General features: G+C 36.6%; 2 protein-coding genes across 3 annotated transcripts; one reads left to right on the plus strand and one right to left on the minus strand.

The window, feature by feature from the left end:
* Nucleotides 1-22,222: 22,222 nt before the first annotated feature.
* Nucleotides 22,223-54,308, minus strand: LOC131149430 (embryo-specific protein ATS3A-like). Of its 2 annotated transcripts, none has more exons than XM_058099862.1 (2): nucleotides 53,777-54,308; nucleotides 22,223-22,858 (listed from the first exon to the last, which is right to left on the minus strand). In XM_058099862.1, the coding sequence occupies exons 1-2, from the start codon at nucleotides 53,780-53,782 to the stop codon at nucleotides 22,379-22,381; spliced, it is 486 nt and encodes a 161-aa protein (XP_057955845.1). In that variant the 5' UTR covers nucleotides 53,783-54,308; the 3' UTR covers nucleotides 22,223-22,378. The 2 variants fall into 2 exon arrangements, with proteins under 2 accessions (XP_057955845.1, XP_057955844.1); XM_058099861.1 differs by lacking the exon at nucleotides 53,777-54,308 and adding an exon at nucleotides 23,087-23,246.
* Nucleotides 49,969-53,199, plus strand: LOC131149429 (laccase-17-like). The gene is made up of 6 exons (XM_058099859.1): nucleotides 49,969-50,640; nucleotides 50,726-50,877; nucleotides 50,992-51,236; nucleotides 51,433-51,561; nucleotides 51,659-52,630; nucleotides 52,871-53,199. The coding sequence occupies exons 1-6, from the start codon at nucleotides 50,512-50,514 to the stop codon at nucleotides 52,999-53,001; spliced, it is 1,758 nt and encodes a 585-aa protein (XP_057955842.1). The 5' UTR covers nucleotides 49,969-50,511; the 3' UTR covers nucleotides 53,002-53,199.
* Nucleotides 54,309-72,089: the final 17,781 nt, after the last annotated feature.

Genomic DNA, 72,089 nt, shown 5'->3' on the forward strand with positions numbered 1-72,089 from the left:
GGAAGACATGTTGCGAACATGTGTGTTAGACTTCGATGGTAGCTAGATACAGCTTATGCCACTTGTGGAGTTCGCTTATAACAACAACTTCCAGTCTAGTATCGAGATGGCACCATTTGAGGCTTTGTATGGTCGGAGGAGTCGATCTCCTTTGCGTTGGGATGAGGTTGGTGAATGTCAGGTGTTAGGATCTGAACTTGTGCAGCAGGTGTCTGAGAATGTGAGTTTGTTCCGGGAGAGGATTAGATCAGCTCAGAGTCGGCTGAAGAGTTATGAAGATGTTTTTCGCCGTGAGTTAGAGTTTGAAGTGGGAGGTAAGGTATTTCTTCGAATCGTTCCGATGAAAGGAGTGATGAGATTTGGCAGGAGGGGCAAGCTGATCCCGAGGTATATCAGACCATTCGAGGGACTTAAGCGAGTGGGTCCGGTAGCCTACAAAGTTGCATTACCTCCAGCACTTTCGAGGGTCCATGATGTATTTCATGTATCCATGTTGAGGAGGTACGTGTTGGACCCTTCACATGTTATCAGCTATGATGAGTTGGATATAGAGGATACTTTAGCGTACGAGGAGATACCTGTTCAGGTTCTGGACCGTAAAGTTCAGAAGCTTCGTACCAGAGAGATACTGTTAGTGAAGGTATTGTTGCGGAACCACGAGATTGAGGAAGCTTCTTGGGAACTGGAAACGGAAATATGCTAGAAGTATCCACGGTTGTTTTGAGCATTTGTACATGATCCTATTGTGGCTTGGGATAGGTAGTTATTCGTCGGGAGTGTGTGTATGTATGGTAAACTCCTCAGACTGTTGTACATGTAACTACGGTATTCCTCCGCCATATGTGAGGGTATGTATGTGTATGTGTATAATGGGGCCGTGTATAAATGGCCGCCGTATTCTCTAGAGTATGTATCTATCAAGTTCGGGCTACACTATAGTGGTCGTCAGTCTTCTCTAGAGTAATAGATATGTGACAGCTTGGTATTCAATTATATGTATGACTTTATGAATAAGAGATGGCAAATTTCGAGGACGAAATTTGTGTAAGGAGGGGAGATTGTAAGAACCCAAAAAAATATATAAAAGGATTTCTGCAGATTTCATCGACGAAGCCAGATTTTGTCGACGAAGCCAGATTTCGTCGACAAAGGCAGAAGACTTTTCATCAACGAAATTCAGAGGGTTCGTCGACAAAGAGAAGTCGAGAGGTCTGGAGAAATTGAAATATCAGACTTCGTAGATGAGGCGGCCGACATCCGCGATGAAATACTTGACTTTTCGTCGACGAAGGAACTTTTCGTCGACGAAAACTGGGCAAGTCAAAGGGGAACAAAAGGAAAAATTTGTTTCTTCTTCATTAAGTTTCCTAATCTCTCTCTCTCTACTTTCTCTCTCTAAACTCTCTCTCTCTCTCTCTCTCTCTCTCTCTAGACTTCCTCGCTGGCTGTCGATCGAATCGGAAATCCGAGGTTACCACGAGGATCGTGGAAGGATTCTGTGGATCGGAATCTCATTTCGGAGATTTTCGAGTTTCAGTGTAAAATTGAGGTAAGGCTCGATTTTCATTTCTGATCCGGTAGTTTTGTAGAAGATGGTCTCGTGGGTATATTCTGTATTGGGATTTTTAGGTTTTGGAACTCGGTTCGCGGTTTAGGAGCCTTGGAGTTCGGGTTTTGCTTGCGGGGTTAAGGTAAGGGGAAACTGTGTTATGTTAGTTATTTTTTAAATTGGACTCGGTGGAACTGTGGTCCATGGTCCTGTGTGTGTTTTGACTACTCATTTGGGGGGATCTAACGGGGAAAATATGGGTTTTTCATTATTAGAGATTTTGCGAAAAATGAGGTGACGGGCTGCATCCTTGGTTTTGATGAAAACCTATGTATATATGTGATTTATACTGCGTGAATGGGATGGCCATGCCTTGAGCTTGTATAAACTATATTTGTTTGGAAACCATGATTTAGATTACCAAATGGGTGTGGTTTGTTTGGTTATATGAGCATGCATGTGTGTGTGATATGTTGAAATGCTAGTAGGAAAGCGGTTCCAAAATTATTCCAAGTACTGAGAGTGTCCGGTTCTATATCCGAGGGCGTGAGCCTTTCTAGCAGATCAAGCCATAAGGTGTGGATCCACCATTTGAGTGCCGGTACGATGCCATGGGAGTAGAGGACTTGCCATGTGCCGGTGGCGACGTGCTTCGCGGGTTGGCTACGGGCCAATGTCGGAATGCAGGACCGGCTTCAGGCTGATGAGTGTGATGACATTGTGTACTGATCATGTGTGTGTATATGATGGAACTGAGCGGATGTGATCGCCTGTTCTTGTGACTGGTGTATTGAGAGAGCTGAGCTGATGGGATCGCCAGTTCTGGTAATCGAGTTACTAAATCATATGTTATGTGTGCTTGTAGGCACTGTGTGAATTAGTACTGGATTGCATTTAACTGCGTGTATGTTTTGTCATGATAACACTCAAATGCCACACACTGATATAACCTGTGTTCTTCCTTACCGAGAGGTGTCTCACCCCTACTGTAAGTACATTTTTATAAGTCCTTTGAGTAACCAGAACTAGCGTCCTGGTGTGGGGAGCGTTGAGGCCGGTGTACTGTGTTAGCGCTTGGGTAAGTGCTAGGACTGTAGATTTGTTGGGTTACCATTTTGGGTTGTTTTTGGGGACCCGGTTGTATGTTTTGTTAGAGCTATGTTTTGCTCTTGTATAGACTCTGGTATGGTACTGCATATATGATATATTGATGATTTTTCGCTACGTATATGATTGTGTTTGGATGTTGTTTAGGGTGCCTGGGAACCTCACGGGGTCGGACCCTCATCCATTGTGCTGTATCTTTTGATGATTGTATGATACAGGGACAGGATAGGTTACATTCTCACCTCCGGGTCCCACTTCAGGGTTCGAGGTATGACAAGTACAACCAACATAACGACGGTCACGTTTCGCTAGTCTTTTTGGGTTTCCTGAAAATCATTTAATGTTCGGAGGTGTGACACTTCTCGATAAGTGAAAATAAACTAAATACAACTTTATGGCAACATGAATATTTAATGATAATATAGATATATAGTACATTCTTTATACCAAAAATCATTAATCATTTAATAACTGCATAAACGTATACTTTCATATTTTTAATAAATCATACTAATCATAATTGTAACAACTTGAATTTAAAATGAAATTTAAATAATAAGGAAAGGGAAATGGAGACCAAGCGCATTCGTCGATGACATTGCATTTCAGAAGAGAAAAACAAAAGGGGGAGGGGGGGTTTCAGGGCTTCATCGACGAATCCCCTGTATTCGTCGACGAAGGCTTAAGAGAATTCGTCAACGAGCATAGGGCTTTGTCGATGAGAAAATACTGAGAGAGGTTCTGAGGCAACCTGAATTTCGTCGACGAATACAGGGTCTCGTCGACGAAATTTGTGAAGGACTCGTGGACGAAGGTCGGGCTCGTCGACAAAATCCTGTTTTATAAGAATGAAAAATCCGGGAGAAATATCAATTTTTTTATGAAGCTTCTCTCTCTCCTCTCTCTCTCTCTCTCTCTCTCTACGATTCTCTCTGCCTTCTCTCTACATTTTTGGCCCCACCAGTTGTCAGATCAATGATTCGAAGTCACCACGACGCTCCTGGCAGAGTTCTCTCCAAATCTGCTGGAGCAGATCGTGGGAGAAAGCTAGTTGGAAATCATCCCAGAGTTGAGGTAAGGCTTTTTAAGCCATATTTGGTATTGTACTAGTTATAAGAAATGTTGTGCACATGAAACTACTGAAGTTTAATACTGAAGGTTTTCAACTTCGAAGTATTGGTCAGGGAACCCCTCAGGTGTTTAGACTTGAATGCTTTTGGGTGAAAACTTTCTACCAAATATCTGGGTTTTTGGCCGTTGAGGAAAATATTGTATGCTTCGAAATACTGAACTTTAATTCTGGGATATTTTATTTTCAGGGTGTTGAGTTAGGAACCTTGCGGGTGCGGGGCAATTTTATTAGGGGCTTTCCATGAATCAAGTAAAGGGATAAACTAAGCTAGTATTATTTTGGAAAATTTTTATATATATATATATATATATAATTATCATTTGAATTATGGAAAATGTATATGATTATATATATATATATATATATGTCTTATATTTGCAAAATATTGTGAAAATGATCGTATGTTGAATGAGTGGAAAATCTACTGTGTGGCATGAGTAAAAATGTTGTGAAATGCTGTTTTCTGGGAATGTGGATGAGATGGATTTTTATTATGGAAAACTGGGGTACGGGCTCAGATGTTTTCATATATATATATATATATATATATATATGGATGTGATTTGCCAGTGTATGGGCCGTGCTATGTCATTTGCTGGCGTACGGGCTGTGCTATGTGACTGTGATTGCCGGCGTACGGGCCGTACTATGAGATATGATTTGCCGACGTACAGGTCGTGCTATATGATTACTGTTTGCTAGCGTACGGGTTATGCTATGTGTAGCTGGCATATGGGCCGAGCTATGACAAGACGTGAAATACCGGCGTACGGGCTGATGATTTTTAAGATACATGTATATATGTGAAATGATATGATTGATGTGAAAATAAATAAAATGAGATATTTATGTATCACGGTTTCATTATATGTATATGATATCAGAACCTGGTTGGCTTGGTTTAGGCTAGCACTTGCACGGTACCATTGTTATGTGTCCATGGTTCTTGTGATCATGATATCTGTGTTAACGCCGCTGTACAGAGTGGTGTGAGATTGGATGGTCAATGTGGTTACTTTCAAGAAGTGTGCTGTTATCGCCCCTAGTGTACAGACCAGTCTTGGTAGACCCATCAGACCTACAAACTAGACTATTGACTTGGCAGTGGTCGGCCAACCATTGTTAGGTCCCGCCTTCAGGCCAAACAACCCAGTCATGTGGGGGTAATATATGACAACGGCCAGCTAACCTACCAGGATTGTTTTATATTATTATTATTATGACATGAGTTGAGATATGTTATGAAAATGCAGTATGTTCTGCCATGTTGATTTATATATATATATATATATATATATATATATATGTTTTCCTAGATTTGATGAAACAGTACTAAATGTGTTACATATGATATATGTTGAACACAAATTTCTTATGTTGCCACACACTAGTATTAGTTTATTTCCCTTACTGAGAGGTGTCTCACCCCTAAATCTTGTATATTTTTCAGGTGCCCTTGATAGGAGAGTAGGAAAAGCCCCGCTGAACTAGAGCAATATTTGCCCTCTTTGAAGGGTGAGTTTTTGCTATGGACAGTTAGGATTTTGAGGGAATTGTCCCTAGAGTCATTTTTGGGTTGTATATACTAAGAGTTAGTGGTTGTAGTACTCTGGCGTATGTTATGCACATTATGATGAAATGTATATAATTTTATACTTTCTGCTACGTAGGCTTCTGTTGTATGTTTTTTTATATCCCTGGTACCCACGGGTTCAGGTGGATGGTGACCTGCTGAGCTGGATTGTGGGATATGTAGTATTGATTTTATGATGTTGATTATAGAAAAAAAAATGTCAAAAGTGAGCAGGTCGTGACAATAATTGTCTAGTATAGCTAATAATACTAAAAACATACCCATGATGAATAGCTAATTAATGTCATGTATTACCCCCCATGACGGGTTGTGCAGCTCAAAGGCGGGACCCGAGAATGGTTGGCCAACCACTGCAGAGTAAAAAATATTTGTAAATATGATGGATCTGCCACACCCTAGTCCGGACTGCCAGGTGGACGTCTACAACTCTACACTAAAAGTCACATCGACTATCCATCTCCCACACCCTCGTGGAATGGTTGGCACCAATCTGAACATAGATATCTAATCTATATAGCTACGGTACCGTGCTCCTGAAATTGAACTAAGCTAACATTCGAGTTTTTATAACATATAATATATGATAATATAATGTTTAACATAAATGGATTGATAGCATTTTTTATAATTTCATAAATACGGCCTTGCGCCGAACATTTCATAAATACGGCCTTGCGCCGAAATCATACATAAAACATAGCCTTGCGCCGAATATCTCTTACATATCATTATGAATAAATAAATCAATTATCATGTATTTTCAAAATCAAAATGTACTGTATTAATTTCATAATTCCTAAAAACATGCTTTACTCATAAAATTTGTCATAACATAATACTTATCATGTAAAATAATATTCATGTCACACATTACTAAGTAAAATCATACATTTCATTCTAAAATCATATTTCCTGTATAACAGCAGTATTTTCCCAAATATACATTTTCTCAATAATATTCAAATATAATACATGCTTTCTAAAAATTAATTTGCTGATAAATAATAATAATTCGCATGAAAAATAACTGTTTTAGTTTATTCCCTTACCTGACTCTGGAAATAAATCCCCCAAAAATTCCACTCGTCCTGCACCTGCAGGGTTCCCCGTTCAACACCTTGAATTCAACAACTCTCAAAACTAAACTTCAGTATTTTCACATGAATATCATTTCCTATAACTATGAAAAGACAAAATTTGGCAGAAAAAGTCTTACCTCAACTCAAGGATGAATTTCTACTTGCTTCCACCAACGATCCGCTCCGGCAGATTTGGAGAGAACTTCTCCAAGAGCGTCGTGGTGGCCTCAAATCGTCGATCCGACGAACGATGGAGCCAAAATCGAAGAGAGAGGAGAGAGAAACTGTAGGGAGGAAAGAGAGAGAATTTCTTGATTTTTCTGCATTTAAACTCAGATTTTACACTATTTACACTAGTGGCTTCGTCGACGAGCCTCGTCACCTCATCGATGAGGCCAATAGTAAATTCGTTGATGAGCTCTTCCCTTTGTCGATGAAATTCAAAGTCGCCCCAAAACCTCTCGGTATTTTCTCATCGACGAGCCACGTCACCTCGTCGACGAAGTTTACCACCACCTTCCATTTCCTTCTCTCTTTAATATTTAAATACCATTATTCCTCAGGTCATTACAACAAGCCTAGTTGCTTATCTAGAAAAACATCTGTAACTCTTTTACCACTGGCGTACTAGTGAGCTTCAATTCATTCCCTGACATTTCCTTCACAAAGGCCACGAATCCTTGACAATCACTTAGGAGCAGTCTCCCCATCTGAATAGCTGAAACTAGCTGAGGTAGGAATTGCACTCACAACCCTATAAACCTGAATTCTAGTCTTCCCAATGATCTGAATATCACTCCTCTTGAATAGCAGTCTATACTGGCAAAGTTAGCTGCTAGTCAATCCATGCCGAATATTATATCAAACCCGTGCATGTCCAGCACTATCAAATCAACAAACAAAATTTTCTCCTAAATATCAACTAGACAGCCTCAGAGCACCCTACTACACCTCACTATTGACTCGGTTAGTGTAGTTACTAACAATTCGGTGTCTAATAACTGCGTTTCTGCCCCACATAATCTAGTGCACTCCATAGACACGAACGAGTGTGTGGCTCCTGAATCAAATAATATAATAACTTTAAATGAAAGTATGCTAACCATACTTGTCACCACGTTGTCGACTGTCTCAACATCACTAGGCGTCAAGGAAAAAACTCTTGCTAGAGCTGTATTCCTTTGCTGACCTCCATGAGGCGCTTGATAACCTCCCTGAGCATGTATAGGAATGGGAGCAACTCCCAGATGCACCTAACAATCTCTCATCATATGCCCTGGCTCCCCACATAGATAGCAAATACCTCACCCGGCATGGCACTTCCCCGGGTGTCTCTTCCCACAAGTTGGACAAACTGGATAAGACTACATACCCTGAAACCCACGATTCCTTGACTCTTGCCTCCAATCCCTATAGTAGCCACCTCTCTTCCACAAACCACGACTGCACCCTTGCTGGAAACCAAAAGTCGTGGATCTCTTTCTCTATTTCTAGTCCTTAGCCTCTAAATGCTCCTGGGTTTCTGCCATAACTGATCTATCTACCAGCCATTGTAGTTAAAAGCGCGCCTAGGCACAAGGCACAGTGAGGCAAAGATGCTTGCGCCTCATACCAGGTGGGGCGAGGCGACCTGCAAGAGGCAACCCTAGGTGAGACGAAGCGCAATGGGGCACGAGGCACAGTGAGGCGTGCCTTGTGAATTTTTAAGTCATTTAGAGGAGAGAAATAGCCCAAGCCGACCCGTATCCCTCATTCGACTCATACGAACAGAGCCCTAGCCCCTTTCGACCCTTCGAAGCCCTTCGTGAGTTCGTTTACAAGCCTTTGAACTAGCTGGAAGCCTTTGTGACTTCATCTTCGAGCTTCAAACCAAGATCGTGAGTTCATCTTTGACATTTTGAAGAAGCACGACCCTGCGTGACTTTGTTTCGTACAAGCCAGAGCCCTCGCGAGTTCGTCTACCTGCCTTTGAAGCAGTCGTGAGTTCTTCTGCCTACCTTCGAACACGAAGTGAGTTCGTCACATCGTCTTCAATATTTCGAACTAGCTGCAAGATCATCTTTAAGCCTTCGAACCTTTGTAAGTCTTCTTCTTCTTCTTCTTCTTCTTCTTCTTCTTCTTCTTCTGCTGTTTGCATCCTGCTGCCTGCTGCTTCTCTTCTTCTTCTTCTTCTTCTTCTTCTTCTTCTTCTTCTTCTTCTTCTTCTGCTGCTGCTTGCATCCAGCTGCCTGCTGCTTCTTCTTCTTCTTCTTTTATATGTAAGCTTATAAATTAAATATTTGGTTAATTAATGCAAGCTTATAAATTATAACTATTACATAATATTTATTCTTTTTACAAAAATTTGGCTACTATTTTTTAATTTATAATATTTAGTTTAATTAATGTAAGCTTATAAATTATAACTAATACATAAAATTTATTCTTTTTATTGAAATTTAGCTACTGTTTTTAAATTTTTTTGGAAATGCATTATGTAAGTCTTAAATTTTAAATGGGTTATTATCTGGATTAGGCTATTAGCTACTAATACAAAATGAGTTATTTGCCTAATTTTCCCGAAATATATGATGCATTTTTTTTTTTTTTTCAGTTAGGATACGGGATACCAAGTCTAAAATCTTAAATGGATTCTAGTTCTGGATGTGAGGCCTCAGCAAAGAAAGATTCTGCATGGAAGTATGCACATTTGGAGGATTAGAAAAATGGAAATAATTTGACTTGCAATTTTTGTGGTAAAGTCACAAAGGGAAGAATATTTCGGGCAAAACAACATATTGTCGGAGGATTTCGAAATGTGAAAGAATGCTTTAAGTGTCGTGCTCATGTACGTGAGGAGATTAAAGAGTATATGTTGAAGAAAGATATGGAAAAGGAGGAAAATAAGTTATTGCCTGACTTTGATGATGTAGATCATTACGGCGAAGATGAAGAAGATGAAGTTCAAGAAATTGGCATTCATGGTAAGAGAGTGCTTACTAGTGATGGAAGTAAAAGATTATAACAATCCAACTTGAAGAAATCAAAACAAAAGGGGCCTATAGACTTGTATTTTTACTCTCGATCCAAAGAAAGCGGTTTAAGCTAGGAAAGAAGGGAAGATGAAGCAAACATCAATAAATGAGGCATGCAAAAAAGAACTAAGAAAAAAGGCAATGGGAGATTTTGCTAGGTGGATGTATGATTCTGGAATACCATTTAATGCTGTATGTATGAGCAGCTTTGCAGTGACACTTGAATCGATTAGACAATATGGTCCTAGAATAAAGCTACTTAGCTGTCATGAAGTGAGAGTTCCTTACCTAAAGCAGGAAGTTACTCGAATGAAAGAGTTGTTGAAGGTCCATAAGGAGGAATGGACACAATATGGCTGCTCAATTATGTCTGATGGTTGGAGAGATTCGGTTGCTAATAAGGACATAATAAACTTCTTAGTGAACTCTCCATGGGGATTAATATTCATCAAGTCTATTGATGTTTCTAATCTTGTGAAGAATACAGATAGAATGTACACATTACTTGATGAGATGGTAGAGGAAATTGGAGAATCAAATGTGATTCAAGTGGTAACTGACAATGCGTCAAACTATGTTGCAGCAGGTAAGAACTTATTTTTAGAACTACTTTCTATAGTGTATATATTTTTTATTTTAATATTTTAATGGCTTCATTCCTTGATTTTTAAACAGGGAGATTATTGAAAGCAAAGAGGCCACATTTATATTGGACACCCTGTGTTGCTCATTGCATTGATTTAATTTTGGAGGATATTGGAAAGATGCCTTCAATTCATGCAACTTTGAAAAGGACAATTTTTTTTGAATGACTATATCTATAACCGTGTTAGCGTTGTGAACTTGATGAGACAGTTCATTGGAGGAAAGGAGTTACTAAGACCTGCAGTTACAAGATTTGCAGCTGCCTTCATCATCCTTTGTTCAATCCACCTTCAAGAGAACAACTTGAGGAAGATGTTTACTTCTGAAGATTGGAATACTACTAAATGGGCAAAGGAGGCAGCTGGCAAAAGAGCAGCTACTATTGTTTTAATGCCTACTTTTTGGAGTACCATCGTCTACACTCTTAAGTTAACAGGTCCACTTGTTCGTGTACTCCATTGGGTTGATGGGGAAAAGAAACCTGCAATGAGATACATTTATGAAGCAATGGATAGGGCTAAGGAAGCCATAGCTAAGGCTTTTGGTGAGAAAGAGGATAAATTCAAGGAGGCATTTGAAATTATTGATACGAGGTAGGGATGCCAACTCCATCAACCGTTGCATGTAGCTGCACACTACTTGAATCCAGAATTTTTCTATTCAAACCCCAACATTTTGCAAAATGAAGAAATTATGATGGGTTTGTACAAATGTATTGCAAGGTTACTGCCACCTATTGAAATGCAAGATAAAGTTTCAAATGAGTTGGAAAAATACAATGCCACTAGTGGCATCTTTGGAATTAGTTTGGTAGTGAGACAAAGGAAGACAAAAGCACCAGGTAAAGTGGCATTTGTACTACCTCTTTCTTTTTGAAAATTATTTTTGCTATTTACCTAGTAGGTATTCATTTAAAATTTATTTTATAACAGCGCAATGGTGGATGACATATGGATCAACAACTCCAAACTTGCAAAAGTTTGCTATGAAAATTCTTAGCCTCACGTGTAGTGCTAGCAGTTGCGAAAGAAATTGGAGGATATTCCAACATGTAAGTCATTAGTATATCATGGATTAATTATTAAAGAACAAGAACTACCAATCTACTGCTTTTTAGAATCATTATGAACCATATTACTTTAAACTTTTTGCAGCTTCATAGCAAAAGGAGAAATAGGCTATCCCAACAATGCTTGAATGATTTGGTATTTGTGAAATATAATCAAACTCTAAGGCATCGATACGAAAAACATGATACCATTGATCCCATCCTCCTAAAGGACATTGATGATAGTAATGAGTGGTTGATTGGTAGGATGGATGGTGATTCTGATGAGGATGATGAACTTGTGTTTGAAGATGATAATTTGACTTGGGATTCTGTTGCTAGAGTTGCTGGACAAAAAAAACCCCCGCATCACACTAGATCAAGAATAAGTACAAATATGCCATCATCTTCTAGAGGAAGAGGAAGAGCTTCATCTAGTAGTGCAACCAATGCTAGGGTTTGGACCACAATGTTGGAACTTGTAGATGAGGATGAAATCCAAGTGGATAGTGCAAAGGAGACGAAAGAGGAAAAAGATGTTGGAGAAAATAGTTTTGATGAGGAAGAGGAAGATGATGATATCTTCACCGACTTAGTTGATGATGAGTGATGAGTGATGATTGAGGAGGATTTTTAAATTTTATACTTTGAAATCTTTTATTGTACTATTTTCTTTTGATGTTGAACTATGTTGAATTGTTGATGCTTTTGGGCTTCGTCTTGGCAATTTTATTAAATTTCCAATTTTTTTATTGAATGTTTTGGCATTTTAAATTCTAATATTACTAGATATTCATATGTTCATATATAAATTACCCCAAATAGATATTTTACACCATTTTAATAATTGTGCACCTCACCTTCGTGAGGTGCGCGCCTTCACCTCGCCCCTCGCGCCTCGGCTTCAAAGACCCTTTGCACCTCAACTCGCCTCGCGCCTCTGAATACTATGCTACCAGCTCGGCAAAATCTTGAATTTCAGTATCAACACTTTCTTATATAATTCTCTCCTCAGACCTCTTTCAAGTTGTCTTACCTTCTTCACCTCGCCTAGAATAATGTATAGGGCGAAGCGAGATAACTCAATAAACCTCATTGCATACTGTTGCACTGTCTGCGGTCCCTGAACCTAACCTTGTTTTATGTTTAGGAACTCCTCTATCTTGTCTTCTCTAGACGAGGTTATAAAATATCTATCGAAAAATATCTCCTTAAATCATTCCCATGTTATCTTTATAGGCACTGTCCTCTGCTGCTCCGGAAGTTTCACTACCGTCCACTATCTTTTCGCCTCTCTAATCAGTTTATATGTAGCGAACAACACCCTCTACTCCTCAATACCCTGTAGCACTGCAAACACCTTTTCAATTTCCTACGTCCAGTTTTTAGCAACTGCAGGATCAATTTCTCCTAAAAAAGCCAGAGGATTCATTATAATAAACTTCTCAATCAAACTATTGTGGCCTGCAGATGGACCACGCTATTCTCTGGAGTTCCTAGCAATTTCAGCCATGACTTGCTGACCCACGCTACGCAGTATTGCATCCGAATCGGCACTAGCAGCGCCCGAGGGCCCAGCACCTTCATTACCACTAGCATGAGCGCTACTACCTCCAAGGTCCATCCTAAAAAGACAATAAACTTAACTTAGGACCTTATTACCATAACATATCATTTAACTAATATATTATATCCTTAACTAATTCATCATCCCTAATCTTAATTCAAGGTTCAATCCTGCAACCTAAATACCCAACCTGACAATAGTTTACTATGACTTTCCTAGAATCGTCACCCCAGGATACACACACAAACCATCACGGAAGTCCTGCATCTATACTACAAAACCAAACCTCAAATTCTTTTATCCTATACTTTGGTATTGTTATCGCTGCATTCTAGAGTTTTCAGAATCTAGCATCCTAGGCTTTGATACCAAACTGTAATGACCTACTTAATTTACTACATAATCAACCATATTAAATACCCTGATACCATTAACTTATAACATAACAAAGTCAACTCAAACCCGTGGGTAACGAGGACACACTTGTCATACACAGTGTGGATTGATTTGTTATATGAACATGCATATGTTATGGTTTTTGAAACGAGATATAGGAATTGGATTTCGATATGTTCCAAGTTATGAAAGAGTGTCCAGCTCTATATCCGAGGGTGTGAAATATCACCTACCAGTGACTGGTAAGAGTGTTTGGCTCTATATCCGAGGGTGTGCAATACTGCCTTTCCAGCTAATCACCAAAGGGTGTGGATCCACTAGTTGTACCAGTACAATGCCATGGGAGCTTGGGGCTACGCCATGTGCCGTGGATGCCGTGTAATGCAGGCCAGCTTCGGGCCAAAGGGTGTGACGACATCAGTTACTTGATCATGTGTGTGCACGTGATGAGCATTATATTGGAACTGTTTTATGAAAATAATGGAATTGTATTGAACTGTGTATGTTTTATGTCATGATAACACTCATTTGTCACACACCGATATAACCTGGATCTGCCTTACTTAGAAGTTTCTCACCCCTATCGTATGTATATGTTCCTAAGGTCCTTCGAGTAACCGGAACTAGCGTCCTTGTGTTGGGAGCGTAGTGGTCGGTTTACTGTGGGAAGTACTTGTGTAAGTGCTAGGAATTTGTTGGGTTGTCATTTTGGGTTTTGGCTGGCACCTGGGTTTATGTTTTGTATTATGGAGCATAGACTCCTTTTGTATAGACTCTGGTATGATACAATGTATGTATAGAAATAACAATTTTCGCTACCTATTTGTCATATATGTGAATGCATATAGGGTGTACGGGAACCCCCACGAGGTTGAACCCTCATTCTTTATGGTGTATCATTAGTATTTTGTATGATATAGGGATAGGTTAGGTTACTAATTCACCCTTGGGTCCCATTATCGGGTTTGGGGCTTGATAGACACTATCTAATATCTCACCAGCTCTGACAAGGACTATGTACTATCCAAACTCTGTCTAACAGGATGCTAGGATTGATCCCTCGAAGGACCTGAAACAACATTTGTATGTTAGGGTGAGACATCTCTCAGTAAAATGGATTATGTTATCATCAGTGTGTGGCTAGCATGAGATTTCGTGTGTACATATACTGTTAACATTTAAATACAATTGGCATTTTAAAATATGTATTACTCTATAAATCTGAAAATACATACTTTCATACTAACATGCTGCTGGCTCAATATAACCCTTTCTATAGTAAATATGTCCATATATGCCATGAAGATACAACCTAGTCTGTTGGACTAGCGTCGTCACGCCATCACATATACCTGTGACATGCTTCCCTCTATGACGGGTTGTGCGGCCTGAAGGCTGGACCTAACAAATAGTCGACCGATTAATGCTAAGTCAAATATAAAGTAGTATGATGGTGCCCACTTAATCTGTACCCAAAGGCCGCCTGAAGGCTGAGTCATCCGGATTTACTACATCCGATGGAGCCCCAGAATTTCTGCATCGGAGAGTACCTTATTCAGGTCACCAATCACCTTTCCCATCCATACTATATCTAAGACGTGTGGTTGCACCCTTACATACATATAGCTATGGTACTGCGCTCTTACCATGAGATCATCATAATACGGCTCTACTATCATATAAGGTAATTTACATCATAATAAAACTGAAACATAACTTATTTCATAAAACTATATACAATATAATTTGTACATAATTCTGTGAAAACATCTTCTAGATATTGACTCGGTAAAAACCAATGTATCGTAGCTACCACAACTGGCTCAGTAAAAATTGATATTTCATAAACTCAACATTTAGTCGTCATATCTCATCTCTTGGCATATAGCCATCATATCTCATATCTTGGCTAATAGTTGTTATATTTCAGTATTACACAAAACATGCTCATTTAATGCCAATTAAAAACTATACTCATGTCACACAATTTTCATTTGGTAACTTATAAATAAATCATCTGCTTGAGAAAGTAAATACTGTTGCTAAAACTGGGGTATGAATATCTCCAGGTTGTCATTTTACTGAATATAAATATATAGCTAAATACGGGGAAAATGGAGATAAGCAACCCTACCGTCTTTGGTTGATTTTAAAACAAGCCTATGGTTTGAAATAACAATCTTCCAACTGGTGAAAATGTTCAGAAAGTCCAATACTATACTTTAAAAATATCATACTTAAATTTAAACGGTTGATTTTGAAAATAAAGTCGGTTAACCGAACCCTAGGCCCAGAAACCCTAGAAAAGTTGTAACTGTTTATCTAAAAACCGGTTTAACATTTCATTTCGTTAAAACTCATAAACATAGCTGACATAATATAATCCCCTTACCTATTTCCTGAAAAACAACCCGAGACGCTAGAAAATCGAATCCTAGCTTTTTCCCTAGATCATGAATCCACTCTGCTAGACTTATAGAGATTCGCCCTCTGATTCTCATGGTAACTTTCGATCATCGATACGGACAACGAACGACGAGAAATCGTAGAGAGAGAGATGATGGGCGTGGGTTAGAGAGAGAGAGATATTTAATTTTCTTAATGAAGAAGCAAACCAAAATCCTATTTATAGCCCCCTTGACTCGATCATATTCGTTGTTGAAATGGCACCTTTGTCGACGAACCACAAAAGACCGTTCATTGATGAAGGAAGGGCTTCGTCGATGAACCCCAAACCTAATATTTTCGGACGTTCTGGATATCTTCATCGATGATGCTCTTAATTTCAGTGACTAATTACATAAGGGCTTTCGTCAACGAGAACATAGACCTCGTCAACAAAGCCTACTGAAATCCCCTTTTTCTTTTTCTTATTTAATTTCCTTATTTTCCTAGTTCGGTTCTCTATACCTGTAGCAATGTCCGATCATCAATTTGGGCAAGATTTGAGGGGGAAAATGAAGAGAAATAGATTGAGAGAAAGTGTCCTGCAACCTAGAGAGAGAGAATGAGAGAGGAAGGAAATTTTACCTTAAATTAACGAAGTCGCTTATTTATATTAGTGGCTACCAGATGAAACCGTCAACGATTTGACTTTTTAACCAAACCATTTTACCATTTCACCTCAATCGCTCCTCAGTTACTCAAAATCATCGACGATTTTCTAAGCTTGCCCAAAATAGTTAACGGTTTGGCCTATGCCAAACCAAATTTCCTCTTTTCTTATTTATTTTTATTCTTATAATTTTCTAAGTCTCTACATCAAATTTATTTTTCAAAAAATGAACCCATACCTTTCGGGTTGAGTCATCAATGAAAGTAATGCAATACCTTGAACCTCCAAGGGATGCAACCAGAGAAGGCCCCCACAAATTAGTGTGCACTAATTCCAATTTTCTAGCCTTCAGTGTCCTTTCAGTTTTCAAGAAGCTCACCCTTTTCCGCTTTCCTAAGATGTAGCTTTCACACAAGTCAAAATCAACGGACTTCAATTCTGGTAGTTTTCTTTTTTATAGCAACATCTTCATTCCTTTCTCACTCATGTGACCAAGTCTGCAATGACGTAAGCTTATATCAGTACTTACTTCAGCAACTGCAATTGTTTCTCTTGGACTTGAGGTCATGTATAGAATACTAGACTCCTTTCCACAAGCCAATACTCTGGCTCCCTTTGTAACCTTCCAAGTGCCATCAGCAAACAACATTGCATGTGCTTCATCATTAAGTTGTCCGACAGAAATTAGATTCCTTCTCATGTCAAGAATATGTCGTACCTTCTCTAGTAACCAAATAGACCCATCGGACAACAACATCTAGATGTTTCCCATACTCACGACATCCAAGGTTGTAAAATCAGCCAAATACACCTTACCAAAATCACCAGCAACATAGTTCTATATGATTTCTTGGTGTGGAGTGGAATGAAACGAAGCTTCAGAGTTCAAAACCCAATCATCAAGTGAGCTTTCTACTGCAAGAAGTAATGCATCATGTACCTCTTCTATTACAGCATTAGTAGAATCTTCCTCATTCTTCTTCGTAAGACTTTTGCATTGCCTCCTAAAGTGACTCGTTTTCCCACATTTCTAGCATTATCCTTTTTGGCCAAATCTAGATTTACTTCCATTCCGATTAGAATTTCTAGATTTTGATCTGCCCTTATTTGAATTTCAGTCATTACCTCTACATCTTGTCTTAAGGTTTAGGGCAGAACTAGATCCTGAGGTTTCACCTGCATCTCTTTTGCGAATCTACTTAGCCAGAATTAAATCTCACATGTCATTATACTTCAGTTTTTCTTTTTTTATAGAGTTGCTTATTGCCATCCTCATTGCCTCCTAACTATTTGGCAATGAAGCCAAAACAATTAGTGCATGTATCTCATCATCAAAATCAATTTCTATAGACGACAATTGATTTGTGATAGCATTAAACTCGTTTAGATGTTGTGCTAATGATGCATTCTCTACCATCTTCAAATTAATTAGTTTTTTCATCAGATGTACCTTATTGTTTGCTGACGGCTTTTCATACATACCATACAAAGCCTTCAACAGATCTGTTGTGGTCTTCTCCTTTACAACATTGTGTGCAACAAACCTAAATAGAGTTAATCTAACTCCCAATACTTGTCTGTCAAGGAGAGTCCATTCCTCGTCCATCATAGTCATAGGTTTTTCTCCTAGAAGAGACAAATGCAACTTCTTCCCATAGAGATAATCCTCGATTTGCATCCTCCAAAACCCAAAGCCTGTGTCATCGAACTTTTCTATTTCAGACGTCTTTCCTGCTTCCTCTGCCATTGCTCCCACTCGAACCTAACCCTAGGCTCTAATACTAGCTGTAGGGAATTAACGCAAAATTCTCAAATCCTGTGAGATAAAATAGAGAGAAACACACGCCAAAGAAAAATCAATCACACGCACAAGACAATACTTACGTGGTTCGGCATTTTTGCCTACATTCACAGAGTTATAAAGATTTCACTATTATCAGGAAGAAGAATACAGAGAGTACATCGTACAATATTTTTTCTAGCTCTCCCTCTCTCTCTAACTGTGACAGCCACACTTACCCTAATTACCATAACAGCAAATTAAGTCTTAGGATTAAAATCTCTCATTAAAGAAAAAAAAAATTACACAACATTAATTCAGGTCGGGTCATCATACGGATCAACACAACTAGGCTCTACAAAACCTAACAAAGCTAGCTATTGCTTACAATAATTTTTTGTCTTAATATTTATCAAGTGACAACACAGGTTTATATAAGAGTGCAATAAGATTATGTGAAATGAAATTGAATTTATGAATGACATTGGCACATGAAGCAACCGTACAACAGACTGGTTTAGCATCTACTGGTCTGAGTAACCTACTAACCTTCCAGCCGGGTTTCTCAGTTTTTTGTGGTACACATCCCCCCAAATCTCACTCTGTTCTGTGGACCAAACAAACCCTTAACATAAATTTTTTTTATAAAAAAAATGGCATAAATGTGTAACTTCATTTTCTAATTACCTGAATGACTGCATGCACGCTGCATAAAGTTTCCCCATTCAATCCTAAAACTGACTCTGATAGAACATATCAAAGTTATGACCATAATTGCTTCCATAAAGAACCAAATAAAACAGAGCCCGGCAAAAAAAATAGAGCAGACCCACGAAATCTTCATTTTCTACTTTAAACCAAAAGACCCAACAGCTCATGCCTGTCATTACCTTTACTCACCCACGACGATGGGCTGTCTTATAAGCAGCAGTAGTTAAAAATGAACAGATCAATTCACTGTGCTTGGCAACTGGAACAGAGATCAGCATGATCTCAGACCCTTTTGCATAGAAACTTCAAAATTCAAAACTGAGGGAGAGGAATTCGTACCATACACCTTTTAGAGTTCCCCTGTCAGGGAACACCAACTGGGTAAGTGTAATTGTGCAACAGTGTTCAACACAATGGGGAAACTAGTACAGGACAAAAAGATGATCCTTTCCCTTTATTTCAAAGTTAGCAACGTAATTAACTGCATATTTTACTCATTAATTTCTTGTTTGCCACTTTGCCTTTGGCAGTGAGTTTAACTTTCCGGTTGTGTGTGGATGGCAGTGCTCAAGAACTGTGGGATCAGAAGGGTGTTGTACTGGTCTGGCTTTGTGAACCGGAGATTTCAAACTTGTTGGGTTGAACATCGCTCAAGGAACTGACTTTGATGGCTGCGTGAGAAGCAGGGGAGCTGTGGGAGCGACTCTGTGTAGTGTCTGTGGAGAACATGAAATTACAGTTCTTTGTTTTTCCTGTGTTAGTCAAACAAGTAAAGCACTTATGAATATAAAGAAGAAGTTACAGATGGGATTTGGAGGGGTCCGTCAAGGACAGAGCTCTGGTGTGATGCATCTGCTGAGCCCTTGCTTTGTGCTTAAAACAGAGTGGTGGCTCTTTGGATATAGTTTACTTCTAGTGTGTTGGGTTTTATTTTAATGTTTGTGTTGGTTTTTTAGCTGGGTAAATTTGCTGTTATTTCTTTATAGGTCCTCAAAGTTGGACAGCAAATGAGATGAGCTGAGCTGAATTTTATTGTACCAAGACTTATTTATTAAAACTTTTTAATCAAGTTTGAGAGCCAAACTCAAATCATACTTAAATGTATTTTATCAAGTATGTTCATTTATGAAAATGAAGGGGCTAATGAGTCCTTTTCGAGCACTGACGAATGACTTTATTTTTAATTTTTTTTTTAAAACCTTTCATAGTGAGAGGGAGATGCTCTTAGGGTTACGTTAAACAAGAAGTTAAAAGTCGGGCTTTTGCTAATAGCGCATTGTCATTTCTTTGTTCATACCAAGCTAGCCTAATGACATTGACCCTATTACTAAATTCAGGTTATGAAATTTGGGTTTAACAAATCTATGTCAAATAATTGATACATTTATGCTAAATAAACCTATTACAATCCGAGACAAACTCATAAATGGTTATCTAGATTTTTTTCCCCTCATTTGTGAGCTCTAATTGCTCATCCTCAATAAAAGTCATTATTTGACTACAACCTATTAGGGGAGTCATTATTCAATTATGAGAAAGGACACAACGATGAAAGTCCACTCATCATTGTTCATATTCTATGTGTCCTCGTCCGCAAGAACACATGCTTGAACATTTGAACCCAATTTGAACTCTCCCACTTGAGTGGAAATCATTATTATTATTATTATTATTATTATTATTATTATTTTAGTAGCAAACTCAATTGTCCAACATTGTTCAAGTAAGTACATGTCTTGCAAAGGGCATGAAACCATAAGAGTCCACTCATCATTACTCCTATTCTATGTGTCTTCATTGGTAGGATCACATGCATGAATATTTGAGCTCAATTCAAACTCTCCCACTTTAGCAGAAACCATTTCCCTTGTGGGAGCAAACCCAATAATTCTCTAACAGTTATTTAAGTGAGTCATATATTTGTGTTTTACGTGTCTTGGATTGCATTTCACATGCCTCCAAACTAATTCTATTTCCCACATCCTGACCCTATTCAGATTCATCTAACATATCCTTAAACAAACCCAACCAAGTCTTTAATCCATGGGTTGAAATGAGCCAAATCCATTATGTTTAGTCTAGCTTGTTATCAAGGGAGCCTAAAAATCGAGCTTAGGAATCACTCCTATATGTACTTAAGGGCGTTAGGATTAAGTGAGTCTTTATGGACATACTTGATAAACATGCGTGAGCATCAACTTGACCTAAAAGTTTAACCTTATGAGTCTTGGATTCAACCATATATATAAACACCCAGCTTCCATTCTATTTTTTCAAAGTTGGAAAAACAAATTTTCTTGTTTTTTGTTTTTTTGTAAAAAAGGGTGGCACCCCCATTTATTTATTAATAAACCCTTACTTTTGGCGGAGGAATACCGTTGTTACAATACAATCAAAGGGAGAAATAAAAGACAAAACTTTAAAAGTCTCCCAAATACAATACCAACATCCAGCCAAAACAGGATTACAAGTCCAATCAAAACAAAACAAAACAAGGACCTACAAACAAATATCACGTAACAAAACAAACAAAAGATAAATAACATAAAACATAAACCAAAACCAATAGGGAATTAGCTAAACATACCTCATATAAGTCGTACTCATCTTCTCCAATTTATACAACTCATTGATAACTCTAGGAAGTTGACTACTATTTGTAAACAAATTATTCCTCCCCCTAGCACCTTGACGAGCTTAGGCATCTGACACTTTATTTCCTTCTCTATACTAATGTTTTATCGAAAAGAGTACTCCCTCCAATAAACCAATTAGCTGCTCCCAAAAATCTCATAAATACCACAAGGAGCACATACTTGATCTGATCCAATTTACAACAATATTCGAATCACATTCAATATCAATATTAGTATGATCAAAATGTTTGCAAATCTTTATTCTCTCTAACACAACTCTCAATTCAGTTTCATTATTTGAACAAGAACCAAAATATTTTGAAAAACCAAACACAAAAGAACCCGTATTTGTATGTGAAAATTCTCAACAAAAGAGCTACTAAGAGTTGTATACTTGTGTTTATGTAATTTGGTTTAAAAAAAGAATTTATACCCAAAAATTGGATAAATTACGCCTCAAGTTTCTCTAATTTTAATTCAATTTGAAGTTCTCATTATAAAAATTTGCTCTTTAAAGTTAAATATTCAAGCGATTACACATCTATATTTAGAAATCTCATTAAAATTAAAATTAAAACTTATTTGGTTATGTTATAATTAAGAATTTTATTTAAAAAAGGGAAATGAATAAAAAAAATGAGAAGGAAATTGATATTTTTTTTGTGTCAAATGGAATTAAAAATTTGTTTTAATGATGTATAAAATCAAATTTTTGTTTAATGATTGTTATGTTTTGATTTTCCTTTTTACTTCTTTTGATAATCAAAAATAAAAAATTAATTCCTTTTTTTTTTCCTCTTAAATATTTTCAAGTTAAAGACAAAAGAGATCACACTCACAATTAAAGCTCAAGGAAGAGACTTATTGTGTAATTTATTAGAAAAGAAAAAAAAAAAAAAAGAGCTAATGGAGATTGAATTTGGTTGCCTTTGAAATTCAAAATAATACACAAAATGTCAATCACATTACTTTTAAAAACATAAATAAAAATAGAAAAATGGTGAAACATAGGTGTAACGAAGACGTAACAATAAACCCTATAAACCCATTCATAGCCCAACACCCCTACGGCTCCAATGTCCTAACCGGCCTTTTCACAAACACCTTGCGCTCGTGCTTGACCCCAAAGGGCGTGACCTCCCTGTCGCACATATCCAAACCGTGCCAGGCGTTCCGGGGCAGGTACCGGCGAATGTAGAAGTAATTCGAGCTCAGGTGATTGCCCGCAGCCGCCCGCACCTGTGCAAACCCGGGCCGCCAGTCGTCGGTTCCGACGAGCTTCAGGTAGAGGTAGCAGACGGGGGACTCCACGCACCCGCCGCTCACTTGGAACTCGTCCACCGAGCATGCCCGGAAGGGCTTCACCGGGGCGCCGTCGAGCTCTGCCGGGAAAAATGGATCCACCTGCGTCACGCGCTTGGAGTTCAGGTGGTGCACCACGACGTCGTTGGACTTGGCGTCCCCAAACCTCAGGCTCACGTGGTTGGAGGTCTCGGCGCCCGCCGCGCACGTCGTCTCGATTGTGATTGTGTAGTTGCAGATTGCCTGCAATGTGATCATGGGTAACTAATTAGACAACATGCATCCTTCGCCCCATGCATGTAATAATTTCATAAGAGAAGTATTAACCTTTGAAATGCCAATTGGAAACGAGAAATTATTAGGTATACTGAATTGAATCTAATAAATTCATAAGATAAGTATTAGGCATTCTGAACATGAGCTACAATCTATGCATGTCATTGGTTTGGTTTAGGTTAATGCATTAGTTACCTTCTTATCTGGGTTGGGAGTTGCAGCTGTTGCGAGTGCAAAAACTAGTGAGCTTGAGGCAAGAAAAAGCAGAGAGAATGCAAAGATTAATGCTCTGTAATTCTCCATTCCCATTGTTGTTTTGAGCTCGATTGAATCGATAACGAGGCCTAAAATCAGAATGGAATTTCAGCGCGCAATATATAGAGTTGGGAACATTACGCATGCATGATTTCATTCGTTACTTCATGGGCATAAAAGTGCAAGTTCCCTCAAAGTTCACTCATACTCGAATCAGTTAACTTTTTTAATCAAGGGCTAATTAATTATCTCTTGTTTAAGGCAAAGTATAACCTAAATCCTTCATCTTCATCGTTTACATATTGCTTGATTCCATCCCTGTAATTTATTATTACCCACTTTGTGTTGAGAATTTGTATGTCTTCTAGCTTTTGTTTGTGTTTTTGTTGCATAAAAAGGTATAGGAAAAAGGGCAAGCTGATTTTGATGATCATGATCAAGCGTGCATCATTCTCTTTGTTTTTCTAAATTTTGATTCACAATATATAGGTCCTCGTACAGTGGTTTTGCATTTGGAATTAATTAAATTAATAAGGATTGCTTGGAAAAGTTTTCAATTCACAATGATTTTAAAATATAAATTGATTTTACTCGCCTTGTACTTAATGGTTTGGAATCAATCTTAAAAGGCAAAATTAATCTTGGAAGAAAGTTAATTGAATTGTTGAACTAGAAACTTACATTTTAGGGTCGGGATACTTCCAAACCAAGCAATGCTCCAAAAGCATAAGTCATATATGTTTTATTATTTGGCATTATGTACTCCCAATTTCGTTCCACATTAGTCCTTAATTTAAGTCTGTATAGAACTTTAAATTTGAGTTGTGAGAAAAAAAAATAAAAAATTAAGTTCTCCTAGAGAACCAATGTGGCACTCTTTTGTGAGACCTACTTGCCTAATAAATTCATGTCAAATAATAAGTCTACCTAAATACATGTGGGCTCCTACGAGTAGAGCTCACATGCCATATATTACTTGGCGTGATTTTATTAGATAGATAGATTTGACAAAAGGATCAAGTTGGTCTTTTAGGAGAACCTAATTTATGCCAACGAAAAGATTGCACTTGATATCCTTTTCAAAAATTCAAAAAAAAAAAAAGTAAAAATAGAAACATAAATATAATTACATGCAATGTAAGTTATATTGAAGTATTATATTCAATTGAAGCACATTTGTCTATAGCCTCCAGTCAAGGAGGAGTTTGCATATGGTTTAGTTCAACCTTGCAATGTAAAAAAAAAAAAGAAACATTTCATAAAAACAAGTCCTCATGTTTTTTTTACTTAAATGTGTTATCTCAAGGGTAGCTTAAGTGGTAAACTTAAAACTCTCTTAGTTGAATGGTTAGGATTTGAGTCTTGGGGAAACGATTTTGCATTTAAAACAATATCTTGGTATTTAAATAGAGAAGGGAAGAGAGGAGAGTATCTCGGTAGATTAATCAAGTGTCTAAATGGTCTTGGACACCATCATTTCATAAAAACAAAAAAGTCTTGTCTCACATAGGTGGAGTAAGCTCCAACTTTGGTATAGTTATCCTTAACCCTCCGTAATCAATGTTGAATCATTAGCATCCTTCTACACACCATCAGTTACCTCCCATTATTTGAATATTTTATTAAAGCGCATAAGGTTTTGAAGTCTCTTCCCTTTTCAAACTAAAAGCCCTTGATTTGGTGGTTTTATGTTTTGCAAAAAAACTTAGACCATGGGGTACCAACTAGCTTGTGCCCTAGGTGAATAAAATGCATATACATGTTAGATCTATGGGCTCCACTCTCTATAGGGTGTTACAAAAGATAGCAAAAACCTCCTTCTAAAACTCAAATTCCGACCACCTTAAAACTACTACTACAATTCTTCTTACTCTCCTTAGTTTGCTTCTTTAATGAGAGAAACCTCCAACTTTAACATGTCATTTTGCAAACTGTATGTGCTAAAACATGAAATTTCGCTTGCTTGTTGTACTTAAAGGGAATGGAAAAATAAGGAGACAGTGAGGTGTGTGAGGCTCAAGGACCTAATATGTTTATATATTTCATTGGCTTAAGGTACAAGCTAGCTTGTATCCTTGGGCCTTGGGGTCCTTAAGTTTTTAATTTTTCTCTATATTTTGAGATTTTTAGAGGGAATAAAAGAGAATGAAAAACCTTCCAATCTTCTTCCCCACTTAAAAGAAGCAAAAGGTATAATCATTGAAAAGGGTGTATTCCCAAGGGGGGGGGGGGGTGAATTGTGATTTTAAAAGTTCATTTTACCTTCTTTAATTAATTCTTTCTCAACCTCTTTTAAGTTCAGCAACCACACATGCAAAGGTGTTTTACAATTACAAATTCAACAGAAAATTTATTTAGTTAAAACCTTTATGAATGAATATACCAAGTTAAATATGCCTTTCGAAAATTTAATTCAATCCAACCAAAATAGCCAAAACACAATCCACAAAATAGAATGAAATAAGCAATGCTTCAAAGTTTTAGCACTTGAGTAATTCAAATTAGAGTTTAGGTATGTAGTTGATAAAATTCCAAAAAAAAGGATGGCACCTCCATTTATTTATTAATATACCCTCACTTTTGGCAAAGGAATACCATAGTTACAAGACAAACAATGAGAGCTTACATATAGAAAGAAAAAAAAAATAAAAAATTAAGGCCTCCCAAAAACAACACCAACATCCAACCAAAACAGGACTACAAGTCCAAACAAATCTAAACAAGGAGTAAAAAGCTATCGTGACGACTACGGTGGGACTTCCAGTCCTCGTGACGACGGCGAATCAGTGCCGTTCGGGGTTTTGCAGAGGAGACTCAGACGGCAGTTTGTGTCATCTTCTGTGATTTGCAGAGGAAAAGCTCTCGCGACGACGGTGTTGAGTTTCGGGAAGTGAGGGATCCGTTTCGGGGATTTGCAGAGGAGGTGGTCTGTGGCGTTTCCGGGACTTGCAGAGGAGAGTTTCTCGCGATGAAGGGGCGAGAGGACAGCGAGTTTGGGAACTCTAGATCTCGCGACGAAGGCGGAGGGATCCCCAGCCCTCGGGACGACGATGACTCGGTGCTGTTTAAGGTTTCGCAGAGCAGATTCAGAGGGCGATCTGTGCCATTTCCAGGATTTGTAGACTGCCTCTCTCTCGCTCCACATCCTCAGCCTCCTCCTATTTGTGAGCGTTTCGCCAGAGAGAAGAGTCACCAGCTGCAACCACGGTTGCTCACTTCGTCACCTACCGGGTTTCCTGGACTTTGAATTCGGCAAGCCATTCTTCTACCGGTACTCTGAAACATCCTTAATCAAGTATGTCTCTCTTCAATTTTCGTTGAAGGAAGAGGTCTATAGTCTAGGATTCGATGGCGGTGCCTGCCGGCCCTTCAGAGGATCCTCCACCAGTGGGGTCTCTTTCAAAAGGTGGTTCAGGAACTTTGTCGTATGCCCATGTAGTTTCAGGTTCTCATGCTGTTAAACCGTTGTCTTCCTCTTTCAAACTTGCCATGAGATATCCAGTTGATGTTGATGGAGATATTGGTTTAATATTCTCGGAGGCTGAGATGAACAAAGTGGCGGAAGATTTTAGGTTTGCACTGGTTTTGAAATTTTTGTGATCTAGACCATCCATTGATGTTATTTGTTTGAATATCATAAAGTCGTGGGGCCTTTCAGAGATCCCTTTTGTTAGTTTCATGGATGATTTTCACATACTGGTTCAGATGAAGAATGAACAAGATTTTCTTCATGGATGGTCTCGTGAAGGAAGGATTTTGGCTGGATTTCCGTTTCGTCTTTTTTGATGGACAAAGGACTTCAACCTAAAGCAGGAACCATCCTTGGCCCCTCAATGGTTATTTCTCCCTAGTCTTCCAATGCACATGTACAGACCTGATTGCTTACAAATTCTAGCCACGAGGTTTGGTCGATACTTGGGAACTGATAATGCTACGCTTAATCGAACTAGGGCTACAGGTGTGAGAATGTGCGTGGAGGTGGATTTATTCCCGATTGTTGTTTCTGCAAATCAGAAAATTTGTCAGGAAGTGAGATACGAAAAGCAAGGTTTTTATTGTGAGAAATGTCATAGACAGGGGCATTCAAAGGTGGTATGCCGAGGGGGTGAAAGGAAACAAAAAAATGGGGATGGAGGTAAGGATACGAAATATGGTAGACAAGTAAATCGACAAGAAGTTTGGCGTGTGAAGAAATTGGATAAAGGGAACGAAGTTCAGAGAGAATTGATAGGTCCATGCATTATTGAAGAAACTGTAGAGGGGGCTTAGGCTCAAGAGGGTGCAACGACATCACAAATTTTGCCAGTGGTTAAGACAGTACCGCAACGTGAGATGGAAGAGGGGGAGTTTGTTCCTGAAGATCCGAGGCCTGAAGTGGAGGCTTTGCAGCAAAATATAAATCAATATGAGATTGTGTAGAAGGAGGAGAGTGTTGAACCAGTCTTGGGTGCTCCTGACGCTGATATTCTGAGAGTGGAAGATGGCATAGTAGTGCGTGATCAGTTGATGACGTCTAATAATTTGATTACAGAAATTTTGGAACAAGAGTGTACCTTCATGGCCAGGTGTGTCCCACATAATTGTGAATCGAATGGGGAGGTGGAGACAAATAATTTAGAAAAACTCCCTTTGGAAAAAGGCTTTTGTTCGGATGATGATTTACATGTTCCGTTTGTTAAGTTGAAGGATATTAATGGGCAAGGTGAGAAGAAGTCTCAAAGGGTTATTACTCGTCCAAAGAAACTTGATTTATGATTAATACAATTCTAGTGTGGAACGTGCGGGGTTTAGGCACGTCGAAAAATCATTTACATAAGTTAATGAGGAATTTTTCGCCTTCTATTTTGGTTCTTTCAGAGTCATTTTCTGATAAAATTCTGATGTCACAATGGGCTAATTTTCTAAATTTTCCGAATTTTTGTGCGAATGCTTCAGTAGGGGGTAAAATTTGGATATTTTGGGAAGAGGAAGTCCACTTTGAGTTACAACATATGTCCGATCAAGCTATTTCGGGTATTTTTAGTTCTGTGGACCAGATTTTCTTGGCTTCTTTTGTTTATGCTAAATGTCGTCAAACAGATCGCCGAGAACTTTGGAATGATTTAGAGTTTGTAAAGAGGGATGATTTCCCTTGGTTAGTGGAGGGAGATTTTAATATTATCCGTTCAGATTCGGAACGTATTGGTGGTCATATGAGGCCGTTATTGGCTATGGAGGAATTTAACAATTGCTTGGACAACTATGGTCTTATGGATTTGGTTGGTACTGGCAACAACATGTCTTGGTGTAATGGTCAAAGTGGTAATTCTCGGAGTTGGGCAAAACTGGATAGGGTGCTCTATAATTCGAATCTTCTCCAAGTTTTTCCAAATATTTATTTTGAGTATGGAAAGAGGAGGACTTCATATCATAACCCATTGATTATTCGATTTCATAGAAATCTGTATCGGTATGGTCCTTCTCCCTTCAAGTATCAGAATATGTGGAGCATGCACCAGTCTTTGAAGTTTTGCATGGAGGAAGCCTGGAGGGAGGAGTCTCATGGTTCAGGTTTAGTTAAACTTGCTGGTAAATTGAAACATACAAAAGTTGCAATTCGAAATTGGAACAAACAGGTTTTTGGACATGTACAACAGAACATTAAAAAATTGGAGGAAAGTATGGAGGCTCTAGAGGCTCAACTTCAAGAAGGGTATTCGCTTGAATTGGAGGAAGATTTTTTCCTTACTAAACTCTAGCTGGAAGCATGGGAAAAGAGGGAGGAGATTCGTATTTCTCAGCTAGAAAAAAAAAAAAGAAATGGTTGGAGGCGGGGGATAATAATACAAAGTTCTTTCATGCTTTTGTGAACCAAAGGAGGAAGAAGACTATGATTCATTCATTGAAACTTCCAAATGGAGAAGTGTTGGATTCTATGGAAGCTGTTCATGAGGGTGTAGTAAGGTATTTTCAAACGTTCTTAACAGGTGTAGGACACAATCGAACAGCTAACCTTGTTGATATAATATCTCCTATGGTTTCTGAAGAGGAGAATATTGATTTGTGTCGTGAACCGTCTGAGGTGGAGATAAGGGATGCTATTCTTTCTATCCCGAGAAATAGTAGCCCAGTTCCGAATGGTTTTGGCTCTGCTTTTTTCCAAGATTGCTAGGATATTGTAAAATAAGACGTGATCGATGCAGCTAGAGATTTTTTTGCTGGGTCCCCTTTTCCTAGATTTTATTCTACATCTTACATTGTTCTAATCCCAAAAGTTCAGAATCCTCAGAGTTTTGACAAGTTTAGGCCTATTAGTCTTTGTAGTGTTATCCACAAAATTTTTTCAAAAATTATTGTTGCAAGGATGACAGGTTTATTGTCTACTTTGATTTCTCCGGAACAGGGAGCTTTCTTTCCTAGTAGAAGTATATTTGAAAATATTTCTTTGGCTCAAGAAATGGTTCATTTTCTACATAAGAAGTCTAATGGTGGAAATGTAATGATCAAAGTGGACATGGCTAAGGCATATGATAGATTCGATTGGGATTTTTTAAACTTGGTTCTGGAAAGCTTTGATTTCTCTCGAAGATTCTGTGGTTTAGTGGCGGAATGTGTTTCCTCTCCTAGGTTCTCCATTATGATGAATGGCACTTATAAAGGGTTCTTTAAACCTTCTCGAGGGCTTCGCCAAGGAGATCCTTTATCTCCTTATCTTTTTATTATTTTACAGGAAGTTCTCTCTCGACTTCTAAAGAAAAATTTTATGGAGAATAAGATAGGGGCTTACTATCATCCTCGTGGGGTGCCTTTGGTATCTCACCTTCTCTATGCGGATGACATTCTTATTTTTGCTAATGGCAAGAGAAGTTCCATTCGAATGCTTATTAAGACTTTGAAGAAGTATGAGGATTGGTCTGGTCAATTGATAAATAAAGAAAAGTCAAGTATTTTTTTGTCAAAGAGAATTACTTTTGCTCGGAAGAGATCTCTGTTAAGGACGACTGGCTTTGCGGAAGGAGGTTTTCCTGCTACATATTTATGTGTTCCTTGGGTATCGGGTCGGCTTACGGCCCGTATTTTAGAGCCCCTAATTGATAAATTGAGGAAAAAAATAGCGGGTTGGAAATTTAAGCTTTTATCTCAAGGAGGCCGCCTAATTTTAATTAAGCATGTATTATCATCAATGGCGGTTCATCAATTCGAGGTATTGGACATTCCTACTAATGTCTTCAAAAAGATAAATTCTATGTTATCAAATTTTTTTTGGAGTGGAGTAAATGATAAAAGGAAAAGGAATTGGTGTTCCTAGTCTAATATTTGTAAGCCTGTTTGTGAGGGTGGTTTGGGTGTTAGAGATTTGGAGGAGGTAAAAAAATCATTGTATATGAAGTTTGTGTGGAGATTGTTAACTATGGATAATCTGTGGACTCAATTCTTTAAAGCCAAGTATTTGTATAAGAAACACCACTTAAGACAAATGAAACTAGAGAAAGGAACCAGATTTTGGAGATCGATTGTTCGTGTGATTCCTGAAGTTTTAGAGCATGTCCGTGTTCGAATTAAAGAAGGGTCGTCTTCTTTCTGGTTTGATCGTTGGTTAGCCTTCGGACCCCTTTGTGCTAAGGTTCAAGAAATCAGTAACCATAAGCTTCGAACTCGAGATTGTTGGGATAGAGATGTGTGGAATGTTGATTTATTAGTGGAACTGTTAGGTGAAGATCAGGCTAAGGAAGTAATGAACTCTACTATTTCTTGCAAGGAGGGTCCTGATACAGTAATATGGGAACCTTCAACAGATGGAAAATTCACCACGGCAAGTGCTTGGGAAATTATAAGGGAGCATAAAGAGGAATTCTCAGTTGCAAAATGGATCTAGCATCCTATGTTGCCAAAAAGGATGTCAATTTGTATGTGGAAGTCTTGGTTCGCTTGTCTTCTGGTTGATACTCGTATTAAAGAAGTAGGTGTCCAGATGGCCTCTCGATGTGATTGTTGTTCAAATGCCAAGATTGAATCTCTAGACCATGTGTTTTGCACTGGATCTTTTGCTCAGGAGGTATGGAAAAAAGCAGCAATGGCGTTGGGTGTTAGTTGTATGACAACAAGTACTTGGAAAGGCAAAGTTAATGTCTGGTTTAGTTGTGCAAGACGAGCCTCACAATTAGGCATTTTGATAGGTCTTATACCTAGTCTCATCATTGGGAGACTCTGGACTCGTCGATGTAGAGCTAGGATGGAATCAATTCATGATTCGGTGAGAACTGTGTGGCTTGATATTAAATATTGGCTGAGATCCATTTCAGACAAGTTAAATAAATGTGCACCTGCTTCTTGCACGGATATTGTAGTCCTTCATGCTTTGGATATTCAAGTAAGAAATGTTGGGATTCGTGTTCCTCATGTAGTCAGATGGTGTAAACCTGGGATAGGTTGGGTTAAACTGAATGTGGATGGGAGTTGTAAAGGTAACCCAGGGAATTGTGGTGGTGGAGGCATGATAAGAGAGGAAAAAGGTTTATTTAAAGCAGCTTTTTCCTCATTATTGGCTTGTGGAACAAATAACATGGCTGAATTGAAGGCAATTATTTTAGGGATTAACCTGTGCAAAGATCTCAGATTTGATCAAGTGGAGATTGCATGTGACTCTGCTTTGTTGGTTCAGTGGATAAATTCTGGGAAGTACTCGATTTCAAACTTATAGGATTTGTGGGAAGAACTTATGTTAGCATTAAGAGGCATACAGTTCAAAGTGGAACATGTTTACAAGGAGGCGAATAAAAGTGCAGATTTCTTTGCCAAACAAGGTGAATCTAGTATTTCTCAATCATATAGTTGCCAAGATGATCTTCCTCAGTAAGTCAGGGGAATGATTCGATTGGACTTGTTGGGTTTTCCTTCTTTGTGCTCATGATGTTTTGTGTTAATTCACTTTTAGTGGTTTAGTTTCTTAGTTTTTTTAGTTGCTGGTGTTTGGTTTTTTGGTTTGGTTTATGTTGGTTAAGTTAGTTTTAGGGTCTTGGAATTTTGTTTTTATTGTCCTAAAGTCTCAAAATTATAACCACGGTTTTCTTCTGCCATAAGTGAGGGGTTTTCTAATAAAGTTTAGGAGGTGCTGCCCTCTTTTTCCAAAAAAAAAAAAAAAATCTAAACAAGGACCTACTAACCAATAAAACACCCCACGCATCAAATCAAACAAAAGAAAAAAAAAACATATATCAATACCAAAAGGAAACCAGCTAAACACTCTTCCAAAACTCAGATTTTAAATAAACTTTCAATTAAAGAGCCTTGGGTGTTAACTAATCAACGTACTCCCTTATGATTTCCGTAATTTATACTAATCAACCAACGTACTCGCTTTTTGGTTTCCGAAATCCCAAAGTCAAATTAATCTTCGATTTATTTAATATCCAATCTACATAATTATTATGAATAGAAAATTAATGAAAGTAGGGAAGAGAGTGAGACGCAAGTTTTACAAAATTCGGCAATACCTGCCTACATCCTCGCCTTAGGCAAACACACCCAAGGATTCCACTAAACCACTCCTTTACAGGTAGGAGCAACCTTACACACTCCTTTGCAGGCAAGAGCAGCCTTACAATCTCTCCTTCAATAGGTTAGAGTTCGTCTCTTCAAATGATAATCCCATGCTTGGTCCAACAATGATTCAAAGAACTAAAACCATCTACAAAACAAGAACAAATTTCAGTGTACAAAGACACTCTCAACAAGAGCTGATTAGTACAACAATTAAATACTACAATATACTTCAATTCAAAATAACAATTGAAAGAATTTGAAGCCTTTAGAAGTATATCATTGTGAGCTTTCTTTCTAGATTGAAAGAATTCAGAGTAGGCTCAGAATTGTGAGAGAGTTTCACAGCAAAACTCAGTAAGGAAATTCAGAGATTGATTGCACAAAAGAGCTTTGAGAGTTTTGAGAGCAAGAGAGCTTTGAATGTTTTATTTGCTTGGTGTTATTGAATCATTAGCCTTGGGGGGGGGTATTTATAGATGTTTAAACAAGAGTTCTTTGTGTTCCCCAAGTAACTTGGAGTGTTTCCCAAGTTTTCATAATGTTTAGAATTCAAAAAATCAAATTTAGAAAGTTCCCATTATGTTTAAAATTTGAAATCTCGAAGAGTTAGTTGATTGGAAATAAAGAGTTAGTGGCCTGGATCCATTAAAACACAAAAAATTTCAAAGGCAAAAGGAGTCAGTCGACTGTGTCGTGATGAGTCAATCGCCTGGGACCTCTCAAGTTGTTTCAAAATCAGTTCATTTATTTGTCAGTCCCCTAGATTGACTTTGTCAGTCGTCTGGAAAGACCAAAATTCTGATTTTTCATTTTGTTTCCAAATTATTTTTGCTCTTTTGCTTTCCCCAAAATAATTAAAGACTTTAGAAGAATATTTTCTAGGGTTTTTTCAACATGGTCTCTAAGTCAATAAGTTTCCTAATGAGCTTCAAATCCAATCAAATCATCATTTGAATGAAGTACTTACGTAGAGGCTCTCTTAAGACTTTAAATCAGTTCTAAGATTGGAGTCTTCATGCTTGTCATTTGCTTAGTCTATCTTGTCCTTAAGCTTCAATTCTCTAAGCTTTCATCAAGTCTTCTTTGGTATTCATGCTCTTATGTTCTTTAAGCTTTCATATTCCTTTTTAATGTAGTCATGCAATGAGTTTCGTATTTACTTGAAATGGATCTTGAAAACTTGATTCTTGAAGTATCATTACTTACAACAAAACATGTTAAATGACCTTTAATTTGTTATTATCAAAACAATATTAGTAAACCATGTTAGGCCAACAATGTCCCCCTTTTTGATGATGAAAAATAAGGAGCAAAAGTGAGTGAATCTTGATAAGGTTCCCCCTTACAATAAGCATATTTTTAACAATGTTTTGAAAGTACAATAATCATTCAATAATATTAACTTCAGTTTTACAATAATCATTCAATAGTATCATACAATAATCATATTTTTAATTTTGTGCAATATATCAATTTTGCTCAATCCTTCTCCCCCTTTTGACGTCAATCAAAAAGAGAAAATAAATAGCAATCAAAGTCCAAGGTAGACACAAATTGATACACACAAATAGATATTCATAGAGAATCATAGGTGTACATAGTGTCATTAGCAACAAAGATACATATCAAAAACAATAAACTGAAATACAATCTAAAACATAAACAAACTGAATACATATATCGATACACAACAAAAACAACTTATAGAGCACTGAAATACATAGCATAACAAAAACATCGAGCATTTAGCAGCAGCTGCATCATCATCTCCAGCACTTTCACCATCTCCTTCATCTTTCTCTTCCTCAAATTCCTCATCTGATGCATCATCACTGGGATAATGTGAGGAATTAGTCTGATATTGTTCTAAACAGCTAAGTCTTTGATCAATAGAGGAAATACTAGATTGAAGGGAGGAATGACTTTCCTTAAAATATTGAAGTCCTAAGTAGACATCACTACTAAAAGTAGTGAACTAATGATGGAATGGCATGAACCATGAAGGAGCATCAATCTGTGGTTCAGGCTGCTATTCAGGAGGTGGAGCTTGCTCAAGAGCTGGCCTAGGTGGTCTTCTTCCTCTCAGAAACCAACCTTGCTTATGTTTCTCATAGCCCATCTATTTTAGAGTTGTGGAGTTGAACAGATCATACCGAGTTCTCTTTATGAACAACTCATTCAGACTAATGATGCTAAGATGAGAAAACAAGATATTGAGGATACCTCCATATGGAAGAGTAACCTGACATGCTTCCAACCTTGTCCACATCCATTTCAAAATCAAACTAGACAAGTCAAGTTTCTTCCCTTTCAAAAGGCTACACATGATAAAGCAATCCATATATGACATGTAATTGTGTGATCCAAGCTGGGGTGTGATATTGAATGTTATGATTTTCTGAAGAATCTGTTCCTAAAGGTTCAACTATGTGTACTTGAGAGAAGTTCTGAATTGTTCAAGTGCTTTGACCATAATCAAAGTTAAAAAATCCTCGGGGGTGAATTCTTGATCCATGATCCAAGTACGTGAAAATGCAGGACACTCAAAATTGCATTGGTTAATATGAAGAATGGGGGGCCAAGGTTTGAGGAGTTAATGAAATTTTGTGCCCTTTTACTTCGGTAGTAAGTACCGTTTGATTTTGAGTCATGTTGGCATAGAAAATCTTAACAAGATTAAGATATAGGCCCTTTGTTTGTCAATGATCTTACCAAGTAAAGGATCAGTTGCTTGAAGATGAATACGATATCTTTGCTTGGCATGAGAAGTTACAAGCCATTGATCAAGATTGTAAAAACCCCAAAAAGGAATATAGAAGATTAGTGGAATGATTTTAAAATAATAATAATAATAATAATAATAATAATAATAATAATAATTAATTAATTAATTAATCGGATTTAAAAAAAAAAGAAAAAAATATAAGAAAAAAAATAATTAAATAAAATTTATTTTTATTTTTATTAATAAAATATATTATTATTATTATTATTATTATTATTATTATTAACCTACCTAAAGCTTCAAAGAAGCTTCAGGTAGAATCTTGAAATTGGCAAGCCACCCCCCTCCTTATCTTCTTCTTCTTCTTCTTCTTCTTTCTTTTATTTTCTTTTCTTTATTCTCCTCTTGCGCCAGCCTCTGAACACACACTCTCTCCCTCTCCTCTCATTCTCTCTCTCCCTCTCTCCTCGATTTCGTGACGAATTTTCGCCCGATCGAAAATCGGAAGATACCACTGGACTCCATTCTCTGCTGCCGTCATTTCTACCGGAGCGGATCAGTGGTAGGAGCGGCGTAAGCGTATTCGCTTGGGTAAGCCATTTTCCCCCTTTTCTTCAATTTCTTGCAAATTATAAGCCTAATTGACGAACGGACACCACCATGAAAATCTAGGGATGATTCTCTACAAGTCTAGCGGGACGAAATTCTCGTGGGGGTATTGGGCCAAAACCCTAAATTTGAGGTGTGGGGGTTATTAAGGGGCTTATTTTAATTAATTAACATTAATTTAGAAATGCTAAAATATTGAGCATCTGGGGCTGAAATAAGATTTCTGGAATTTAGGGCCCGGGTGAGCGTCGCGAGTGTAATTTTGGGACCTACAAGCAAAATTCAAAAAATTAAGTGGGGGTGTTAAATAATAGTTTAGATATTAATTTGAGGTATATTGAGCCTAGGGAAGGTTAAATGAGTATTATTTTGGAGAAATAGATTAATTAATTTAGGGAAAATGCAAATTGCAGGAGTTGAATTTCGGGCGTCAAGGGTGTAGGATTTGGGATTCTAGCGAGACTCTCAGTAAGCCAGGTAAGGGGAATAAATTATAACAGTATTTTTATGAAAATTATGGGTTGAGAAATATGTGAAAATTGCGTATGTTATTTTACCTAAAATTTATTATGATATAAATATCAAATGAAATTTGTGTGGCATGTGATTTATATTAAGAAATGTTTAAATTGATTTAGATGATTTACCCTGTGAAATATGTGATACTGAAATGTGTTTTAATATGAGAACTGAAATGTGGGAAAATGATGAAAGTGAAATGTGTAAGAAATGTATTTTCTAAGAAAATGAAGAAAGGTGAAATATGGAAACGTGTTTTGAGAAATATTGAGTAATTATGAAATAAGATATGTATATGATAGTATAAGATAGGATGAATTATGAACTGAGAAAATATCATTTAAATGATGAAATGTGTTGAGAATACTAATATTGAAATGTGAATATGTGAAATGAAAATATTGTAATGTTAATTCTGCAATATGAAAATGAGAAATGTAGAAATACGTGAAATATGAATGATAAAATGCCAATACTATATAATGATTGCAGATATGTGGTGGTAAACCCTGTTGGATGGTTATGATATTGAGCATGATACCGTTGCGAGTGGTGTTAGTGCAACCACACGGACTCTTGGAGCGTGTGGCGTGATAGTCGACTGTGCCATTGTGTAGGGTTGTTGGCCCCCCTGAGTCCAGATCAGGGTTATTGGCCGGTCAGTCGTACTACAGACGCGATATGTGATATGATATTTGATCTAACTGGGTCGGCCAACTGCAGTTAGATCCAGCCTTCAGGCCGCACAACCTTGACCATAGGGGGAAGCATGGCATGTATAGAAAGATCCTTAGGGTGGCCATGAGTTACAGACGCGATGTTGGTATTTGATAACGAGGATACTCATAAGCTGGAAAGTAAAGTGGAAGTGAAAAGTGAAAGAATGATAAAATTGGCTAAAATGAGAAATGAAAGAAAGAATGGAAATTGAGAAATAATGAATGATAAAATTTGAGAAATGGAATCGCATGAGTTAATAATATAAATAATTAAAGTGAAATGAAACTCTCAGCCTGAGGGCTTACTGAATAAGGTGAGTGCCCTGATAGGTATCAGATGTGGCAATACTCGGCTGCATAACGTGTTAGGGTAGAGGGAAGCTATCTGTATGAGTGGGTAATCTTCCTTATTCTTAGGAACTTCGCGGATAATTATGTGTTGGATATCATTGAATTTGATAAAAGGTTTTAAAGCTTATAAAAGCTTGTGTTGTATATCTATATGATTATGAGAATGTGTATATCAATGTATTCTCTCAAATGAAATGGTGATTTGAAAAGTAAAGTATATTATAATTGTACTCATATGGCCATGCACTGTAAATAATTTATTCCTTATTACTGAGATGTGTCTCACCCAAATTATCTAAATTTTTCAGGGGACAGAGATAAGTCAGGTGGTAGAGCTCCATGATCATAGGGAGCTGGGACCCTGATATACAGGATGAGTTTGGACTAAGGAGGTGTGATTCCTTAGGGTTGTATTGTTTTTGGATATGAGATAGTATTGTGTATATGTGTATATGGATACTCTGGGTATTGTATTCTGACTTATATGTGTATATTGTCTTCCGCTATTAGGTTGTATAATGAAATAACTTTTTACCCGATACCTAATGCGGGTCGGGTCGTATGAATGATAGAAGGATTGTTGACGTGGCCGATATATGGATTTATAAAGTGATTATTTATTTATTATTGATATTGAAAAAAAAAATTTGTACGAAAATCGGGGCGTGACAGAGGTTATCATCTTCTTGTCTGGAGGTAGAACCTCGATTTGCGGCTCATTTGGTTCGTGGCATATTGATGAACGAATTATGGCAAAAACCCTAGAAATTCAAAGAAGAAGATGTGGGAAGATGATTTCCACTCGTTTGAAGGAAGGATTTTGGATTTAGAAGCAAGGGGAGTGGAAGAAAATGGTTTCGGGGTGAGTAGAGGAGCAAAGTCCAGTTGACTGGAAAGTAAGAAATTAGGGTTTTGTGCTCAAAATTTTGTAAACCCTAATGATCCAGTTAACTGGATCGTCGAAGTAAGTCGCCTGACTGACAAAAAAATTGAATTACAGCAACACAGAGGCTTGTCACTCGACTGAGAATGTTGACTCAGTTGCCTAGCTTCCTAAAAATCTCAATTTTTTCTTCTTTTATCTTCTTGTATTCTTTCTAAACCACTACCCTATTATGTAATAAACCAAGTTCTCTTCTTATTGATATAAATATTTCTTTTGGAAGGGATTTTATGAAGATGTCCGTCCATTGGTCGTTTGTATTTATGAATTCAAGCAATATATCTTCTTTTTGTACGTGATCTTTTAGAAAATGATGTCTTATGTCTATGTGTTTAGTTCTTGAGTGTGATTTTGGATTTTTAGAAATTTTTATAGCAATTATATTATCACACTTAATTGGTATCGCTGAGTACTCTAAATTAAAGTCTTTTAATTGTTGTTTCATGTAGAAAGTTTGTGCATAGCAACTACTCGCTGCCACATACTCAGCTTCAGCAGCCGATAAGGTTACGAAGTTTTGTTTCTTAGAGAACCAAGATACTAGGGATCATCCTAGATAGTGACAAGTACCACTTGTACTTTTTCTATCAATTTTACTTCCTGCGTAATCAGAATCCGAATAACTAATCATTTCGAATCTAGTGTCCTTAAGATACCAAAGGCCTAAATCAATTGTACCTATTAAGTACCTTAGAATTCTTTTCACAACTATTTGATGAGACTCTTTAGGGGCTAATTGAAACCGTGCACACATGCATACGCTAAACATTATGTCCAGTCTACTAGTTGTCAAGTATAACAAACTTCCTATCATACCTCGATAATATTTCATATCTACTGGTTTTCCTTTTTCATCCTTATCAAGACTTATAGAGGTACTTATGGGAGTTCCTATAGGCTTGCTACCTTCCATGTCAAATTTCTTAAACATGTCTTTTATATATTTGGATTGATTTATAAAAGTTCTATTCTTGGCTTATTTAATTTGTAGTCCTAGGAAGTAGTTCAATTCTCCCGTCATGCTCATTTCAAATTCTTCTTGCATACACTTAGCAAATTCTTTACATAAATTATTATTTGTTGCAGCAAATATGATATCGTCCATATTGATTTGGATAATTAGCAAGACTTCCTTCTTAGTTTTGATTAATAAGGTGCAATCTACCTTTCCTCTAGAAAACCCTTTTTTTCTAGTAAGAATCCACTTAATCTGTCATACCAAGCCCTAGGGGCTTGTTTCAATCCATACAAATCCTTAGTTAACTTAAACACATAATTAGTATTTTGAATATCCCCAAAGCCCATAGATTGTGCTACATATACCTCTTCATTTATAAAACCATTTAGGAATGCACTCTTCACATCCATTTGATAAAGTTTGAATTCTTTGTAAGATGCACATGCTAATAGCATTCTTATGACTTCCATTCTAGTTACGAGAGCAAATGTCTCATCATAGTCTATTCCTTCTTCTTGGTTACATCCTTGAGCCACAAGTCTAGCTTTATTTCTTACCGAAATTCCATTTTCATCCTTTTTATTCCTCAATACCCACTTAGTTCCAATAATTGAATGATTATCCAGTTTAGAAACTAATTTCCATACTTTATTTCTTTCAAATTGATTTAATTCTTCTTGCATAGCCACTATCCATGAATCATCATTTAGAACTTCTTCACCGTTCTTAGGTTCATCTTGAGATAAGAATACATAATGATTACATAGATTTTTCAATGAAGATCTAGTAGTTACACCTCATGATGGATCTCCTATGATTTGATCTTTGGGATGATTTCTTACATATTTCCCTTCTTTGGGTAATTCAGAATTTTCTGTAGCATCATCATTTGAAGTTAATTCATTTTTCTCTTCTTTTACTTCTATAATTTCTAAGTCTTCTGGTTTTTGATTAGTTTGAACTTCTTCAACATTTATTGTTTTATTAAATTGATTTTCCTCATCAAATGTTACATGAATTGATTCCATAATTGTAAGAGTTCTTTTATTATAGATTCTAAAAGCTTTAATTTTTAGTGCATATCCTAAGAATATTCCTTCATCGGTTTTTGCATCAAATTTACCTAAATCATATTTATCATTTAATTGAAAACATTTGCATCCAAAAATATGAAAGTAAGATATGTTAGGTCTTCTACCTTTCCATAGTTCATAGAGAGTTTTATTTAAATTTGATCTTATTGATACTTTATTTATCACATAGCATATGGTATTTACTGCCTCAGCCCAAAAATACTTTGGTAGCTTATGTTCATTGAGCATTGTTCTTGCTATTTCTTGAAGAGTTCTATTCTTTCTTTCAACAACTCCATTTTGTTGTGGAGTTCTAGATATTGAAAAATTGTGACTAATTCCATGTTCATTACAAAATTTTTCAACTTCTTTGTTGTTGAATTCTCTTCCTTGATCACTCTTAATATTTGAGACACTATATATCTTTTTTCATTTTGAAGTTTCTTGTACAAATTGATTGACATATTACAAGCTTCATCCTTGGAGGCTAAAAAAGTACTCAAGTAAACTTGGAGTAGTCATCAATTATGATAAATGCATATTGCTTTTCTCCTATACTTTGAGTTATAGTAGGACCAAACAAATCTAAATGAATAAGTTCTAAGGGTCTACTAGTAGAAATATGTTTCTTCTTTTAAAAGCTTGTTTTAATTTGCTTTCAAGTTGGCAAGCATCACAAATTTTATCTTTTATGAATTCTGTGTTAGGGAAACCTTTAACTTCTTTTTAGATAAGTTTGATAATATATCCATGCTTGCATGTCCTAGTATTCTATGCCAAAGTCAACTAGCTTCATTCATGACAACCAATCATGTTACATCTTGAGAGATTATATTTTCAAGGTTTATACAATATACATTATTAACCCTATAAGCTGTAAATGGAGCTTCATGTTTTCTTGGATTTTGAACTATGCACTTATCTTGCTTAAAGACTATGTCAAAAGCCTTATCACTAAGTTGACTTATGCTTAAAAGATTATACTTTAATCCATCCACTAGCAAAACATCATTAGTGGTGAGGGAAGGTTCTTTACCTATTTTACCGATCCCAATGATTTTACTTTTAGCGTTGTTGCCGAAGGTGACATACCCTCCATCTTTTTGAACTAGGGTGGTGAATTTTGTTCTATCCCCGGTCATGTGTCTTGAACATTCACTATCCAAGTACCATTTTTCCTTTGATGGAGTGGCATTAAAGCATACCTACAAGGAAGAATTCACTGTGTTACTTTTGGAACCCAAACTTTTTTAGATATTTTTAAGTCATATCTATTTTTAGTGTTTACTTTCCATTCATTTTTTATGTTGACATACTTCTTTTTAAGTGGACAATTAAACTTTATGTGTCCCTTTTTTCTATACAAGTAGCAAGTCGTGTGTTCATGAATATTTGTAGAAGATGTACTAGCATAGTATTTTGCTTCTTTTACAAAATATCCCTTAAATAGATTCTTCTTCTTTTGCTTTCAATTCCATTGTAACCAATTCCTTCTTTGTCACTAATCATCCTTTGTTGTCCAACCATCTTTTCAAAATTCTCTTTTCCTCTAGTAAAATTGTAAATGATCTTGTCTTTATCTTCAATTTTACTTTTAAGATTGCTTATTTCTAAGTCTTTCTTGCTTTCATCATTTACTTGCAATTTTACTAAATCTTGAGACATGTTAAATTTCTTTATGAGATCATCAATATAAGATTCCTTTTCTTTTTTTTGGCTGATTTAGAAGATTCTAATTAATTTTTTAGATTTTTATTTTGTTCTTTTAAGGCTATATTTCTTTTAGTTACTTTAATGAACCTATTGTGTAAGGTAAATAATTCAGCTTGAATTTCTTTGTATGAGGGCATACTATCACATGAATAATTACATGACTCTTTACTAGATTCTTCCGATGAACTATAATAGGAGTTTACCTCAGCATTGTGAGTCATGAAGCACATGTTGGCAACTCCTTGTTCACTTGATTCATTCTCCGATTCGTTTAAGCTCGTATCATCCCATGTAGCTTTCGTTGCCTTCTTTTTCTTTTCTTGTCTTTCTTTAGCTATGGACAATCAGGTTTAATGTGTCCGACCTTTTTGCAATTATAACACATAGGTGGTTCATTCTTAGTTTCCTTTATATTTGTTCTCCTTTGTCAGTTTTTGATCCTTACTTCTGAGGGAACTTCCTATTCTTTCTGAAAAATTTTCCAAATCTTTTAGTAATGAAGGCTAGTTCTTCATCATCTTCGTCTTCGTCACTAGATTTTTCTTTGGTAACCTTAAGGGCTATTGATTTCTTATTTCTATTATTATTCTCGATATTTCTTTCGTTTATTATCATCTCATATGTGAGAAGGGATCCAATTAACTCATCAAGAGTAGTATTTTTCATAATTATTCCTTCCGTGATTGTTGTGGCCTTAGGTTCCCATATTAGAGGAAGTCTTCTAAGGATTTTTCGAATCATTTCATATGGTGAGTAATTTTTCCCTAAAACATTTAAGAAATTTATTATGTGAGTAAACCTAGTATACATGTTAGTGATTGTTTCATTCGGATTCATCCTAAAGGCTTCATACTCACTAGCGAGCATGTTGACCTTACAAGTCACGCCCGATTTTGATTATGACAAATACTCATTATAACTAATGGGTGTTTGAGGTTTTGTGTATGAACTTAAATTGAAAGATCTTAATGCACATGGAAGAAAGTAAAGATTGAAGACCTAATTACTTTCATGTTGTAATATATTTCATTTATGTAAATGATCTGTAATAGTAATTAGGGTTTTTACTTGTAATCATCACACACATCACATGCATGGTCTAATAGGTAAGCTCAAATTGAATCATAACTAAAACTGGACCTAGAAATGACTATAGGACACTCACCATTGCACATGTATGTCTTAGGCACTTAAATAGAGTGATTTTTGGATAAAACAGGACCGAAATGCACAAACTGTGCACCTTCGGTCGACCAACCAGTGCAGTTCATTTTGCCCCCGGTCGATCGAACTCAATCTAGGTCAACAAATTGACCACAACCCGATCGACCAAGCTATGTCAATTCATTTGACCCCAGTCGACCGAACCTCCCTAAAGTCAACACTTTGACTTCCTAGTCAACCGAGAGAATTTTGTACACCACCAACCTGGTTGATCGAGTTCCCACGTGTGGGAACCCAACAGTATGGTCAATTAACTAGTATAGTTAAAAATGACCCTGGTCGACTGAACCTTGCTACTTTGGAAAATCCCCCTCGGACATACATGTCCGGTCGACCAAACCGGCAGTTCATTTTTTGCTCGATCGACCAAACCCTAAGAACTTCGGTTGACAGAACTTGTCCTGGTCGACCGGTGCTCTCGGGTTATACCTATTTTTTACCGCGGTTAACTCAGTTAAATAGGTTTAAAATAATTTAATAATCATTAAATCTTTTCTAATAATCTCAACCTTGTCCCTAACGGTTATAATTCAAGGGGAGTCTATTTATACCACTTCATTTGGGATAATTAGCAACGAGATTAGCAAACCTGATTAAGAAATTCTCTCTTAAGCTAAAAATTCCTACTACTCATTTTCACACTTCCTTCGATCATACTTACCCTCTACTATTGCTTAAACTCTCTGTAAGTTGATTAAGTGATTATTTTGATAGGTTTGCTCTTTTTGCTCTATTTGATTGAGTCGATTTTCTTGAGAGCTAAACCTAAGTGTTCTTAGAGGAGTTTTCTAATAAGTCCCTCCTAAGAAGACTTGTATTAAACTTCTGAGTATTGTATATTCGTTGTAATAACTTAGAAAGTTTGTATTTATTTTTGGGTTGCAAAAACTTTTTCAAAAACATTCTCAAATATCTTTGGTGATTTATTTTGACATATTTTTGAAAAGATATTTGCTTATGTGATATTAATCTTTGTTGCAATATTCATTGACTTACATATCATTTCTGCTGAATACAAAGATTAAAAATCTTTTGCAAACCAAGCATATACATTATTTGACATTTACGTGATTGAGATATCCTACTGATTGATATTCTTGAGACTTGCTTGATATCCTTGTGTGAACACGTTGATTGAATATCTTGTGATACAAAGATTGCTTGTTGGTACTCTCACACACTCATTACATTGATAGCAAATATATTTAAGAGTTGAAATAGTGGACCACACTGAGATTACATCTTAAATCATTTTGTGGTGTATGTGACTAAGCGTATCTAGGTACATATATACTTTACACGAAAGCACAATCACTAAACTGATATTCTTTGATTGTAAAATCTGAATGTTTCCAGGTGTGGCCTGAGGGGGCAGTATTCCAATCCGGTAAGGATTGGTTGTAAAGGTTGAGGTCAGTCTTGTGCTAATTGACCTGGTTTGTTTAGATGCTGCTCCACCAGTTTAAGTGAGCAATTATAGTAGTAATCCTTGTGCTTGTTAGCCAAGGCGGGGACGTAGGCAATTAGCCGATCCTCGATAAGATTTCTGTGTGTCACTCTTACTTTACTACTTTATGGTGCATGTGCTGTTAATTAAATTGCTTTATTTAATTTTTGGCATATTTACATCACTTGTACTAGATTGACCATAGGGTTGTGAATGTATTGGTGTTAGAATATTTACATAAGGATTAAATTTTAAAAATACCAATTCACCCCGCCCCCCTCTTAGGATCACTGTAAAGCTAACAGAGCATGTCGATTCTACTATCTCTAACATCTACCATTCCTTTATAGGTTACCTCTAACTTATCACAAATTTCTTTGGCTAACTTACATGTCATGACCCTATTAAACTCATTTACATCCAAGGCACAATATAATGCATTCATGGCCCTTGAATTAACTTGTAGCAACTTAAAATCATTTTTAGTCATGTCTTTTTCCTCTTTGGGTACTTCTTTACCATCAACTAATTTAGTGGGAATGTGGTCGCCATGTGTGACAACTTTGCATGCCTTCCAATCCATGGTTTGTAGATGGATTCTCATTCTTTGTTTCCAAAAAAGTATAGTTTACACCATAAAAAATAGGTGGTCTAGTTGAGGATTGTCCCTCAGCAAAAGGGGATACACCTAGGTGTGCCATAGAGATCTTTATATAGCTTCTAATTAAGATTTGTTATAACCCCGCTCTGATACCAATTGAAAAGGAAGGTGTATTCCCAAGAAGGGGGTGAATTGGGATTTTAAAAGTTCCTTTTACCTTCTTTAATTAATTTTTTCTCAACTTCTTTTAAGTTCAACAACCACACATGCAAAGGTGTTTTACAATTACAAATTCAGCGGAAAATTTATTTAGTTAAAACCTTTATGAATGAATTTACTAAGTTGAATATCCCGTTCAACAATTTAATTCAATCCAACCAAAATAGCCAAAACACAATCCACAAAATAGAATGAAATCAGCAATGTTTCAAAGTTTCACCACTTGAGTAATTCAAATTAGAGTTTAGGTATTTAGCTGATAAAATCCCTATATTAGTGAACTTGATTACTTAATATGAAGCACAATGTAAATTTCCAACACTCTTCCAAAACTCAAATTTTAAATAAACTTTCAATTAATGAGTCTTGAGTGTTAACCAATCAATGTACTCTCTTATTGTTTCCACAATTTATATTGATCAACCAATGTACTCCCTTTTTGGTTTCCACAATCCCAAAGTCAAATTAATCTTCAGTTTATTTAATATCCAATCCACGTAGTTATTATGAATAGACAATTAAAATCCAACCATGCAGTTTTTATGAATGGAAAATTAAATGACAGTAGGGAAGAGAGTGAAATGCGAGTTTTACGAGGTTCGGCAATACCTGCCTAGATACTCGCCTTAGGCAAACACACCCAAGGATTTCACTAAACCACTCATTTATGGGTAGGAGCAACCTTACACACTCCTTTGCGGGTATGAGCAACCTTACAATCTTTCCTTCAATAAGTTAGAGTTCGTTTCTCCAAACGATAACCCCACGCTTGGTCTAACAACAATTCAAAGAACCTGAACCATCTACAAAACAAGAACAAATTTCGGTGTACAAAGACACTCTCAACAAGAGCGAATTAGTACAACAATTAAGCACTACAATATACTTCAATTCAAAATAACAATTGAAAGAATTTGAAGCCTTTAGAAGTATATCACCGTGAGCTTTTTTTCTAGATTAAAAGAATTCAGAGTAAGCTCAGAATTATGAGAGAGCTTCACAGCAAAACTCAGTAAGGAAATTCAGAGATTGATTGCACAAAAAAGCTTTGAGAGTTTTGAGAGCAAGAAAACTTTGAATGTTGTATTTGCTTGGTGTTATTGAATTCTTAGCCTTTGGGGGGGGGGGTATTTATAGATGTTTAAACAAGAGTTTTTCGTGTTCTCTAAGTGACTTGGGGTGTTTCCTAAGTTTTTATAACGTTTAGAATTTAAAAAATCAAATTTGGAAAGTTCCCGTTATGTATAAAATTTGAAATCTCAAAGAGTCAGTTGACTAGAAATAAAGAGTCAGTCGCCTGGATCCATTAAAACACAGAGAATTTCAAAGGTAGAAGGAGTCGGTCGACTAGGTTGTGATGAGTCAGTCGCCTGGGTCCTCTTGGGTTATTTCACAATCAATTCATTTATTTTTCAGTTGTCTGGATAGAATTTGTCAGTCGCCTGGAAAGACCAAAATTCTAATTTTTCATTTTGTTTCCAAATTCTTTTTGCTCTTTTGCTTTCCCCAAAATAATATAAGACTTTTGAATAATATTTTTCGGTATTTTTTCAAAACATGGTCTCTAAGTCAATAAGTTTCTTAATGAGCTTCAAATCCAATAATATCATCATTTGAATGAAATACTTACATAGAGACTCTCTTAAGACTTTAAATCTATTTTAAGCTTGGAGTCTTCATGCTTGTCATTTACTAGTCTATCTAGTCTCTAAACTTCAATTCTCTAATATTCTTTAAGCTTTCATATTCCTTTTAATGTAATCTTGCAATGAGCTTCGTATTCACTTAAAATTGATCTTGAAAATCTGATTCCTGAAGTATCATTACTTACAACAAAACATGTTAAATGACCTTTAATTTGTCATCATCAAAACAATATTAGTAAGTCATGTTAAGCCAACAATCCTTCATTTCATTCCCTTTCGTCTTTGCTCCTTTTCTTGCCTTCCCAGCACAGTGTTAAATTCAACAAGCTCCCCTTCCTCTTCTCATAATTGTAAGGTTTACAAGATTCAATAAGTTAATGGCATAATTTGTTTATTAAACTCTTGTTTTCCATGAAAAGCAAAGAGAGTGTACACTTTGTGCCATTCTCATAGATATTATAGATACAAAATAAAGTGTAAAGACATAGTTGGTAAATATTTTTCAAAATTTTTTTATTAGTGGTCATTTGTTCGGATTGAATGGCAACAATCAAACTTGTGATGCAGTACATTTTAACCATTTTATGAAATTTATCATACAACTAATCTAGTTAATATCCTTGTAATACTAGAATGTCAAAATTTAAATTCCACCTAATATGGTATCTAGGATTATGCCCCTAAGGATACCCTAGTTAAAAAAATTTTAAGGTGACAATTTTGACTTCAATTCTTTATCATTTTTTTAACGTAAAGGAAAGGTATACATCCTCATTTATATTGATCATCATTTACTCTAGACTACACTTTTTCCTAATTAGAAATCATAAACAATACGTGACAAATTTGCATTAATTCCTCTAAGAAAGAAATCCCTTTTACGTTAACTCAAACAAAACTTGTTTTATTTTTGTTAAAGGTAGAACAAGTAAAAAGAAAGCCAATATAATAATCTCTAGGGCACTTTTTCCACATCACATATTTCAAAATTAACTCTTAAAACATTGAATGCAAAAATCTAAAGTATATCGTTGCTCACTTTTAATCTTATGTCCTAATTTTGATAAGAAAACTAATAGCAAAATTTGATAAGAGCTAAATTCATGGTCACCTAAATGAAGTCCATTAAATTGCTTATCTAGGCACTTGGATCAATGTTTGAATATGGTGTGTACATTTAACTTATCTATGTTGATGATATTTATCATTACATACCAAGAATAATTGGGCTGGTATTTCTTCCTCAATCACCTAGGTGATTTTGGAATACCCTCCCAAGGTTTTTTCCATTTTTCCTTCTGTTCATTTTAATCTTTTCCACTTCCATTCCTCTTGTTTCTTTTTAGTATTCAAGTTTTTTTTTTTTTTTTCTTTTTTCCATTTCTATATATATATATATATATATATATTATACAATTGAACACTAAGGGTGGTTGCTGCCTACAACATAGAATGGTTTGGGAAGCATAATGCCCATTTTTCTTGTGATCCTTCAATAGCCTCACCTAATGACTCATGATTTATACAAACTTAAGCATAGGCCCTTGTGCAAGAGAGTAATCCGACTAGCCCGAATGATATCTTCCATTGATGAGGGAAAAATATTAAAATATACAAACTTGACCAACTTATCAAAAAGATAAAGACATTACCTTACATTCGACAAATAACCCTAACATTCAAAAGACATAATTGCTGCTTCATTTCGTAGAACAAACGTCCCAAACTAAATAACTTTTTTCTAAACTCAAATTTTTTTTAAAGGATTCCCTGTGTAAACATGCTATTATATATATATATATATATATATAGAGAGAGAGAGAGAGAGAGAGAGAGAGAGATTACTGACATTCACTCATCGAATGGAAGCGCAACTTTTCTGTTTTTTTAAAATAGAAACAGAGTTGGTGCAACCACAAATGAACAAATCTTGTCCGGCTCACTACTCTTGCCAACAATAGAATGCATGGAACCCCATCTAGATACAAATTGATTTAAGCTGCTTAAGAAGCCTCAAATGCCCTTTTGTTTTTAATAATAAACAAAGCATTGCAATCAACGTTCTCATCTTGGCTTGAAAGAAAATTGCGTCCAACGTCCTTATATCCACCTGTCAATCCCTGCCCACGTTGCTTAGAAGCTCCTGTAGCTAAAGCTAGCTCAGGTGACAACCCCTTCCCACCAACCGGGTTTCTCCAACTATTCATTCATCATCCCTACCCTGTTAAAACTATTAACGCAAATCTGACTTAAATTAACAGCTTGATGGAACCCTCTGAACTACTTAATCAACAAGAATATTAACTGTTAATTGGTGAGTAAAATGAATTGTTAACGAATAGTTTGAATTGAAAAAGATGTTAAGAATGATCTCCTATATCCAGTAAAACAGAAGATTCACATATAATGACAGTACTTGGCGAATAGGAGGCTAATAATTGGTCTTTCTGGGTGAATGAGTGGGGTTTCCTTTTGACAAGTATAGACAACAAGCACTCACGTGAAAAATGCAAGAAAAGGTCAATTTGGGTGGACTAATGTTGATCAGCTAGTGTCAGTTTTTTACAATGCAGAGCAAGTCAAAATGATGCTTAAAACCTATTTAAGATGTTTAAAATCTAAAAATGATATTTAAAATGAGCTAAAGGACACGTCAAAGATCAAATCTAACATAACAATGCTGAGCAAGAGAAAATTGTAGGAGCAGGTCACTTTGGGTAGCGATGAAGTGAAGAATGTGCGGAGTATATACTATGTAAAATCCACCACTGTGGTTAATCTTGCTTCGCCTGGTCAAAGTCTTCTCTGGTAGTCTTTGGGAACCATAGCATTGAGGGAACATAATTCTGGAAGAGGAGAAATAACTAGATTGTCTTTGACAACACTCCAGAGTTGACAGATGGTTCCATCAAAGTAGCTACTGAAGCTGTTCTAGTTTCCTATTCTCTTAGAACCTGGTAATTCCCATCACCATCTCAACCAAACACCCTCTGCTTGCTCCATATAAATGCACGATCTCAAAAGCTTGGATGCAGGACTCAATTACAAATCAAAGGTTCACCCATTAAATTTCATCAAGTCCAAAAAGAGAGGGAAATGGCAGCTTCTCTTCACCCATCACCACCTTGTGTGGGAGTTTTCCTCTTCTTCTGCATGGCATTCTGTCTCCTCCCTGAGTTGGCACTTGCTAAAGATGCTGTCATAACCAGGCACTACAAGTTCAATGTATGTGTAATAAGTTTGTGTTTCACATTTTATCTGTTTTCCTTTTTCCCCTGCTTTAAAAACTTGGAAATGCTTCTGCATGCAGATTGAGCTGAAAAATGTGACCCGCCTGTGCCACACAAAGAGCATGGTAACAGTAAATGGGCAGTTTCCTGGGCCTCAAATTGTAGCAAGGGAAGGTGATCGTCTTCTCATTAAAGTGGTTAACCATGTCCAGAATAATATTTCCATCCATTGGTAAGACCTTTTCACTTGAATGTTGTGTAGTTGTAGAAGCTGAATTTTACAGAATTCAGCTACTGATGAATTTCTTATATAAAATAGAAAAAAATTAACTTTTCTTCCAAACAGGCATGGTATTCGACAGCTTCAAACTGGATGGGCAGATGGGCCAGCATATGTAACTCAGTGTCCAATACAAACTGGAAAGAGTTATGTGTACAACTTCACCATTGTTGGCCAAAGAGGAACTCTCTTTTGGCATGCCCACATCTCATGGCTGAGAGCAACCATCTACGGTCCATTGATCATTCTCCCCAAGCACAACGCTTCTTATCCATTCACAAAGCCCTACAAGGAAGTCCCCATCATTTTTGGTAACACCCACTTACAACAGCTGTCAAATTATTCAAAATCACTTTTAACATTAAAAATTTCATACAATCTCTAATACCAAAAGTTATTTATTTTTTCCAAAGTTGTAAAAAACCCAGCACTCAATGCAACTGGCGTCCAATATTCTCCTTTTGATCACATGTAATCACTAACGAATACTGCAACAATTAAATGCAGGCGAGTGGTGGAATGTAGATCCTGAAGCAGTTGTTAGCCAAGCCCTACAAACAGGTGGGGGCCCAAATGTGTCAGATGCCTATACCATTAATGGACTACCTGGATTACTCTACAACTGCTCTGCCAAAGGTAACAGATCAAACTATATATGCTGCTTAGGCATTGCAAATGCTTTGCCTTTACATAACTTCAATTTACATTCTTATGTTCAAATTACCACCTGCAGACACATTCAAGCTGAAGGTGAAACCAGGAAAAACTTACCTTCTCCGACTAATCAACGCTGCGCTCAACGATGAACTCTTCTTCAACATTGCAAACCACACCCTCACTGTTGTTGAAGCCGATGCTATTTATACTAAACCTTTTGAGACCGAAACACTCCTCATCACACCAGGACAAACCACAAATGTTCTTCTCAAGACCAAACCCCATTTCCCGAAAGCCACATTTCTCATGACAGCTAGACCATATGTCACAGGCCAAGGCACTTTTGATAACTCCACTGTCGCAGGAGTCCTTGAATATGAATTGCCACCCAACTCTCCCCATTCTAGCATTTCAATTAAGAAACTTCCACTCTTCAAACCAACCTTACCTCCCCTTAATGACACTTCATTTGCCACCAACTTTACTAGGAGACTCCGGAGCTTAGCAAGTACCCAATTCCCGGCTAATGTTCCCCAGAAAGTTGACAAGCACTTCTTTTTCACTGTAGGCCTTGGAACAAGGCCCTGCCAGAAAAATCAGACCTGCCAAGGACCCAATGGAACCATGTTCGCAGCTTCTGTGAACAATGTGTCTTTTGTACTTCCAACCACAGCCCTTCTCCAAGCCCACTTCTTTGGGCAATCAAATGGGGTTTACACCACAGACTTGCCAACCAACCCAACTCTGCCCTTTAACTATACAGGCACCACACCAAACAATACCCACGTGAGCAATGGAACCAAAGTGGTGGTTCTCCCTTTTAACACAAGTGTGGAGCTAGTGATGCAGGACACCAGCATACTTGGTGCTGAAAGCCACCCTCTCCATCTCCATGGCTTCAACTTTTTTGTTGTTGGCCAAGGATTTGGAAACTTTGATCGAAACAAGGACCCTGCAAACTTCAATCTAGCTGACCCCATCGAGAGGAACACCATCGGTGTGCCCGCTGGTGGTTGGGTTGCTATTCGGTTTGTAGCTGACAACCCAGGTGGGTATACTTACTATTAAGCTATGTCTAGGGGTACGGAGTTCATGTGTTGAGATTTCGTATGATATTTAGGAAAACTCAATACAATTTTGTATTATACAATTTTCTCTCAATTCATACAATTTGAAATGCAAAGTTAACTGTCTTGAACTTCATACTCCAAGATGCAAGCGTTAATGGTTTGAAGTCAATTATCATAACTAACATATGTTGAATAAATTTCTACTGTATTGTAAACAGGTGTATGGTTCATGCACTGCCACCTGGAAGTCCACACAACCTGGGGTCTAAGGATGGCTTGGGTTGTCTTAGATGGAAAGCTGCCTAATCAGAAGCTTCTTCCTCCACCAACTGATCTTCCCATGTGTTGATTTTAATTCATTTTGAGAATATTGACCATGTCTCGAGAGAATTTTTTACCCCATTTTTACTTAATGTATTGACCTTTTTCATCCACTTGGCATTGACCAATTCTTCAATTGTTCTGCAAGAAATTTTTTTTTTTTTGTTGCAACCTCCCCAACTGAAAATTTTAATGTATCGTCCTACTGTTGCTTATGAATACTAAATACAGTTCTCAATATTATGGAAAAAGTTTCTGAATCTTATTTTAATCATTTGGTAATTAACCACTAAATATATAAAAGATAAGGTTTGAGAGATAAAGAGAAGTGTACCATCCAGAATTTACATAACTCTATACGGGTATAAATTTCTAGCAAAGCTTCCGAATAGACCGATAACCCCGATGAGAAATAAGAGGAGCTAATTTAACATCAATCAAAGGGCTTACCAGAGGGTTTACTCGATTTCAGACTACAAAATATGCATCCTCTATTAAAAGTTCAGTAATTAAGAACAAACAAGCCTAAGTACGAACCAACTTAGAAAAATGATGTTTTACGAAAATTGATAATTTATTTGATGACTAAAAAAAAATAAAATTTGACTTTAGTTGGTGTGGAATTCCAACGCATTTGTGTGTGAATGGGGTGTGTGAGTGTGGCTGGTGAAGTGTCTGTGAGTGTATTGATGTGTGTGTGTGTGTGTGTGTGTGGGAGTGAATAGTTGTTGAATCAACTGGTGAGTTTTGTGTGTGCAGTTGTTGGTGATGAACAGGTGAGAGGGGGGATCATCAGATCATACCATCATACCCGTTTTGTTGAAGTGCAGGGGCGTTGCTCCTTCTGTTTAAATGCTGACGTTTGGGGATGGAGGGGTTTTGATTCATAATCAATTTCATCGGCAGGGGTCACCATTTGCGATCTTGTATTCTGTACTTTCTGAATCCTATCTGTAGGCATTAAAACAAAACGAAAATTGCGGTTTCCCTTCCCACCCGGGGTCGATTGAGCTAGGGGTTTATGGGATATTTGGGGAGGAGGAGGATCATGGAGATCCTCTAGTTTGTGGATTGAACTCTCTTTCCGCAAAGCAATGCCAAGTGGGGAATTTGAACTGGCACAATTTAGGAATTATGGTGGGGAACAGCGAGCAAGACAGGGGTTGCAGAGAGCCAAGAACGGCTACGCCGGCAACCTCTTTCTCCGGCTAAAGACAAGAGGCGGCCGAGGCTCCCGGCTGTTGCAAGGATCAGCAATGAATGGCTTTGCCGGCAATCTCTTTCTCTGATGTCCCTTGTCAATAGTCGGCAGTGGCTCCCTCGCGTTGGTTTGGTTTCTCACCTTTTTATTTATTTATTTGAATGAATTTCATTGAATTTGAAATTTTAATAGACAAAAGAGAATGAGTCAATGCGCTCTCCCGGTTCAGTAAAAACACAAAAACCTTTTCTTAACCTTTCAAAATTTTCAAGACTTGGTCAAGAATTTTAAAAACTTTCTTTTAAATTTATCAAAAATATATAAATCTTTTTTCTCTTTATATTTTATAAAAAGATAAATATTTTTTAGTAGAGATTTACAATTTTTTGATAAATTTTAAAATAAATTTGTAACATTTTTAAAATTTTGAAGGGGGTAGATGAGATTTTTAGAATCTTAGGAGAAATCACTATCTTTTTGTCAAATATCAAGAAAAGTTTATGTCTTTTATCCAACTTTAAATGAAATTGAATCAATTTTAAAAAAAATATATTAATTTAAATTATATTAGACCATGTGGAAAAAGAAAATGTGACTAGCACTTCAAAGTGAAGAGAAAATCTTCAATCATGTAGGGGTAATAATAAAAATAAGAAAATATTGACAATTTTGAAAGAAAAAAGAAAAAAAGGTTTTTAAATAATTGTCATATTAATATTTGAAGCTAAGGTGATTGAAGATACCATACATTCCAAGGCATATACACAATAATAAGAGTCTTTACAAATTTTAGTCCCACTTGTTGCAACGTCTTGGGAGCGTGGTTTGCCCCGAGGGAGATGAGGGAATAAAATATGTGATTTTTGAAAATTTTGAATTTGGAATCGCCACTAACTCTTTTTCCATGGTGCGGTTAGAACACCTAATAACTACTAATTTGATTAATCACTAGACTAAATCTAGGTCAAGCAACCAGCAATCTCAGTATGCATATACCAGGATTGGGATCGGGAGTTCAGTTATGTGAGGAGAAGGTATTTGCACTCTCTACACACCCGTTCTATGAACGGTGCCTAATTAATTAAGAATTATCCTTAAATTAAATTCAATAACCTTTTAATTAACTCCTTTTAAAACAAACAAACAAATAAATGAATAAATGTACAAAATTAATAAGATATGAGAAAAATTGGGTGTGACTTAGGAATGTCTAATAAATTTTCAAAAGAATGGATCTTGCTAGAAAATCCCTTTAAGAGCCTATACAAGTGACGTCTAAACATATCTCATTACACTTTATAAAATCATAAGGACACATTCACACAAAAATCAAGAAAATCATCAAAAAGTATCTTTAAAAACGTTCCTAGATTTTTCAAAATCTTTGTAGAATTTTTATGAACATTTTTTTAACATTTTGTCCCAAAACTTCTTGGTTTTTTCAAAGATTCTTTTTTCTTTTTTATTTTGATAAAAAGTCATATCAAGATAATCAAGTTTAACTTTCAAACATCTAATATGTAAAGGATATTAAATAATAACACATTTCATAAATAATAAGGCATTTTAAAGAACTCAACAACCATTGGGGTAACATATATGGAAATAAGAATAAAAAGGAAACAAAGAAGGGAAAGAGGATTTAACTTACCATAAGCTATGTGGACGGCCCAAGGTTTTTATTTAGCTTCAATTATGGCTAGATTTTCATTGGAAAACCCTAGTCGTTGCCCCCCAAGTTTCTCTCCTTAACCCTAGCTGCTGCTAGCCCCAAAGAAAAGCAACTTGTGGCTGTTGCTTCTATTGCTGTTTCCTGCACTATTGTAGCCCCTAAAACAGCCATGAAACACACTTGTAGCTCTCTCTCTTTGGCTACTACTTTCATCCCTAAAACCTCCCTAAACGAAAGGACCAAGTTGTCTTTTTTATTTGTTGCTATATAGTCCTAGAACTCCAAACTAAGCAACCCCAACGTATACAAACAACAACCCTATTAGCTGTTGCCCATGGATCGAAATAAAAATCCAAGCAAATCTAGTAAAACCCTAGAAGCACTACCGGACCACCAAGGTTACCATGCGAAGATACCAACAGAGTGATCCGTCAGTGGTAGGGTACGTGGATGCTGATTACGCAGGAGACATGGATGACAGGAGGTCTACCATGGGGTACGGATTTACTCTGGTGGGAGGACCTATTATGGAGGTCTATGGTGCAGTCGCTCGTGGCATTGTCTACTACTGAATCAGAGTATATGGTAGTGGCTGAGGCTACCAAGAAAGCATTGTGGCTTATGAGATTGGTCATAGAGCTGGGTTTCTAGTAAGTGGAGTTCTGCTGCAGTGTGATAAACAGAGTGTCATCTACTTGGCGAAGAATCACGTGTACCATGTGAGGATGAAGCACATTGATGTGTGGTATCACAGGGTCAAGGAACTGATTGCTTCAAGGGAACTACCCCTTGAGAAGGTCTATATGTCTGACAATGTGACTGAAATGCTGAAAAAGTCGGTCACAACGAACAAGGTCAAGCATTGTTTGGACTTGATCAACGTCTCCAAGTGCTAGATGGGAGACAGACCCAATCATCAAGTCTGGGTGGAGCAGCGATTATGCTTTCATATTTTGAAGGTAGTAAATATTCGCCAAGGTGGAGATTATTGGGGATGTTACTCATATTTAAAGTGGATCACATGCACCAAAGAAAGTTACTTGAGGTGAGGGACAATGGCATGAGAGAAGTTTGTAGGAGGAAGGCAAATCGTCGACAGTTTTAGGCAGAATTCAGAAGGTATTTTTCTTAGCACCAAACCATCGACGGTTTGGCTAAACCGTTGACTATTTCAGTCGGTGCAAATTACTTAAATTCAAATTGGGGACTTGTAGATTGGGATTATTGGAGGATTTTCCCCTAAGGGATTTCTACAGATGCAATTTAGATATACTAGAATACTTATGTACGCATTAGATTCAACTTAAACAATATTGTAACCCAAAGATTGTAGCTTTGACATTGTTCATAGTAAAACCAAAGTGCTGCTCCCGTCGACATAGGTTGTTGCCAAATCACATAAATCTTGTGCATTCTAGTTGTGTTTTTTATTCTTCTTATTATTGTTTTCTTGATTCTTGTATATTTCATCGTCGAGTGATTGCATTGGAAGTTGTTGATTGATTCGCGTGTGATTGTGTGCTTCCGCTGCGCATATCCGGTGAAAGAAATGACAACAAAATTAGATATCATTTAATAAAACATTGAAATCTAAGGTGTGCTCCCAAGAGGGGGTGTGAATTGGGTTTTTTAAATTTTCTTTGAAAACTCTTTGTTTTACAAGTTCTTTTAGTTAAATGTTAACCCCAGCCAACTTCCTTTTCAGCAGTTACACAAACACAATAATCAATTATCCTTTGAACTTTTACCAACAATTTTTCCAAGTTCAATTCTTTATGTTAACAAGCAGCTTAATTAAATTCTCAAAATCAATGAATGATTATAATATCAAGATTATTTTTAGATGATCAAATAAATTAAGCGTACAGCTGAATCTCAGCACAATAACTTTGACTTGTGATGTTCAACTTATAATAATTCAAATCAGCTTTTCTTTTCAAATCATAACAAAATTAAAACTTTTCTCAAGATTGATCTCAGCTTGTGCATTCAACAATTTAGATTTCAAAACTTTATCAAAAACTCAATCAACCAATCAATAGAGTTCTTTTGATTAGTGTTCCAGCAATTCTCAATGAACAATCAGTTCTCGACAATTAATTAAACATACACGCAGTTAATATATTTGCGGTAAATTAAAGAGAGTAGAGAGAAGAGTTGAACACCATATTTTTACAAGGTTCCGCTAGCGGCCTACGTGTAACACCCCAAAAAACAATATACATGGAAGTGTAAAAAAATTTAAATTAAATAATTAATTAATTAAATTTAATAATTAAATAATATAATATAATATTTTATATATATACATCCTGAAGGATCCATGATCCTTCAGGAAATCAAATTTCCGACAACCCCCCCCCCCCTCACAGGGATGCTCTCTCTCTCTCTCTCTCTCTCTCTCTCTCTCTCTCTCTCTCTCTCTCTCTCTCTCTCTCTCTCTCTCTCTCTCTCTCTCTCTCTCTCTCTCCTCAATTTCTTCCCTGATTCTCGGCCGATTGAAAAACGAAAAATACCACTAGGTTCCATTCTCGACCACCAATATTTTAACCGGAGTGGATTCGTGATTAAGGCATCGTAGGCATCACTCATGGGATAAGACAAACTCTCTCTCTCTCTTCTCAATTTCTCTCAAATATTTAGCCTAATTGACGATCAGATACCATTTCTAAGGCCTAGCAGCGATCTTCAATAGGTTAATCAGAGCGGATTTTTAATTTGGATTTCTTTGCACCACTCCAAGGTTAGGGTAACAATAATGAAATTATATCTGTTAATTATTTGTAAAGTTTAATTAGTTATTGGGAGTGTGTGGGCCTAGCAAATGTTAAAATAATTGTAATTTAGGGGTTGAGTTGATTGAACTGGGGAATGTGATTTCACGGTTTTGAACTCCGAATCGCCGCAGTCTTGGGTTTTAGGATCTTTGCATGAATTCTCTTAGTAAGAAGGTAAGGAAAATACATTATGTTAGTTATTTTTATAAATTAACTGATTAAATTGTAATATGAGATTATAAAAATTATATACATATTTTTCTGAATATTCTAGCATATGAAAATTGAATTTTGGATTATTATTATTATTATTATGAGATAATTAAATTGGTGTTTGTGAGCCTAGGGATTTTATAATAATTGTTATTTTAAAGCTGGACCGATTAAATTAGAGTATTTAATTTCTGGATTATTGTAGTTGTAACGCCCCGACCTTTTATACGGCCCCGAAGTGCTACTACACCTGTATAATACATCTGTCTTTGATAAACATACATATACAACCCGCCCTGAATAGGGACATATGGGTGTTATATACTGATCTGTAATCTCATGCACAGTGGAAAACATAAACTTCCATATAGAAATCTAAAAGACATACCATAGTTTCTAACTATATTCTCACATACATACAATCGTGCTTAAAACATAACCTGCCCTTACAACCCCCAAAAAGACATTCTAAATTAAGTCTATTATATATACAAAACACTTACATAAGCTAAAAATAGTACTAAGCTTCAACGTCCTTCTAACAACTAGGACCGACGTCTTATAGGACCTGAAACAAAGGATGTATGCTGGGGGTGAGACACTTTTCAGTAAGGTGGAAGATATTACATTAGTGTAAGACAATACATATTCAAACCAGTATAAAGCAGTTACATATATAGCATATTCTCAATACTGTAATATAAGATATATATATATATCTTGCAATAGATAATTAAGCAAGGTTGCAAGCGAGAGTTCCCGAGGTTAGGGTAGGGTACAAGCCCATACACTGTACAATCCCTCCGCTTGGTACTCAAACCTATGACTTTGCCCATTTTAGTTTTAAAATCATGTATATGCATATTTAGAACATCGCACTTAAGCTCTTTAAGGCTTCATATAACGTTGAGATTTTTAAGGCTCTCATATAACATTGAGCTTTTTAAAGTTCTCATAGTCACAAGTTGTGGTCCCAATATCATATATATACAATTTACGATAAAACCAAATTAACTTGTTTCCAATTCATAAATCACATGTATAGTTCCAGTGTTTTCACAAACTCATTCATTCATATTGTCGTATAAACCGGCACACACATTCTCGGTTTAACCCTTTGTACATACAAAGCTCGGTATATAACGGACACCTATTTTCCACATTTTCAGATAGCAAAATGGAATTCCAGTTCCTATAGTTCATATACGTATTTAAACAGATTCAGTATTTTCCATTTCATATCATATGTCACACTCATTTAATCAAAAATCCACTATATATAGTATATAACTTGAAAAGTAACATTTAAACAAAAAAATAAAGGGTTCAAGCATCTCCTACATATAATTTAATTCAAATAACGAAGTTTTGAAAAGTTTGGAGATCATACACCAAAACCCTCATTTTTTCCAAAATCGTAAAATCATAAAACTGACATTTTTACCCGGTGAAACTTCACTAATAAGCAATCAATACCTGCATATAAACATAAACTAAATTTCTAGTGGTTTAGTTTTAAAGAAAGACCAATGTAAACAAATCCCCTTACCTTTCCCCAAACTCCAAAACACAAACTATACGGCTCACAAAACAGCGTATCGAGTTCTCAGAACCTATAAACCGAAGAACAATATTTTAATACAATCCTATTTACTACAGATCTACCAAACCAAAAACGAACTTAGACCCTTACCTCAATTTCAAAATAAAACTCGGAAATCCTCAAAATGAAGATCCAATCTGCTACAATCGTAGAGGTTTTCCCCCTAATCCACGTAGTAATGTTGGATCGTGGATTCAAGTGACGAACAACGAAAGATTGAAGAGAGAGAGAGAGAGAGAGAGAGAGAGAGAGAGAGAGAGAGAGAGAGAGAGCTTTTGTGTTTCTTAGCCATGAAGTAATGAAATAGATATTTATAATTTAGTTGACCTGACCAGACTCGTCAACAAAGTGGAGCGCTCGTTAATGGGCAGAAGAAGGGCATTCGTTGATGACGGAGTTGGCCTCATCGACGATCTGAGATTCCAAAATTCTTGAAATCTCTCAGAAGAGACTCAGATGAGCCACAGAAGAGACTTCGTCAATGAGAGAAGGAGCCTCGTCGACGAACCCTGTTATTTTCACCTTTTTAAATTCCTTCCCTTTTTTTCTTATTTATTTATTTCACATTTCTCGAGACAGGTCCTTGCAGTAGTGGATTTTCTAAATGATTTGACCAGTTAAAATTATTAGTTTGGTTTATTATTCGTATTTGAGAATAATCAGGAGAGTGGTTCGAGTGCCTCCATTTTAAGGAAATTGCATGTTTAAATAAAATAGAATTTTGAAAATGATCAAACTGAATTTTAGAAATACACAACTTTTGATCGGTGGATTATTTAATGAAAATTTAATGTATAACTGTGTGGCATGAGATTAGTTAACAATTAATTATAAATGACTTCGTGGAATTGTTATGGTATGATATTGTGAGTATGTGTTGTAATATTAATTTATGGATATACGAATATGATGGAATATTGTGAAATTATGAAACAACGAGCTGGGTATGATTACGGGGATATGATAGTTTATTTCTGTCAAATACGAAATGATATAAAGTTATATCGAGTTGAGAATTTTTGTGAAATAATGAAGTGATTAATTTTGTGAATGGAAGGAGAAGGCCTGTGTGGCATATATATTTAACTAGCCTGTGTGGCTTATATTTAGCTTGTGTGGCATATGTATACTAGCTTGTGTGGCATTTAACTAGGTTGTGTGGCCTAGCCTGTATGGCATACCATTAGCCTATGTGGCCTAGCCTATATGACATATACACTAATCTGTGTGGCAAATTACTAGCCTATGTGGCACTAGTCGTATGACATATCACTAGCCTATGTAGCCTAGCTTGTATGGCATATCACTAGCCTGTGTGGCCTAACTTGTATGGCATATTACTAGCCTGCGTGGTACTAGCCATATGGCATATCACTAGCTTGTGTGGCCTAGCCTATATGACATATCTCTAGCCTATGTGGCGTAGCCTGTATGGCATATACACTAGCCTATGTGGCATATTACTAGCATGTGTGGCACTATCCTGTGTGGCATATCACTAGCCTATGTGGCCTAGTCGTATGGCATATACACTAGCCTGTGTGGCATATTACTAGCATGTGTGGCACTAGTCGTATGGCATATAAATATAAGGAAATGACCTGTGTGACGTGTATATAGAAGGGTGTATAGAAGTATTGTAGAAGTGTAATTTTAATTTATTTGTGACATGTTGTAAAACTTACGTTAGTAGATTTATCCATGCTGCAACGTGTGGTTCTACACTGTTTTCATATTTATTTAGGACTAACATAAGAAATGTATATAAATGATTGTACAATAAAACTCATTTGCCACACACTGATAATAATGTATTCATTCTTACTAAGAGATGTCTCACCCCATGATTATTTAACATTTTTTTTTTTTAAGATGCCATGAGGTGTATAGCAGGATTCAGAGTAGCGCAGTGAGGCATGAGTGGTACTCAATTTAGATTTTGTAGTCATTGCAAGTATAAGCGAGATACTAGTTTAGCAGGTTTGTATTTATGTCAAGATAGAAGGTCGTATTTAAAATAGATCTTGTTAGATTTACTGTAATCCCAAGAGGGGGTGAATTGGTATTTTAAAATTTATCCCCTGGGTCAATCCACTAGCAAAAATATTACACAAGCCTAAGGTCAATATAGTGCGTATAAAATAAATCAGTATATCAATTCAACGGAAATTCAAACTACACAAGTGACTTAACTAGGCTTGCACAAAAAAGCAGTAAATATAGACAACACTAGAAATGTTATCGAGGTTTAGCAAACTGCCTATGTTCCCTCCTTCGCTCACCAGCACAAGGATTACACTATAGGCTCACTTAACGGGTGGAGCGGAAGCTAAATATAACCAGGTCAATTAGCATAGGGTTGACCTGAACCTTTACAAACAATCCTTCTAGGGCTGGATTACCACCCCCTCAGGCCATGCCTGGAATATAACAAATTTCACAATAGAATTTACGTACAAACTATATGCTTCTCAATCAACCAAATTGTGTACCAACATAATCAACACACTGCCAAATGATAAGATATGATAAGCTCAATGTAGTTTTAATATCTACTCTCAATATGATGCAAGAAAAACAATCAATATGTGAGAGTGTATATGTGAGAATCTTTGTGTCAAGATAATGGAATCAATCACAATGCAGTAACAAAGATTTCAAGTACGCTTCAAATATCTTCAACAAATATTTTTCTCAAAATAAATCACAGTAGATATTGAAATCGGTTTTGCAAAATAATATTTCACAACCAAAATGCAATACGAACTCCTTGAGTACTGCAATGAAGATGCAAAACTCACGAGTTCAAAGAATTTTTCCTTTGGAAGACTTACTAACAAAGTCTCCTAGAAAAACTTGAAGCTTGCTCTAATAAAATTTATCTCAATCATAAAAAACAAGAAAGAGCCTAAGCTTAATAACACTTTTACAAGATGATTTTTGGCAATAGAAATGAGTAAGAATGAGTGTAAGGAGCTTAAAACTTAGAGTAGGGATTTTTGAAATTCAGAGAGTATTTTTTAATTAAGATTGCTAATCAAGTTGCTAAACTTTGCAAATGAGGGGGTATATATAGACTTCCCCAAAATTATAACCGTTCAGGACATAGATGTTTTTTTTGCAAAATTTTAAGTGAGGTTAATAATATTTCATAGTGTTTTAACCTCAGTAAATTTCGACAAGCGTAGAGGACTGGTTGACCGTCTTGAGAGTTCGGTCGACCAAAGTTCTAAGTTTGGTCGACTAGGGAAATTTTGAACTATGTCTTCAGTCGGCCATTCATAAGGCGATTCTAAATCTCCGTGGTTTGGTTGACCATACTGGGTTCGGTTGACCGAATTGTACGAACTTCGGTCGACCAACATGAGAATAAACTAGATTGGACGGTCGACTAGGGCATTGAAATTTCCCACATGGGGGTTCGATTGACTAGGGCATTGCCTTATATTTCTGGTCGATCAACCAAAGGGTCAAAATGTTGACCTAGTGGAGGTTCGGTCGACCGAAGGTCCCTATTCATTATAGTTCGGTTGACCAAACATGCTCTGTTAGAGCATTTCGGTTCTATGTCACTTATAATGTTGTATGATAGGGCACATTTTAATGCAAATATGAGGGTCCTAAGGTTAGCCTAAGTCCTTTTTGAGTTTATCTATCTTATCATGCATGTAATGCATTGATTATTACAGTCCATTGAGCTTTAATTATTATAGACCCAAATAAAAACTTAAATTAAAATACAACAAATAAAAATTTAGGGTCTTTATCCTTTTAAAGTCCATGTGCACCAAATTGGAATCTCTACTTGAACCTGCACACAAACTCATTAACCATTATATAACACAGTATTTGTCATGATCAAAACCGGGCATAACTTATAAGGTCAACATTCTCCCCCCTTTTGATGATGACAAATACATCATGCAAAAGTGGGTACAACCTTGAAAGGCTCCTCCTGACAATATGCACAAGGAATTAAAGTTCACAAAGTATGCCCAATTTTTCCCTCTTCTCCCCCATTTGGCAATAGCAAAAAAGGCAAAGAATTAAAAACACGTAAGCAAGGCATTGAGTATGAATAATTTAAATACAAGAAATGTTTGAGAAAAAAATTAAAAAAAAAAAATTCGGCGGTGTGCCGTTTGAAAATAGAGCATTTTCCCAAAAATCCCTGTATAGAAATGACTTGATTTAGTTTGAAATAAACAATTTATCCACAACTACTTAACTCAAATAGTTCAGTATGATCAAGACTAAAAACATACATATAACTATTAAACATACAAGAGATATAATAGTTATACATTTGCAAAACACATATAAACTCATAAAGTATAATGCAAAGATAGATTTAAAGTTCAGAGCCATATGTTTTCTATGTTAAGAAGCTCCCCCTAAGTTTATGCACTCTATCCAAAATCTTGGAGGCATCTCTACTATGCATTAGACCTAGTTCTCATCTAATCTATATGAACCTATGTTGACCCTATGGTTCATTCCCTATTTTGATAATGACAAATACTCTTGGTACTGATGTTTGTACTAAAGCTTGCATATAGGTTCACCCTACGCATGTATTCGAATTGAACGACGCATCATGATGGTGTACGGTAATCAAGTAGAAGAATGAAGAAATTTGTGTTGTATTTTGTAATTATTATTCATTTTCTTCTTTCTAAGATGTAATTTTATTATAGACCATATACCCATATGGCTTGTAATAATTTGCATCTTGCATGATAGATAGGTATGTTAAAAAGACCCTAGTTGAACTTTAGGTACCTACACATAGTGCACTAAGTCCCCAATATCACTTAATATATCAAGGGAGTTAACTAAAGCAAAATTGGACTTAATTGAACATCTTATGAGTGGTCGGGCAACTGAACCTGGGGTGTTCAAAACGCCTCAGGCGACTGAATCATGAATAGGCCAACTTGTTGACTTTTGTTCGACAGACTGAACCATATTGTACACATCTTCCTCGGTCAACTGAACCCTTTTTAGAGTACTTTTCACCAAATCGGGCGCCCAAACCTTTGAGTTCAAAATGGCCTCGGGAGACCGAGCCTGTGAGTTTGGTTAACCGAATCGTAGACTCAGCACCCGAACTGCGGTCTTTTGAGGAATCACTCGATTTAGCAAACCAAACTACTTTTAGGCGACCGAACCTCAAAAACACCTTTTTGTGTTGTGTCTGTTCGGGCACCCAAACTGTGGACTAGGCACCCGAGAGCTTTCAAGTTGAATTAATTTTTACCATAGTTAAAATGGTTAAATGGGATTATTCTTTTTAAACATGTTTAAAACTTTTCTAATAATTCCCATTAGGTCCCCAAAGGTTATAAATCTGCCCTTGCCTATATATACTTGTTCATTTTCAAAGCTTAGCAAGGATTAGCAAGATTAGTAAGGCCAAAATTCTCTTAAATTCAAAAATCATATTTTAGCCCATACTACTCCCATACACTTATACACTTCATTTTCCTTGATCATTCAAGTGTTGTGAGTATATTTAGTGTGCTTGTGCTTCATTCTAAATTGCTTATACTCTCATTTTTTGTATTGATTGATTGATTTTTATTTAGAGTAAAGCATTAAGTTCTCCTATTGTTTTTATTTGATAAATCTTGTGTGGGAAGACTTAGAGGCTTGTGGTTCTTGCATTGTCATTTCAAGTTACCTTAGCCTATATTTTTGTGTGCAAAAATTATTTTACAAGCTTGCATTCAATTACATCCCCTGTGATTAGTATATTGAGAACATCTTGTTAAGGTTGTTTGAATCATCTTGCTAGCATTTTTTTTTTTGAAACATTGATATGATATTGTGATATTCAAATATTGTGTTTCAAATCTTGCTTTGATATACACTCTAGATCTTGACTGATTATTCTTACTTGATTGAGTGTTTAGCACACATATTTAAGCACTGAGAATATTTGCATATCATTCGTGCTTGCATTATTACTTGAGCTATACTGGTGTACATATCTGCTTTTGAAGAAGCATATTTCCTTGTAAGCAAAATTTTATACACATTTGTTGTATTCCAGATGTGGATTTGAAGAGGGAGACTAGCCTTGTTGAATAGTCCCGGATTAGCTTAGACCCAATTAGGAAAGCTAGGTCTACCATCCTTATAAGGTGTAGGTTGAGGTCAACTGCACTAATTGACATAGTTGTAATCGGTGCCGCTCCACCCGTTAAGTGAGCATTAGTGGAATCCTCAGGCTTACAAGCTAAAGGCGGGGACGTAGGCAATATTGGCCGAACCCCGATAACATATCGTGTGTGTACTGTTTACATTTTCGAAATTTACATTCTTGCACATGTATGTTATTCTATTAATGTTGTGCATGATTTAATTTCCGCACATTTTATTTATATGCGCATGTGGAATTACATAAAAAGACCCTAGGTTGTGAAATACTGCTAACATCTGGTTTAACCTAGGAATAAGTTTTTAAATTCCAATTTACCCCTCTCTTGGGAATACACCAAAGCTAACAATTGGTATCAGAGCCTCATCGCATTGACTTAAACGTTTTTTCTAAAAGCTCAAGATGACTTTCATTGATGTATCTCCATTCAGAGAGGGACAGTCACCTACTAGTCCTCCATTGTTTTTTGGTGTTGATTACATCACCTGGAAAATTAGAATGAGTGTATTTATAAAATCTATGAGTTGAAGGGCCTGGTAGGTGATTTGTATGCTTGTAAACGAAAATGATATTACTTTGATGCATGCAAATTCATATGACATGGAATTATTATATTGTGCTTTAGATTCTAACATCTTTCTTGAGATTATGACATGTAGAAGTGCACAGGATGTGACAACCTGAATAATAATGGTATTTAAATAATAAAGAGGAAGGGAAATGAAAATAGTAACAGAAGGAGGCAACAGACTTCGTCGATGAAGGTGAAGCGTTCATCGACGACATTGCACTTTGAAAGTATTTACTAGGGGGAATTCATCAGGTTCTCATTGACGAACATAGGGGATTCGTTGACGAGGATATAAGAGGGTCTCATCGACGAAGTCAAGTTTCGTCGACGATAAGATACCGAGAGAGGATTTTTGGAAGTTTGAAACTCGTCGACGAGAGTGCAGGTTCATCAACGAACTTTTTACAGGACTCGTCGATGAGGTGACGTGTCTCATCGACGAATCTAGCCCTATAAATAGTGCAAAAAGCTTGGATTTGCGTAAAAAATAAGAAACCCTCACACACACACTCTCTCTCTCTCTCTCTCCCCCTTCGGTTTCTCTCTCCTCTCTCTTCGATTTTGGGCCGGATTTTTGTCGGTTCGACGATCTGAAGCCACCACGACGCTCCTGGAGAAGTTATCTCCATTTTTACCAGAGCGGATCGTTGGTGGGATCAAGTTGAAATTCGTCCTTGAATCAAGGTAAGACTTTTATACCAAATTTGGTCTTATTGTAGTTATAGGAAATGATATCCACGTGAAAATACTGAAGTTTAGTACTGGAAGTTTTCATTTTCAGGGTACTGTCTAGGGTTTCCTACAGGTGTAAGATCAGCATTATAAAGGGGCTTTTCAGTTGCCAGGTAAGGGGATAAATTAAAACGGTTACCTTTCGTTGAAATTATTATTATTTAATAGTAGAATAATTTTCAGAAAGCATGTAACTATATATGAGTATAATTGAGAAAATGTTAGTTTGGGAAAATACAGCAATTGTATAGGAAATGTGTTTTCAGAATGGAATTTATGGTTTCATTTAATTCGCGTGGCATGAATATTATTTTATGTATATATTATACCATGTTAAGTTAGATTTACAATATAAAGCATGTTGATAGATATTTTCAGGAATAACATGATAAACACAGTAAATTATGATTTCGGAATATATGATATGTTCGGCGCAAGGACGTAATTGATGATTGGCGCGAGGCCATATTTACTCATGTTATTCGGCGCAAGGCCGTATTTATTTATGTTTTCGGAGCGAGACCGTAATTATTATATTGATGTAAGATTCAGAAAAATGCTATTAGTTGATTTGTGATAAACAATATATGTTTATGTACTATATGTTATCAGAACCCGGATGTTAGTTTAGTTTAGTTTCAGGAGCACGATACCATAGCTTATAGATCATATATTTATGATCAGAATGGTGCTAACCACCCCACGAGGGGGTGGGTGATGGATAGTCGACATGGCTTTCAGTCACGCCCCGAACCCGCGAGTGGGTCCCAAGTATGAATTTAGTAACCTAACTTGTCTCTGTATCAATTAAAACATACATGATACAACACAAAAAAGAGGGTCCGACCCCGTGGGGAGAACGGATGCCCTATATACATACACATAAACATCCATACTCATCAAAATACGCAATGAAATACGATCTTTCTATACATAAACGGTACCATACCAGAGTCTATACCATACAAGGACATACGTCCCTATAAATACTATACATACTACGGGCGTCTACAAAAATCCATCATGACAACTCGGTTACAAAAACTCGTACCTATTAGACACTAGTAGTAGCTAAACGACTCCCCTCGCTTTCGGATGCTAGGATGCTAGTTTTGGCTACTCAAAGGACCTAAAAAACATTTATATATTCTGGGTGAGACACCTCTCAGTAAAGAAGAAAACAGGTTATATCAGTGAGTGGCATACCAGTGTTATTTTACATAAAACATAATACTATACAATACGATATAGTTCCAAACATTTCCATACAGTTCCAGTATTTTCCCAAAACCATTCCAGTACATACGATACCCAAAACATACGGTCAGTGTCATCAAACTAGTACGCAACTACACAAGGTCACCTAAGTCTCACAACTATTACATTGCTACATATGCAACTACGCTGCGACGACTAAGGCCAACAGTGATTACATTGCTTCATACGTAACTACACAAGGTCACCTAAGTCTCACAACGATTACATTGCTACATACGCAACTACGCTGCGACGATGGAGGCCCACGGTGATTACATTGCTCCATATGGTGTAGAACACACCCATCGGTGACCAGATGGAACATACTGGTGATATTTCACATCCCGGATATAGAGCCAGTCACTCTTGCCCACAGTAGTTAATCGGTACATAGCGCAACGTACGGTAATTAGCCGCCACATAATTGTTTCGGTGTACGGTAATTCACCGCCCCTAGCCAATTTCACAAAACCTGGAATCATTTTGGAACTCACGTTCCTATACATTTAAGTGTACGATAATTAGCCGTCACTAGCTATTTTACAAATACCTGGAACAAATACATACAACCATATATACCACACTTATTTGATTTACGACAAATCATATCATTTAGAAATTCAAGTATACACTTTATGCAAATATGGATTATGGTCACCTCAATAATACAATTTCAACATATCCAACAGTTTTCCAAACAAAGTAGAGATGATACTCGAAATCCCCAATTTTTCCGAAAATCCCACATTTTTACTCGATATAATTCCCCAAATAAGTTACCAAAACATACATACGATCCTAGCCTACAAACTTACCAATCCTAATTTTGAAAATAAACTGATATAAACTGAATCCCCTTACCTTAACCCGAAATCCAACTACGAACTCTATGGTCCCCAAAACTACGAACCAAGATTCCAAAACCTACAAACCACAGTACCATACATGTTTACAATTCGTATTACTATACATATACTAAAACAGAAACGAAAATCGAGTCTTTCCTCGATTTTAGCCCAAAACCTGAAAATGCTTGAAACAGAATTCTAATCCTCTAGAAATGTAGAGAATCCTTCCCTGATCCTCGCAGTTACGTCCGATTTACAAATCAGGCGACGAACGGCGAAGAAATCGAAGAGAGAGAGAGAGAGAAGAGAGAGTTCCTTCAAGTTCTAGAGAGAGAGATAGAATTTAGGGAAACTTAGTCTCAAAACAACCAAAAATATCATTTATAGAACCTTTGACCCGGGTGGATTCGTTGATGAATTGGCATCTTCGTCGACGAGTCCGCCATTAGCTTCGTCGATGAGTCGGTGGCCTCGTCGACGAGCCAAATATTTCAATTCCTTTGGACCTCTCGGCATTCCCTCATCGACGAGTCTCTGAATTTCGTTGACGAGAAGCCTTCAACCTTCATTGTCGAACCCTGGTCTCGTCGACGAACCCTGGTCTCGTCGACGAACCCTGCTCAATTTACCATTTTTTCTTTCTTTTACATAATAAATCCATATATCACGATTCAAGTTCTTACACTTTCAGTGTAAAGTGTAGATGTCCACCTAGCAGTCCGGACCAGGGTGTGGCAGACCCATCATACTTATAGACATTTTTGACTCGGCAGTGGTCGGCCAGCCATTGTCGGGTCCCACCTTCGTGCTGCACAACCCGTCATGGGGGGTAATACATGACATCAGCTAGCTATATATCCTGAGCAGTTTTTAGTATTATAGATTATATCAGATAACACATGATTAGTATGATTTCTTGAAAGTATGAAATTATATGTTTATTTAATCATATTATGATTTATGTTTATGGTATATGAAATGTTTGGTATAGGTATTACAACAATAAATATTTATGTTGCCACATAGTTGATTTAAATTTATCTACCCTTACTGAGAGGTGTCTCACCCCACATATTAAATGATTTTTCAGGAAACCCAGAGGGATCGATGGGTCAGGGCCGCTGCTAAGTGAGTTGAGCTTCCCTGCTAGGAGGGTAAGTTTTGACCTATGAACAAGAGATTTTTGTTGTGAGATCCTAGGTTTATTTTGGTATTTTTGGGAGATTGTATATAAACACAGGTATTTGGTAATGTAGTTAACTCTGGTGTTTGGATTTTATGGTTACAAAAATGTGATTTAAATTTACTGTTGCTTAGATTTCCGCTGTGTTTGACAAGTGTCTTTGATACCCACGGGTTTGAGTTGACCATTTTATTTATTATGTTTCACTTTATATTAAGATAAGTCGGTCGTTACAGTTTGGTATCAAAGCCTAGGATACTAGGTTCTGTAGACTCTAGAGTGCAGCAGTAATAATACCAGAGTATAGGATAAGGGAATTTGAGGTCTAGTTTTGCAGTCTAAATGCAGGACTTCCGTGGTGGTTTGTGTGATTTTCCTGAGTTGACGATTTCAGGAAAGTCATGGTAAACTATCGTCAGGTTGGGTATCTAGGTTGCAGGATTAAACCTTGAATTAAGATTATGAGGGATGAATTAATTAGGAATATATACTATATTGGTTAGTTGGTTGGGTGATATGTATAGTGAGTTAAGTTATTTGTTTTTCAGGATGGACCCGGATGGCAGTAGTGCCCACGCTAGTGGGAATGAGGGTGTTGGACCCTCAGGCGCTACGGGTGGTGATTCGGATGCAGTTTAATGTCATGCTCATTCTTAGTTTGCTCACGTTTTCTTTCTTTTGATTTTAGATAACTCTTTTGCATATGAATACCAAAATTTATATGGCTTTCTAAATACTTTCTAAGTTACACCTTGTACAATTCAAGCTTTCTTGATTGTAGCCAACAATGTCATTCTTGTATTTATTTGTTTCAAAATAATAGTCATTAATAAGCTCATAAACTCATCTTTAAGTTTATCATATCTCATATCAATCTTTGTTAATACTCTTGTATT

This window comes from Malania oleifera, chromosome 2 (genome assembly GCF_029873635.1).
Source record: "Malania oleifera isolate guangnan ecotype guangnan chromosome 2, ASM2987363v1, whole genome shotgun sequence".
NCBI lineage: Eukaryota > Viridiplantae > Streptophyta > Magnoliopsida > Santalales > Ximeniaceae > Malania > Malania oleifera.

Coding starts and splice junctions, on each gene's coding strand:
- LOC131149430 (XM_058099861.1), bottom strand. CDS start 23,200: ATGGGAATGGAGAATTACAGAGCATTAATCTTTGCATTCTCTCTGCTT. Junction 22,859..23,086: donor CTCCCAACCCAGATAAGAAG/GTAACTAATGCA, acceptor ATCACATTGCAG/GCAATCTGCAACTACACAAT.
- LOC131149429 (XM_058099859.1), top strand. CDS start 50,512: ATGGCAGCTTCTCTTCACCCATCACCACCTTGTGTGGGAGTTTTCCTC. Junction 50,878..50,991: donor AATAATATTTCCATCCATTG/GTAAGACCTTTT, acceptor TCTTCCAAACAG/GCATGGTATTCGACAGCTTC. Junction 52,631..52,870: donor GTTTGTAGCTGACAACCCAG/GTGGGTATACTT, acceptor TATTGTAAACAG/GTGTATGGTTCATGCACTGC.